At 38.5% G+C, this 72,089-nt stretch overlaps 3 protein-coding genes across 4 annotated transcripts in view; 2 read left to right on the top strand and 1 right to left on the bottom strand.

Moving 5' to 3' along the window:
• APOC2 (apolipoprotein C2) overlaps positions 1-6,009 on the top strand; it is a 6,208-nt gene extending 199 nt beyond the window's left edge. The window contains exons 1-4 of one of the 2 annotated variants that reach the window (XM_072426287.1): positions 1,926-2,062; positions 3,796-3,873; positions 4,091-4,247; positions 5,817-6,009. In XM_072426287.1, the coding sequence (XP_072282388.1) occupies positions 3,819-3,873; positions 4,091-4,247; positions 5,817-5,904 (300 nt within the window). In that variant the 5' untranslated portion in view covers positions 1,926-2,062; positions 3,796-3,818 and the 3' untranslated portion in view covers positions 5,905-6,009. Of the gene's footprint in view, positions 1-1,925; positions 2,063-3,795; positions 3,874-4,090; positions 4,248-5,816 lie in introns of those variants that run through there. The other variant, XM_072426286.1, reaches the window with a different exon arrangement.
• A 16,131-nt stretch (positions 6,010-22,140) lies between these two features.
• Positions 22,141-32,437, top strand: LOC140341052 (trypsin-like). Its single transcript, XM_072426572.1, has 5 exons — positions 22,141-22,216; positions 24,659-24,821; positions 26,123-26,382; positions 27,641-27,777; positions 32,234-32,437. Exons 1-5 carry the CDS (start codon positions 22,177-22,179, stop codon positions 32,381-32,383), a joined length of 750 nt encoding a protein of 249 aa, XP_072282673.1. The 5' UTR covers positions 22,141-22,176; the 3' UTR covers positions 32,384-32,437.
• A 14,147-nt stretch (positions 32,438-46,584) lies between these two features.
• On the bottom strand, positions 46,585-53,851 carry LOC140340497 (C-X-C chemokine receptor type 3-like). Its single transcript, XM_072425750.1, has 2 exons — positions 53,724-53,851; positions 46,585-49,211 (listed from the first exon to the last, which is right to left on the bottom strand). The coding sequence occupies exons 1-2, from the start codon at positions 53,745-53,747 to the stop codon at positions 48,207-48,209; spliced, it is 1,029 nt and encodes a 342-aa protein (XP_072281851.1). The 5' UTR covers positions 53,748-53,851; the 3' UTR covers positions 46,585-48,206.
• Between the last annotated feature and the right edge of the window lie 18,238 nt (positions 53,852-72,089).

The raw sequence follows: 72,089 nt of genomic DNA, 5'->3' as shown, positions 1-72,089 counted from the left end.
TGGATATTTTTTTCCCAGTGGGTCAATGATAGCCATTAACTTTTTCTGTCCAGGAGGCCTTATTGGTCCAGCATTACTTTGCAGACAAATTCCAGGATACAGTCATTTTCCTATAGTAAGTGCTTTTTCATGCAGTGATTGTGCAGAGGTTGAGAAGAAGTTTGCTTGGTTGGATCACTAAATGCAAAACCTTCTCAATATAAAGATGCTTTTTTGCAGGCATTAGGCATGTGTTGGTGCTGCAGTTTTGTGTAGAGCTTTATGTTCCTGCACTTATGAATGGTTTTAATAAACTTGGTGGAAGAACTGAATCCTGGGCACTATGGGGTGCATTAGGCAAAAGTGCTTTGGAAATTGGTCATGCAGGGATTCATTATAAAGATTGGTGTTTGTGAAGAGTTTCATAAGGCTGTAAGTTTATCCAGAAGTGGCTAGGTAACAGTATTTTTAAAGACCAAAGGAGCAAACTATCTCATGCAAAAACATATTTAAAACAAACAATCTCCTGAAAGCAGTGAGATTTTGTGAACCATCATAACATATAGAACTATGGGATGATGGGATGAATGCATTGAGTTGCATTGCTGCACTTTGCTTGGTATTCCTATACATCAATACATTCCTCGGATCCTCTGGGCGGGCTGCATGTCCTACATAAGCAGAATACACCATTTGGCGTGCACACAACACAGGCAAGAATCTGCCTCTTGTAATCCCATGATTGCCATACTTTGCCACGTGTATGGCATGCCACATGTATACTCCATGCACACCTGTCTTTCCAGCCTGGCGAAGGGAGCTTTTCTTATTATCAGGTCTATTGACTTTTGATAATTTCTTATCTCTATGAGTGCCCGAGTTCCTGGCCGTCTGTGGGGGGCATGGGTTGGTTGCTTGGTCCTGGTTGTGGAGATGGTGGAGGTGGCATCACCTTCTTAGGGGGCTTTAACTTTCTGCGACATGGGTTCACCCTGGCTCTACACAATTCACCTAAAATGATAAGACCCTTCTAGATTTGTATTGCTGTATGGAGCACAGTAAGGGGTCAGAAAATTTGGGGTGTGATCCCCAATTCCTGGGCTTCAGAGATCAGCACGAGAATGGGCGTGTTCTATAGATCTCCCCGCCCACCTTGTACTGTGACGTAATCCCACCCCTTATACAGCAGCAGCAGCAGCAGCATGAGATCTGTCCATGCTTTCATTACACCCCATGTATAAACCTTCATATCTGCTACATGGATTACTGTACAAATTTGAAATTTTCAGGGTACACAGAGACCCTGAGAGCTGTTAGTAAATTTAATTTATGGTTATGTTCCCCTGAACATAACAAGTTACCAGATACAGGGTATCAAACATAAAACCGAATTCGAATCAGGGATCTTTTCTCATTAAAGTGGAATTAAAGTGAAAATAAAAAAATGACATCTTTACTTTTTTTCTTTTTACTTTTTTTCAATGACAGAATAGTCACTCCTGCGTATGCCTCTTCTTGGATCCCAAGCCTCCTGGAATTCACGACGTGCGTATCACAGGAGGTTCTGCGCTCCCATTGACTCTTTACTGCTGCAGTGGGAATTACAGGAGAGGAGCTTTTCCTTTTTAAAAAAAAAAAAAAAAAAAACATTTAAAGCATACCTAAACTTAACATTTTTACTTTACATAAATGGGTAAACAGCCTTGATATGTAAAGGGAAAATGTTATTCCTTTTTATTTTTTTAAGAGCAATACCCTTTTTTTTTAAAATCAAGACTGAATGGGAGCGCAGGGCTTCCTGGGATACATACGTCACGTTTTCTATTGGAGGAAAGAAATGCTGATCTCACGCAAGCACAGTGGGATCGGCTCATTTTTTTTCCCTTTCACAGTGGCTACGTCACCCAATCTCACACCTGCGCAGTGCAAGATCAGGTGACGTGCCAAGAAGAAGACGGAAGAGAAGAAAGAAGAGGGCGGCGCCTGGCGCTTCCTTAGCGCTGGGACGAAGAAGAATCCCAGGACGACGTGGGACTGGATCGCGGGAAGGACCAGTGTTATTGAGGGACCTGTGAGATTTAAGGTAAGTGTAAATATTTTCAGTTTTCAGTGTATGCATAGTTTATCTCAGGCTGTATACACCTGTATTGGTTTCATAACAGATTTATTTTAAATCTGTGGCTAGTTTTAAAATTTGCACACTGCAGCATTAACTTAAAAAAGCTGACTAAAGAATAACATGCTCATATCTAAACCAATCAACAGCTCTGCAAATATCTAAATTATGCTTAATGTGAAACTTGTACTCCCAGTAAATAGAACAACTCGTTTAAACAGGAATACTGACCTGGCCGAGAACTTTGTACTAACCAGACTAACAAATAGTAACAGCCTAACAATAAGTAATACTTGTTCTAAAAGAATAATATTGCCTAATAAGGACAGCCCTGCATAATATTTAAATCCTGTTTATTATTATTATTAATATTATTATTAATAATAATAATAATATTAAAAAAGGAGGCTATTTAACCAGAATAATAAAGGTCATGCAAACAGCTAAAAAAGTAAACTAGATTACTCTGTCCAACCTAGTGGTCTGTTTATAAAACAGTTCATCTGTCATTCACTGAAACATTATCTGGGGTAAAATTTCACAAGTTCATGTGTGTTCACCCTACCCACTAGCATTCACCAAACACTAAAATATTCATTTTATGTGATATTGGTTATTAAAGGCAATCCAATTACCAAAACATTGCCTCTCTATAAAGGTAAATGTCATTGTGGTCTATTTTCTGTTTAGCAGCAAGATAGTGATTGTACACTTTGTTAAGAAATATCAAAAATAATTTAAGTTAGGTTGATCCAAACTTTCAGGTGCAGGTAAATTTCAGCTGATTTCCAGATTCCAAAGGCCAATCTGAATTGGAATTTCTGTATTTTTTTTTTGGATGGTTCAGCTTACCAAAAGGCATCTAAAAGAAAGGATCAGTCTTCTTTAAAAACTGGTTCTGCCTTCTGCTCTTCAGCATCCTTTTTATGACTGGCAGACTCACCAGGTCACCAGGGCTTTTAGGCAATTATTTTACCTACATGCTAACCATGTCTGGCAAGGTGATACCTAGGTAAATGAAGGTTTGGTGGCTACAACCCCCCTCTAAGATAGATAGACTTAAAGAAGTGTCTTGCTGGGGCCGCTGTTCTTGCCTCTCCTGTTTGGATGTTTGATCCCTAAATGAGACTTTGGTGATTTGGATGTGTTTCAACCCCATCTATAGAGTTCTTAGAGATCCAAAATTTTCATGTCTCTATTTTGACACAGCTATTCTACAAAACACAAGTAGACAAATGTTGAGACATTGGGGAAATATAGAGAATCAATGTACTAAAAGAAATAAACAATTTTTGTTTGGGCATTTAATAGTCTAGGGATTATACCTGCTGAATAGGTTGAAGTGGGTGATTATATGAATTATCTTTTTGATTATTTATATAACAAAACAATTTTGGATGTGGTAAAGTTTTCATTTACTTCCAGACAGTAGTATAGTCCCAATATATATGTGTGTGTGTGTGTGTGTGGGGGGGGGTTGGGGGGTATAACTGATTAATTTTTTTGGGGGGTTTATTGGACTTGTAGAACACCATTATATCTACATGATTGTACTGTAATATCAAATCTGGACAAACTTGCACAGTTTGGCAATGCCTGGGAGGGGAGATGTTTGGGACTTTGATACAATGCAGAAGATGTTAGGGGGTTTAGACTTCAGTTTCTTTCATTTTTACCAATCTTTTAAACTTTTATTGTAGGAACTACATCGGACATCAGCACTATGAGGCTAACACAGGTCTTAGCAGTCTCTTTCCTTGTTGTTCTCCTCTGCTCAGGTAAGTGCCATATTATTAACTGGTGCCAGACTGATAGTAGTCTGGATGAGTGAATCTGCTGGGTTAGGTATTGTTTGAAGTGTATAAACTTAGTGGTGAACTCCAATGAAGTCTGCTGGGGTCTAGGAAGGCTTACTTTTTGGCCATTTAAAGGGCCAATAGGCATGCAATTAGGGACACAGATTTTAAGGTACTGTTTTCATCTATCTATTCTTAGGAATTGAGAGCTACAGGATACAGAGAGCAGCTGAAGAAGATGATAACCTTATGTCTAAAGCACAAGGATATTTCAACTCAGTAATCAACAGCCTCAGCTTTGCAGCAGAGGGAGTGTATGAAAAAATTAAAGAGATTGGAGTTCCTACCAAAATTAAGTGAGTATATGAGAAAAAGTATAACTAGTGTATAACTTGTAAGTTAAATTTATGCAACAGTTTGGCACAACATATAAGTTGGGTCAATAAGTGATTTTGTGCTGAAACAATTTACACAAAGTTTTTGACATCATGTTGGCCTTGGAAACCTGTACTAAGTGAAATATGGAGGCTGCCTTTGCTGACCATGTTCTATAAAAGGCTAGTCGCCTGGTTCGTCATGACCTTTTCATGCAAAAAAGGAAAGTCATAGGATTAATCTGCATGTCAGGGAGCTGCCGTTTTGACAAAAGTATTCAGCAATACCAGCTACCACTCTTCCTTAACACAAGTTACCATTAAACTTATATGCAGAATCTACATCTGCTCTTAAAATTTGCTATACTTACTCTGTGTGAATCTGATGCTTTGTTGCCTTTCTAATGGCTGACTTCACCCACTGGGGCTGATATACTAAGAAATGTACACACTTACCAAGATGAATTGTCACCTTGCATGGGGTAATTTATTTAGCTTAGTGAATGTGAAAATTCACTTTGCACAGAATTCCCAATTGTCTGGAGGGCAAACTAAAAAAATGTTTTTTTTTCTGGCACATATTTATTTAAGTCAGCAGAGCTTCATCAAGTTTACTAAGCTAAATGAGATATCCCTTTCAAGGGGTTAATCCATTTTGCTATAGGAACAATCCTATAATCCCCTTAGAAAATAAACCACATTATCTCTCAGGTAGGTTCTTTATTGAAGGAGGGGCAGGCTATGTCTCTTCTACAATTAAACAAACTTACCTGTCTGTCCACAGTCTTCTCATGCATGCACAGAATATGATCCCAGCAAACCGGTGTATAATTCCAGCTGCCAGAAATGAATGAAATGAGTTAGGTCATTCTGGTCTGGCCAATAAACATAGCAAGAGAATCAAACCTGGAAGAGGACTGGGTGAAGATATTGGTGCCAGTGAAGGAGGGAGGGATGGTGAGTTTAGTTAAATACCGGTAGTTGTGAACAGGCAGGTAAGTTTATTTTATTGCAGAGGAGACATAGCATGTTTCTTCTACAATAAAGAACCTATGCGATTACAATTTTTTTTAGCTTTAATTCCACTTAAAATTCAAAGAAAAGGTCATCTTAAATGGGCAGGTACTTTAATGAAGTTGGAATAACAGACTGGTCCAGTCATAGTCTATTTCAAACAAAGAGATATTGCGTACACTTAAAGCAGATGTACAGATAAATCTCATTGAGATGCTTCCTGATAGCTAAGCTCCTGCACTTGACGCAAGTAAAAGCCTGTCAACACAGGCAATAGGATTTAATATTCATATGGTTTTGTTTAACACATTTTCACAATAAACAGTACACAAAAGAAACTCATAGAAACTAAACAAAACTTACTTCATAGAATTTATAAAAGTAGAAGTAGAGACCTATTGGTTGCTATAGTTCCAATATTATGTACTTGGCCTGTATCCCTAAATCACAAAAAAATTCTGTAAGATTTTTGAAAAAAAAAGAATTATTGTTTACACAATATTGTATGTATCTTATATGTTGGTGTTTTGTTCACAGGGAAATTTATGACCAGGGTGCAGAGAAGGTGACTATCTATACCGGTATCTTGTCCGACCAGCTATATCACTGGACAGGCAGCAATTGATGGAGAATGCTTTCTGTAAATAAGGAGTAATGAAGAAAAGAGGCTGATACAATCTGTATTAATCATAACAAAAAATAAAACACACAAAAAATATTTGTATCAAAATGTTCCTGCTTGATTTTTGTTAATTATGAAATGTTTATGAACCATCAGCATGGCACTCAGTCCAAAATTGTGTGAGCTGTCTATGCACAAGAAGACTTAACAACTGAGTGCATGGAACATGGAAAATGTGCATGTATTTCATATTTGTTATATACTTTAATGCAAACTCTGTTAGTCAGACACCATGGGCTTTATTTATAAAACAGGGAATCCAACATTCCTTCAAACATCATCTGGTGGGAATCAATTGTTGCCATTCCCAAGAGGAAGTGTTTGAGGGAATGGCCCTGATTTATTAAAGCTCTGCAAGGCTGGAGAGGATACACTTTCATCAGTGAAGCTGGGTGATCCAACAAACCTGGAATGGATTTGCCACAGTCATTTGCTATTAGCTAGCAAATATTTTGAATCCTGGACCAGATCCATTTCAGGTTTGCTGGATCACTCAGCTACATTGATGAAAGTGTATCTAGCCTTGGAGAGCTTTAATAAATCAAGGTCATTCCCTCAAACACTGCCTTGGTATTATTGTAGGGTGATATGGGGGTTGAGGAAGAATGAGACAGCTGTTGGGGTGCACTGGTAATATTGCAGTGTGATAAGGGGGACAACGCAGATGTGGGGGCATTGCACTCCACAGAATGGGGCCGACAACGTGCTACAAAGAATTGGGAGGGGGGCAACATGTTCCACAGAATGAAGGAGACAATGCACTTGACAGAATAGGGTGGGGAGGCACTCAACGCGCCCGTCAGAATGGGGGGGGACAACGCGTTTGACAGAATGGGGGATCCTGGAGACAACGCATTCCACAGATGGAATGACTGCAGAATATAATGACAACACAGCTCAGACTGGCATGGGGCTCTACAGATGAAGATGATGGTGATGATACTGTGCCAGGGTCTGATTTGGATCCTTAATCTGTGTTTTGTGGTGGTGGACCTGATCTGTATCTATGACATCAGCATCAACCAATCACAGAAGACATCACACTGAATGATTAGAGAGCCTGGGCAGGGGATGAGCACTGAGGGAGGGATGTGGGCAGAGAAGGTCAGGAGTGGATGGCATGGCAATTTGCCTTACACAAGATGGTTGCTTCCATAAATATATAATAAATGTTTAATTTTTCATTGATGCAAACTGATATAGCCAGCACCACTAAGGGGTTTGCTTTAAGTGGATTCCAGATTCTAATAAACCCCACATTACCCCACACAAAAACTAGGCCATGTGGGAAAGAGGTCCAGGTGGAGGGGTAAAGGTCTGGTATTTGCCAGAAACCCAAAGCTATCAGACAGGTAAAATGCATATTGCAGAAAGATCCCGTTCTGCAATAGTCATGTGCCTCATCATACAAATATGAAAGCCTAGTTCAGAGGAGAGGTAAATCAATCATATAGGCACATGTATGGATACGAGAAGCAGTGGGAGTTGTTAAATTGTATGTGTCTACAAGTAGAATAGACTGTTCCATTTCTTCTTTTGTTGCTCAAATGCATCATCCCCATTTTCATGTTGGATTAGAACATATTATATTGGATCATGGGTTCCTTAAAGCTGAACTCTAGTTTCAGTAGGAATTAAGCCTTACAGTGGTAGAATTTATAGTTACCCCTTATCTTCTTCATCTTCCAGAGACTGAGTTTCTCTTCTTTCAGAGCCTCCCTGGACTGTAGGTTGAGCCTCCTTGTCCTCTCCTTACAATCTTGGCCTATCTTGCAATGTGGGGGTACTACGTCAGGACTTGATTCCAGAACCCTCATTTGTATGTGACCATTCAGTTGCATATGGGAGGAACTGCTGGGGTAGTAAGGGACCAGGTAAGTAAAAATAGCTATTTCCATCCCTAGAGAAAGGGTGAATTTATCACCCAAAAATGCTTAAAAACAAAAATATGCAAGAAATTATGCTTACCAATGGCATCATGTGTGCAGCCCTGCTGCTATTTTAGCATGGAAACTATTATCCCAAACTATCTCTAAAACAAGCACCTCTGTTTTTTATATATATTCGTAAGGATATTCCTCATTTTTATTGCTAATTATGGGCACAGGATGGGGGGAGGAGGCTGTGCAAATAATGTCATTTTTTTACGTTTGCCAAAGATCTAGCAAATATTTTGTAACAAGTATTAGTCTGCAGAATAACTTGTCTTTGTTGTAAGTGGTACATCTTTTAGCACAGTCTGTGTCATCCTCTGCCACCTCAGATGTGTATGACACAGAGTTTACTTTAAAATTATAATTCCAGAGGTAAGATTTTCTGTTAAGTTTTTTTACAGTCCTTACAAAACAAGACACAAGCACACAGTTCTTAAACATGTACAGAAAAATACTTATCAACTAACAATAGCAACAGTATGAACTAGAAGGGTTAACTATGAAATATACTTGGGTAAAAGTCAGTTGGACTTGGTTGTACAAAGTTCCGGTTTTATGCAGACAACCACATGTCTAAAATAAGTCCAAATGTTGCCATACATGTTACAATCTGTCTGTGCAATCTACTTTAGATTGACCAACATCTATGTAGTGCACTAGCCTGCCAAATAGGATGCAGATTATTTGTATGGTTTTAGTGAATCTTGTTACATCTAAAGCCAAATAAACAGTGAAATTGTCATTTGTCAGTTTGGCTGAGCTTGCACAGGTATGCAGCTTTGTTTGTAGCTAAGATTTATGAGAGGACACTGGATATTTTATTTTGTCTATTTATTAGTCGACACCAACATCACCTTGGTTAGGGAACCTGGTCTCATTGCCCACTTCATGTCAATTCTAACTTGTATGTACCCAAAGCAAGTGCTGAATGTTCTTTGGTTTTTATGGATTATATATTCCTATTTAACAGATTTTATTTTTATCTACATTTCACAGGTATACCTGGACTTATAGCATTGTGATTCAGATTTTGGCCCAAGGGATTCTGTGATTTGTGTCTGTGTTTTTTTTTTTTTAACACTTCAAATATCTTCAAGAATGTACGCACTAACTGTACGGAAAACTATGGTTCTATAGACTTGATACATATTTTTTTTTAACTGTGTCTTTTAATAAAGCAGATCAGCATCAAATGAGTCATTTTGTTCGATTTTTATGTGCATTTTAATGTATTTTACACATAATAAAGGTCACCATTGTGTGTTTTCTATGAAACCTTTGCAAAAAAGGTTTCATTCTTTTTGTGCTTTAAGAATTCCAGTATTTTCATGTACACCTATAGTACAAGAAAGACAGGCTACCATTTCTGACCTACTTTTGGGTTTTTTTCATACCTGGGTGACTCTGTTTTTAGAACAAAAGCAGAGCCACCCAGGTATGTAGAAATCCCACACGGAGGTCAGAAATGGAAGCCTGTGGTTCTTGCACTATATGTGTACATGAAAATACTGGAACTCCAGGAGTAAGTATGCACCTGGAAATTCTAAGTACTGTCAGATATCCTGAGGTGTGTGCTGGTTGTATGTAACTGGGCATTGTTTCACACTCTGACTCAGCAATATAAGCTCTTTGTGGCAGGGTCCTCTCCTCCTCCTGTGTCACTGTCAGTATCTGTCTGTCATTTGCAACCCCTATTTAATGTACATCACTGCATAATATGTTGGTTCTATATAAATACTGTTTAGTAAAAATTTAAAATAGACACTAAACATTTGTTTTTGTGGAAGTTGGCAATGGCACCCTCTATAATGTTCTAATATAAACTTCCTTTTTGGCCTAATAACACTGCTGCATTGTGGTAACTCGCAGTAACATGCAGTTCTTTGTGAAAGACACCCTAATGCATTGCTCAGCCTAACATAGCACATAATTATTTTTAGGTAGATTGCCCATTAATAATACCAGGCTTCAAAATGGCAATGGGTATGTATGGAAATTGAGGGCATGTTAACACAAAATTAGTCAATGTATGGTTTATTGTATGCCAAGTTGTTTTCATGACTTTATCCTATCTTTAGTAAGTACCTATTTTTATAATTGTCATTGATAATGTAATATTTAACAACAATGTATTTTTTTTATACAAATGTAGCCCACAGGTGCAATAACTATTATTATATAATTGTATAAGGGGTTAAAGTATCCCCAGGGTATAAAATAATACCAATGAGCAATATATCAGATATATTGAAGACCTTGGCTGGAGGATTGTCTCTGCTTTGCATTCTACAATGCCTTTGCTGTACTTTGCAAGAGATAGATTACAAAAAGCCAAGCATGTGTTCTCTTAAGGAAGACATGGATAGCTGTATTTTTCCCCTGCTGTCTGTGGCTCCATTTCACTAGAGAAGACGTTAGATAGAATCTGCAACTGACAGGCACACTGCAAGGTAAAACCAGTCATTTTGACATTCACAGTAGGTGATAAAGCACATAGAAATTTGTTTTAAATAAAATTGATTCATTAACAGTAAATACCTGTGAGTCACATTTATAACTTTATAAGTGAGCCAGTATATATATATATATAAATATAAATATATATATACAGTTATTTTGGCATGGTATATGTAGAAGAGTAAAAGCAGACAGGCTTTGCGGGCAAATATTTATTCTTGAAATATTTTAAAATGGTCCTGACTGTAACAAAGACCGACTGTTCTAAACACAATTAAATTAACATACAGCAACAATAAAACACCTATAAATTTAAATTGATTCTTTAGTACAAAACTATTTAAAATATGCTCAAAGGTATCTCCCAGAAGCCTTAGACCAGACCCTGTGTCTGGTTTTTATTGCTGTCTATACCTCTGCAGGGGGATATTAACTCTTTGTACTGTAACCATTGTCCCCAAGCCATTCAGGAAATCCAACATTTTGAGTCATTACCAGAGCAAAAGATAAGTAGAAATCTTTCACAGGCATACTTGTTCCAGTAACAACTAAGTAAAATGTTCCACATAAAGATAGACAACACAAACCTGTAAATGCTGATAAAAGTGACATTCCATACCTTTATCATAGCACGTCAATTATTTCTAAAGGATACGGTCATATTAGGCATTACATTACCATGCATGAAGGCACACAGCATCTTTACTGTTTTAGGCTGCCTTGCCCACTGATGTAGGTGAGTTGAATGCCATTGTAAACAAATTGCACCAATGGTTGGCGTGTACCCATGCATTGCGTTAATGTGAAGTTAAACATGTTATAATGCACATGTGAATAGATCATATGTAATGTTTCACACAATACAAACAATAGGTTTGTGGTTTAAAAAAAACATGCACATTGATGCTCTTTTTTCAAGCATAACTAAAGAGATGAAAGCTAGCATTACTGGCCTGGTTAAAAAAAAATAATTTGCCTGGTTGGTGTTCTGATACCATGCATTATAATAATCTTTGGAATTAGTGACCTAGAATGAGTATGCAACTCAAGTGTTCAGACAATTACCGCTCAACAGAATCATTGTTTCGGATGTGTGGGCTATGCCTACTGTTTTACCTTTGTCTATAATTCATCCAATAAAAGGGATCACTCCAAAGTTACTCTATGAACAGTATGAAAAGAATTGTTTTTTAAGACATTTTATTAGACAAAAGTTTTGATTGTGATTAATGTACACTCTGATAGAGAATTAGAATCACTGTTATAACCTTTTTAGGTGTGCCTTCAATAGCTGAGCAACGTGTTCTAGCTGTGTCTGAAAATGTGTACAAAAATGTAAAGAAAGGCATGTTTAATATTTATAATTTAAATAACTTCCAAATATCAATTATTAACTGAAATTTGTTTGACCAAAAAATCCCTATTTAATGTACAGCGCTGCGTAATATGTTGGCGCTATATACATCTTGTTTAATATTAATATTAATAATAATAATTCCATTTGAATAACCAACTATTGCCATGAGGACACAGTGCCATCTACTGGTAGCCAACAACTATTCACAAAGATCATTTATTAGCAAATGGCCCATCATAATCAACTCAAACATACAAAATCATTTAACCTGTAAAAAGGTGGGGAAAAGGTATGCAGACTAAACCTAAGTGATTTATTTTTCCCTTTTTATAAAAGTGTTTGAAAGATAACACACCATGGATGTATTTTTTTTACAACAATCTTTTTGTATTTCTTTTGGTTACTGTTTTGAATGGTAGCAATGGCTAAGTGAGGCAATATAGTTTTGCTTAGTACGTTCCTTACTTTAAGGTCAAGTATATATATTGTAAATGAGAGGACATCTTTCAAATGTCCATAAAAACAGATAAAAATTGGTTTGGATTCTTACTAATTTTAACACTATGAACTTACAACAAGAGATCACATATAATTGGAAGAAAATATTATCCATCAAACTAACAGGATTTTTAAAATTTGTGCATTTATTGCCTTGGAAATATTTTCGATTGTCTGGCAAGATATATATAATGGCGGAGGTAATTGAACAGAAGTGTGCCTACTGACCATAAGGTAAGATGTAAATATATACATATATATTAGGTATGTTAGAGGCAAGAACTTATCTATACTATTAAGCTATAGTAGTAGTGCATGTATGAGTGTTTTATATATACATATATATATATATATATACATACATAAATACAATTGTGACAGATAACATGTATGAAGACTAAAATTGTTTCATGCCACTGTTTTCAGATGAGGTTTCGACCCTTGTGTTGTGCTAATGTACAATAATATGCATGTTACAACTACATATTAAAATACATGAACTGTTATAATTGTTTAGTATTATTTGAGTGCCACCCCAGCAGTATAGCATTTTAGTACACCACCATGCACAGATGTGAGCTATCAGTGCGTTGTGGTTATCAGAAATAAGCGGTGTCTGTGTGTTAATTGGTCCATTGTAATGGATTTGCAGACCACACAAAATGAATAAATGAAAATATGTCAATCCATCATAAAAATCTATTTGGAACACTTTAAAGCCTAACTTTAGGTAATATTAAATATCATCCTTATAGAGAATCTAGTCCCCCACTATAGGACTAAATAGTATTTTAGCCTGGGAGGGATCAGAAAAAAACACCTTTTTTTCAATCACATCCTTAACAGTAGTTACCATAACTTGTTTTATGAACAAGAACTTGAACAGTAAAAATTATCTTTAGAGTCTTCAACAAATGAGCCGCCTGTTTCCAAACATTGTGAAAAGCAGACCTTACCATTACAGGTATTATGAGTTCTGCTTCTACCTATTTTTTTATATTTTAAATCTGGTAGGCATTGCTACCGAATTACCACCAAAATATTGTTTTTAGGTATGTGATTTAAGCTCAAATAAAACATTCAACGCCAATCAATGGGACTCTCCACATAGCCATCAAATCTGTATCAGATTTTGAAGAAAAAGCAATTTCCAGTTACATTACTCTGACAAAAACAAAGCATTTCGGCAATGAAGGTAAACAGCTTTATTAATGAATGTTCCGGGGCCTAACAAAGCCCTCTTCAGATCATAAGTCTATATCTGAAATAAAAAGTTTAGGGTGACATGTGAGGGTGTGCAATTCACCTACAAGCTGTCCTGATAATACTGATCCCACAGACATGGTGATAGACATTGCAATCCACCAATAGACAAGTTCTGTTACCAATAACTCAATTTACTTTGATTCCAACTACCTGCCCTCATTTTAGACATGATGGTGGGGAGGGTGGTTGTTGGCCTGACACAGGCCATGAGGAAAGAATTATTATTAAAGGGAGACAAATACAGTGGTACCTTGGTATAAGTCCACTTTGGAATAAGTCCATTTTGGTATAAGTCTAGTTTGGACAGGAAAAATAAACATTTTGTTTGGTATACAACCTTTGCTTGGTATACAACCTTTGTGCTGGAACTTGTATGAGTCATAACACCGTGTGCTACCCTTATTTACCTCTCTCGAGACAAAGCCACGACTGCCCACGAGCGTCAGTACGCCAGTCGCTACCATGAATGATGTGCATGTAGAATGTTTTGTCGTTTCTTCTAATTGTAGTGCTTACATGTACTTAGTTCCATATCAGAGATATTTTGTAAAAGTTTATAGACTTGGAAAATATTGGATAATTTAATATATATTTTTCATTTAATATACCCTATTCTAGCTTTAGTATATATATATTGATTAGAATACCAAGGCCCAACAAATGCAAGAGTTCATTGGGAATTTGTTCTGGTCAGTGCAATGTGTTTGTTCCATATGTACTTGTTGGGAAAGAAAATGTTGAAACAAAACAATTTGTTCTTTCTTTGTATATTTATTTCATTTTACTTGTAAGGGGTTATACTCATAAAACTTAAACATCCTCAGGTAAAACTACAGGCTAGCTGCCTGCATGTCGTTTGTGATTCCCAATAGAAATGTAGTAATTAAAGAAATTGAATTAAGCTTCTAATCCACATCCTTTTTGAGGCTCGAAAATAAGGATATTATTTCCCTCAAAGAGGAACTTTTGTAAATGACAGATTGTGAAATCATTGCTAAAGTCATTCTAAAGAATGGTCATTGTCTGGATGTAAAGCTGATCTTTTGGTGTCAGTAGTGCCAATCTCATTTAAGCTGTGTATCCTCATTCTAGGTCAGCGACAAAGAAGGATCAGAACACTAACCAGGCAATCTGTTACAGAACCAGGCCAGCAATATTGGACAACATCATCTCAGTGACAGGTCCACCTCACTATGGAATATTATTGTCATAATTTTATTACAATATCCTTTGTTTATATATATACAATTTCTAATTATCATCAGTTTTAGAGCAATTACATTGTATAGTGTATTTTCTAAATATATTTTGAATGCTTTTAAGGGTGATGACCATAATTTTGTGAAAGGAGAACTATTCAAGACACAAAGAAAATAGGATGTCAGAATAGATATACTATACTGCAAGAATAGATATACTTTACTTAATTTTGTACCTGAAATATGAGGTGAAAAGTACCTTCATATTACTTCATACTTGATATAATTTTCTAGTTGTATATACATTTTAATAATTAATAATTTAAGGAAGAATATTTTGACCAGTCAGTTCTGCTGACAGTAAATGAACAGTTAAACACAATGTCTAGATTTAGGTCTACCAAGGAAGTTCATTTTTAAATACTAATATTTCATTTTTCTCCCATTTCCAGTCCAGGGAACAGTACAGATAGCCAATTCCTTTGTGTAGGGGACACAGACAAAAAAAAATACTGAAGGGGTTTGAACCCCCACCTACATCATCCACCATAACCAAAAAATATTCTGGCTTTAGACACATTTTATTCATACTTAAATTAGTGTTGATAATAGGCATTACTCAATAAAAGTTAGTTTATAGAAATTGTGCACAGTTTTTTTTTTAAACTGAATTTTTATTGACATTTTTACATACAAAGACAACCAGGCTTATATAGCAAAACATCTCGTAAACACAGCATACAGGGTGATAGGTATATCCGATAATGGTACATAAAACTCTGGCGTAAGTAACAGTAAAAAACACTGGCCGTACTGTACCGGCCTATCAAACCCCATAAATTATAAAAATACAGAAACAACAGAGAAATAAACAACAGAAAACAAGAAATGAGTCAAAAAGAAAAAACCAAGCTAAGCCGGGGAATGGGGGGGGGGGGGGGGGGGGGGATACAAACAAAGGTGGATAGGAAGCACAGTGGCGTCTGGAACCAGCGACATATTAAACCTGTAGACTGGTATATTAGGCATCCCAAGGTTCCCATATCTGTTCAAATTTCACAACCTTGTTTCGGAGGAGGGCAGTGAGGTACTCCATCAGGCGTATGTCTTGAATACGAGCATACAAATCCCCCATAGAGAGGGGCAGTCTGGATTTCCATTTGGTGGAGATTGAAATTGTGCACAGTTAATTTTAATCTATTATACACAAACAATAAATATTCTTCAAGTGAATAAATGTTATATATACAAGTTATGGTTTCCAATTTCCAGTGTTTTAATGCATACATTATCATTGCAGATCAAGAATAACACAGAAAAAAGGAAAAAAAATATCATCATGCAAGCTGAGAGATGCTCTTCAGCACAACAGAAATGAAGAAAAATAAAACATCTATACAAAGTCATATTTCCAAAGATTTCTGACCGTTTAAACCATGGTACCTGTGGAGAGGTAATGACATTCTAAATGGCCCCATTCCCACTATGTGTAGTGGAGATGCTGTTCACGCATTTGGCCTGATTTATTAAAGCTCTTCAAGACTGGAAAAGATAGACTGTCATGGGAGTACATTGGGGATCCAGCAAACCTAGAATGGATCGGGTCCAGGAGTGAAACCATTTGTGAAATAAAAGCAAATATTTTTTAGGCAATACATTGCAGGTTTGCTGGATTACCCAGGTTCTCCCATGACAGTCTATCTTCTCCAGTCTTGGAGAGCTTTAATAAATCAGGCCCAATATATATCCACTCTCCAGAGACATAACCCGCCCACCGCCCTAAGCCTGCGATTCATACCAGAGACATGGTCCGCTGCTCTGGCCGCTGAGCCCCACCAAGTGGGGTCCTTCTCCTGACCCTGCTGGGGGGGTGCACTGGCCAGAGCTGCGGACCATCAAAATTTTCTCGTGAACCACCAGTGGTCTGCAGACAACAGAGGGACAGTCCTTCTACTGGATTGGAACAAGTAGCAACCCTTTCCAAATGCCGCTAAGTGTTCTTTAAGCAGTTGAAAGGTATCTTGGAAGCATTTATTCTCATAATCAAGTACACACAAATTACCGTATTTTCCGGCGTATAAGACGACTTTTTAACCCCGAAAAATCTGTGCCAAAGTTGGGGGTCGTTTTATAGGCCGGGTACTTACCTGCAGCTTGCTTCCCCTTGCTTCATATGTCCGGCGCATTTGGTGGGCGGCGCATATGGTGGGGGGTGCCAAGTCAACGTGCTAAGTGACCCAGGCAAAAAATATCAAAAAACTGTATATCCGTATATTTATATCTAAAATATCTGTTTAATGAGATTTGTATTTTTGTTTTCAGCGAAATCCAATTTCTAAAGTGGTGTAGACAAGTTTTTCTGTTAAGCAGTTTTGTGAAAAGCAATACATTTTGTTTGTAGGGATAGCATGGTGTATAGCAAGCTTGTCTTAGTAGCACTTCTGGATTCAACTCCACCAAATGCACTGTTTGTATATGTGCCATGTGCTTGCATTGGTTTTGTGGTGGTAGGTTAATTGGGTTCCAGTGCTCCTGGACTTTGTGGTGGGCACCTATGGTGTGTCAATGTCAGCATATTACCCATTCCTATTGAGGGAACAGAGAAACCAAAGCAGGACAGCCAGTAAACTAGCATTTTCAAAGGAGATGTTAACAATGGCAGCCTGGAAACAAATTGTACTCAACACACAGTCAGTCTAAATTTGATAATAAGGTTTTAAATCTGTGGCTAGTTTTAAAATATGCACACTGCAGCATTAACCTAAAAAAGCTAACTAAAGAATAACATGCTCATATCAACATAATCAACAGCTCTGCAAATATCTAAATTATGCTTAATGTGACACTTGTGCTCCCAGTAAATAAAACAACTCAGATAAAAAGTTTAAACTGGAATACTGACCTGGGCAGGAACTTTGTACTAACCAGACTAACAAATAGAAATACCTGTTCAAAAAAAGATTAATATTGCCCAATAAGGAGACTATTTAACTAGAATAACAAAGGTCATGCAAACTGCTGAAAAAGTATACTAGATTACTCTATCCAACCTAGTGGTCTGTTTCTAAAACATTTCATCTGTCATTCAGTGAAACATTATCTGGGGTAAAATCTTCCAGGTCCATATGTGTCCAATAATTCTGCAACAGGGAATGTTTAGGTAAATGTCAGATTCATAATTCGAACCCCTAGATTCACATAAAATGAAGGACTGAAAAATACACAAGGAAACCAGCATTCATGGTGTGAAAACTTCTAAATGCACTATGGTAGGAGCAGTTCTAGAAACTGGTTCTAAAGAATTACTGTATAAGGTGCATCATTCTACCCACTAGAATCCACCAAACACTAAAATATTAGTTTTATAGAATATTGGCAATCCAATTACCAAAACATTGCCTCTCTATAAAAATAAATGTCATTGTTGTCTGTTTTCTGCTTAACAGCACGATAGTGATTGTACACTTTGTAGAAAAATAATTTAGGCTGATCCCAAATTTTAGATGCAAGTAAGTTTCAGCTGATTTCCATATTTTAAAGGCCAAATCTGAATAGGAATTTGCATTTGGAAGAAAGGAATCACAGTCTTCTTTAAAGACTATTTCTGTCTTTTACTGCCTTCTGCTCTTGAGCATGCTTATCTTGACCACCAGACTCAACAGATCCCACACTTCTTTTTGGCAATTTTTTAGCTACAGGCTAACTTGTCTGGTAAGGGGATACTTAGGTAAATGAAGGTTTAGTGGATAAAACCCCCTCCTTCAGATAGACTTAAAGAAGTGTCTTGCTGGGGCCGCCGTCCTTGCCTCTCCTGTTACGATATGTTTGATCACCAAATAAGACTTTAATGATTTGGATGTGTTTCAACCTCATCTATAGAGTTCTTAGAGTTCCAAAATTTTCATGTCTCCATTTCGACACAGCTATTCCTGATAAAGCAGTTATACCATTCTGCAAAACACGTCAAGTAAACAAACAATTTTTATGGGCATAGAAAAGGTCTAGGCATTATATCTGCTGCATAGGTTAATGGTACAGGGTACAGAGAGCAGCTGAAGAAGATGATAACCTTATGTCTAATGCACAAGGATATTTCAACTCAGTAATTAACAGCCTCAGGTCTGCAGCAGAGGGAGTGTATGAAAAAATTAAAGAGATTGGAGTTCCTGCCAAACTTAAGTGAGTATATGAGAAAAAGTATAAATAGTGTATACCTTCTAAGTTTAATTTATGCAACAGTTTGGCACAACGTATGAGTTTGGTCAATAAGTGATTTTGTGCTAAAACAAATTAAACAAAGTTTTTGACATCATGTTGGCCTTGGAAACATGTACTGAGTGAAATATGGAGGCTGCCATTGCTGACCATTTTCTATAAAAGGCTAATCGCCTGGTTTGTCCTGACCTTTTAATGCAAAAAAGTACAAAAGTCATAAGATTATTCTTATGCCAGTCAGCAAGATGGCATATGAACAAAAGTAGCCAGCAATACCACACTACACTTCCTTAACACAGGTTACCATTAAACTTATATGCAGAATCTACATTTGCTCTCTTTTTTTGCTATATTTTCTTTGTGTGAGTCTGATTCTTAGTTGCCTCTGACTTCACACACCAGGGCTGATTTTAAAGAAATACTAAAGAAATTTACACTGTTCACTTAGCAAAATGAATTGTCACCTTACATGGGATAGCTTAGTGAATGTGAGAATTCCCAAATGTGTGGAGTTCAAACTAAAAAAATGTTTTTTTTTCTCTGGCCAAAGTCAGCAGCGCTTCATCAAGTTTAATAAGCTAAATGATACATCCCTTACAAGGGGTTAATCCATTTACTATAAGAACATGCCTATAATCCCCTTAGAAAAAAACCCCATTGTCTCCCAGGTAGGTTCTTTATTGAAGGAGGGGCAGGCTATGTCTTTTCTGCAACAAAACAGACTAACCTGTCTGTCCACAGTCTTCTCTATAAAACATGCACAGCTCAGAATATGATCCCAGCAAACCGGTGTATGATCCCAGCTGCCAGAAATGAATGAAATGAGTTAGGTCATTCTGGCCTGGCCAATAAACTTAGCAGAAGAACCAAACCTGGAAGAGGACTGGGTGAAGATATTGGTTCCAGTGATGAGGGAGGGATGGTGAGATTAGGTAAATAATTTTGAACAGACAGGTAAGTTTATTTTATTGCAGAGGAGACATAACAATCTACCCAATTACTATTTTTTTTAACTTTAATTCCACCTAAATGTTGAAGAAAATAGGTCCTCTTGAGTGGGCAGGCTATACTTTACCCCCTGAGTGGTAACCCCGAACCACACTCTGGGTAGCTAAAACAGTCAAATGCAATAGTAAATACAGCCTTACCTGGTCCGCGGGCATCCTCCTTTAGGATCACCGTCCCCTCGCTTCCTCTGCATGGCTTCCTCCGCATCCTATGAATCATCGGGAGTTCCCAGTGATGCCAGTACATGCAGCCGTTGCGTTGGAGGAGTGGCGGGAATTTCAAATCTATTTGTATTGCATTTAATACAAAATAACTGTATTGAATGCAATACATTGAATTTATATGTGTAAAAGCAGTATATTGTCTTATATGAAAAATTATTTTAAAGTATAATATAATAGTATGCGTATAATATTTATTTATTTCAATAAATAAAAAATATTTTATAATTTTTTTTTTAATTTATTATTTTGACATGATTTTGTGTTTCAAACTTTATTATATTCATACTAATATATTATACTGTAAAATAATTTTTTATGAAAAACAATGTACTGCTTTTAGACATATAAATCCAGACAGAATAGAACCGTCAGGAAGATAATGTAGTTAGAATAACAGACTGGTCCAGTCATGGTCCATTTCAAACAAAGAAATAATGCCTACAACTGAAGCAGATGTACAGATAAATCTCATTGAGATGCTTCCTGGTAGCTACGCTCCTGAATTTAAAGCAAGCAAAAGCCTGTCAACACAGATAATAGGATTTAATATTCATATGGTATTCTTTAAAAGGTTTTCACAATAAACAATACACAAAAGTAACTCATACAAACTAATCAAAACTTACTTCAAAGAATTTATAAAAGTATAAAATAGAGACCTATTGGTTGCTATAGTTCCAACAATATGTACTTGGCCTGTATCTCTTTTTCACAAAGAAATTCTGTAAGATTTCTGAAAAAAAGGATTAATGCTTACACAATATTGTATGTATCTTATATGTTGGTGTTTTGTTCACAGGGGGACCGGTATCTTGTCCGACCAGCTTTATCACTGAACAGGCAGCCATTGATGGAGAATGGTTTCTGTAAATAAGGAGTAATGAAGAAAAAAGGCTGATGCATTTCTTTTTGCTATAATTTTTTTTCAGATCTCACCAATTTTTTTTACATATATATATTGACATTTTTTGACAATAAACTATCTGTAATAATCATAACAAAAAAAAAAATTAAACAAACAAAAAATATTTGTATCAAAATGTTCCTGCTTGATTTTTGTTAATTATGAAATGTTGATGACCCATCAGCATGGCACTCAGTCCAAAACATTTCTGTGAGCTGTCCGTTTACAAGACTTGGTAACTGAGTGCATGATAGAGTGTTTAATGGAACGTCTAATTCCCTAATTTTTAACTAGAACCCTGAAAATCTAAAACAGGTCAAACTTTCCTGATATATAAATAAATTGTTCCAGACCAGTAATGGGCAAGAAACTATGATATTTAGAAAGAGTTCAGCAATTGAAACCCCTTTATTTAAAGGTATCCTGTGCTGTTTGGTTATGTCTAGCATTATTTTTGTGAGACTTTTCTACATATAGATAGAGATTGTCAGAGTTGAATTGGCATTCTTAGTTTGTTTATATCTTTCAAGCCAATAATTTAAAAGCTAAGCATGACAGCCAAGAAACCAATATTTTTGGAAGGAAAGGTCAGCTATGGCAGTCAACATACATTCTCACTGCAAGTTTCTTTAGGAAACATGTGTATACATGACCCAAAACTATTACGGATACTGCTTAAATATGTGCAGAACAGTATGCAAAGCTTATATTATTATTGACAAAATGTATCCATCTGCACACTTATGGATCCAGCTCTGATTTTATGAGGAAATTGGCTTTTCCAGGAAAACAGCAGCACTATGCAGTTCCTATAAGGTGCACAAGTGTCTGGGTATCTGCAAAAAGTTCCATGTTTCACTTAGTTGAACTAGGTAATCTCCAAATTTATATATAAAGATCTACCCCAAATAAAGAAAGAATATCTGGCACCCATGTAACTATTCCAGATCTTAACAAATGTTTCTAGTAGTCACTGTTTCCTACTCATTAGCTGTAATATCTGTGCAGATAATATGGGAATGGTCAGGTGTCTGGAGATGAGCCATGGGAAAGCACAGTCTGTTCATAATGCAGACCTTTATAAATGTTGTACTGAGCTGGCCATGGTTCTAAAACATTCCAACAACTCAAATAAGAGTACCATCAGCTCACCATGCTCCATCTCTGGATATGGATGTTCCTTGGGCTAGCAGGTAAAAACCTAATGATCACTACATCTTATTGCAATGCAGAATACTGTAATGTATGTAAAGGTCTTGTTCCAACATTAGACATTGCTATGTTCTAAATTTGAAGTATAGGCTTTAACTCATTCTGTATAAATAAACAGATGACTTATATCACAGGAAATATAATTATAAAACAGAGGGGTTTGCATTTTACACAACTTATCCCATTTAGATGTTTTTTTCTGTTTTGCTAAGAAACCCAAAAAAGGATGTTTTTTCTCTTTTTTTACACATATATTCAAACCACAAAGCAAGCATATAGAATATGTCTTATTTGTACAATATGCATATACAACTGCTGTTTAAAACAACATCTACTGCGTGGTTAGACTTTCACAAGTTTTGTCCAGTAGATGCTTGACCAACCTGTATCATTCTCAGATTTTTCTGGCTTCATCACTCCCATTATAATCCACAAAGGGCATTCTGTAAACTTTATATAGAATGTCACCATATGTTAGCAAACTGCATACAAAATGTGCAAAATACCAGCTTTATTTCCAAAATCCATCCAGACTCTGTTTATATTTGTAAATCTACAATACATTCCCTAGACTTTAGTCCAGATAATATTCAGGATCTCTTTTTGTGCAACTATTATGATGTAATACAACACTTTTAATTAATTGAGTCATTCATTAAAGCACTCCAAGACTGGAGAAGATACACTTTCATCAGTGAACCTGGGTGTGGGTGATCCAGCAAACCAGAAATGGATCTGGTCCAGGTATGAAAACATTTGCTACAAAATTGCAAGTGATTTTTGGGGAAATCCATTCCGGGTTTGCTGGATCACTTAGGTATGCTGATGATAGTGTATCTTCTCCAGCCTTGGAGAGCTTTAGAGAATCAGACCCAATGTCTGTGTGTCAATAAATCACCTTATGAGGTTAATATAAATGCTTGGGTATGCAATGACCATTCAGAACTCAAGAGGCAAACTCATAACACTATAACTATGGTTGGTAGAACAGAAATGTAGGCATAGCTATATGCTATATAGGCTGCTATAGGCTACATCCGTACAGTGTATTAATCTACTGTATGCACATATACAGTATATATATATATGTGTGTGTGTATATATATGTGTGTGTATATATATATATATATATATATATATATATATATTTATATATAAATATTTATTCTCCTTGTTGGGTGCTGTTTTTTTAGTTAAAATACATTTTGCTTTTGTCGTTGTCGTTGTCATTTTTGTTTGTTTGTTGTTTTTTTCCCCCCTGTTGGAGCAAATTGTACCAGGGTTTTTTGCTTTCCTCTGGATCTAGCTATGTCTATAGGGTTTTTATCTCGGAAATGTTTATTTCCCTAGTGGGTAAACTTATTTGACTGTCTTTTTTCATCCTATCTAACTATGTAACTATGTAACCTGCATTGCTTGGAACACCTATTTATGCCTCTAAAATTTGAAACTTGGAAAAGTTGTAGCTGTGGAAAAGTAGATTTTGCTATTTGAAATGAATTATGCTTCTGGCCTAAATGGCATGGTTCAGTAAAGTCTGAGCCTTTACATGGCAAACATATGCTGCAATCTTTGTACCCATAAAATAGTCTTCAGTTAGTGTTACAAGTTTTAGTTTCACACAAACTTCAGTACAAATGATCAGTAGCAGGAACTCCTGTATTAAAAACACTGGAAGATAGTAAATGTAAATTAAGGTATGTAAAGTAAATGTTATTGGAGCTTAGTGGCAGTGAAATGCCTACCCCCCAATTTATTGGCAATCAGTGGCAGTAAACCTCTATCATTGATGGTTAGAGGTAATAAACCGTTATCCTCACCATTGGTTCTCTATTGACACTTACCTAAAGGATGCCTGTGTTCCATTCCACTGCTCTACTCTGCCTTCTTCTGATAAGGAAAAACTAAAATTATGTAGGTACTCTTGGGGAGGAGATTTTACTGCGAAACAATGACAGCATAGATCTGGTACCATACTTTAAGTGCAGGAAAAGTTTGATTTTTTCCTGTCAACCTTAAAAAAAGGTGGGGAAGCACAGGGAAGGTGATTTTATGTTGTTAGGAGTAAGGCTACGTACACACATTAGATTTTTGTTGTTGGAAAGGATCTTTCACAATCCTTTCCAACGACAAAAGACTGAAAGATACATGACCGAGTGTTGTACATTCAGTGCTGTTCTGCTCTATGAAGAGGGGAGAGGGAGCGGCATCCATGAACCATGAACGATGTCAGACAAGCACTGTACACATGCCAGATTCTTGTCTGATACTAGCCCTGAAAAAATTATTGAATGAGAATCATCTGACGTGTGTACATAGCCTATGGAGGAGTAAAGTTTTCATTTTCACAAAGGTGGACAGCAAATATTTAGACTCTGATTCGTCATGTATTTGTAAATAAAATATTTTTTAATCTGTTGCAGCTGCTGCTCCTTGGTATGACGATGATAAGATTATTAATGGCTATGAGTGTACCCGCCACTCCCAACCTTGGCAGGTTTATTTCACCTATAACGGAGACCGATGGTGTGGTGGCTCCCTGATCACAGCACAATGGATCATATCTGCAGCTCATTGTTATAAGCAGTAAGCTCAATAAATCTTTGTAAGCTTCCAATCAATGGCTACCCCTATACCAAGAGTTTTATAGTTGTCTGAACAACCAGTGAGATGGATGATCCCTTCCTTATCTTGTAAACACACCCATGGTTCACTTCATGCTTCTCCTGAAAGTGTAGCTTTGGCCAAAGACGTAGATATGATGCAGTCTGACAAAAGCATTAGCACAGTAGTGGTCTTAAGCTGCGTACACACCTGCAATTTTTCTCGTTGGAAAGGATCTTTCACGATCCTTTCCAACGAGAAAAGACTGCACGATGCATGACTGTACACATGGCAGATTTTCGCCCGATAATTGGCCGATACCGATTATCGGGCGAGAAAAATTTGCCGTGTGTACGCAGCTTTAGTTTTCACCCCTGTAACATATTTTCATTATTTGTTCATTCTGTGTGTAGTATTATTTTTCCATTTCAACAGGCTAAGTTTTCCAGAAGCAGTGCCAGTTTAGTAGGTTGGGCTTAACCCCCTATCACTGACAGGGGTGATTACAAATGTTAGCTTTTTAATATGGTTTAATTGTTTAAAAAATTAAAGAATAAATACAATAACCTATTCAAATGTCAGACTGAGCCCACTCACCCAACTGCCATCTTATGGTTCCAGTAACCTGGCTTTAAAATCATATACATTTCTTAATTTTAACATAAGATGTGTGGTGTAAAAACGGACAGTTTATATACAGTAAGCCAACCCATAGCGGCCCATTGCACCATGTTTTTTGAAATTGGGCTCTCGCTGGACTAAGCACCATAGAAAACTACTCAACACTTTGCCTTTAAAGTGACATTTGGTTGCACTCCTGTTACATTTATTGAATTTTTCTATATAAACCATTTAGCACATTATCAGTAGTAACCCTTTAAAGAGTGTCTTAGCTTAAAGTATGGTTATGTATTACATATTCCTAATATTTGCATATTCCAAATAAAAAGAAAGAAGGTTTAAAACAAGTCAACCCTGAACCTTTCTATCTGCATGCACTACGGAATAATTAACTTCATTAGATTGTCAAAGATCACAGGAAAGACCTTAAAGCCATGTTTGTGTAGCATGCAGTTCTATGCTTTTATATTAGGAAACTATCAGGCTGGCAAGATTCAGGATTTCCACATAATTCCTATAGTTACAGAGATGAATTATGCTTTTGTCGTCTATTGAACATATGCAAACACTTTAGTTTGTTTTGTCTGAAGATCTTTAGTGTGCATGGTCTGGATATCTGGATGTCTAAAGTGCTTCCTTGTTTTTATTTCTAATTTATACAGGCCCAGGTACCTAATTGCTCACCTTGGAGAACATGATACTACTAAAGAGGAAGGGACAGAACAGCATATCCAGGTGGAAAAGGCTTATCAGTACTTCTACTATAGCCAGTATTACATGGATCATGATTTTATGATGGTCAAATTAGCTGAGCCTGCCCAGTTGAATCAGTACGTCCAGCCCATCCCAATAGCCAAATCTTGTCCAACTGCAGAAAGCCGATGCCTGGTCTCAGGCTGGGGAAACCTAAGGACTTCTGGAGGTGGGTTCATTTTTTACTTTGATAAATTATTGTTTTAAAGTTGAATTGGATAAAAAAATCAAGTTCAGCTATTTCAAGCAACCTAATCTGTATTGATATCACCATACTGGATTGTAGCATTGTCTCCCTAGGCTGCTTTCATTTCTTGATTTGGATTAAATGCCTAAAAATCAAAATTGTGATCAGGTAGATCCCTTCTACAATTTAAAAAATATAAAATATGGCCGTGTGTACTATGTGCATGGGTGCAGGATAATTTAGGAAATAAGTAACTTAGATCCCCATTAAGAGTAAAGGAGTTGTTTTGATATTTACATTCATCATCACACTCATTGCATATAAATATATATTTAATATTAAATATAAAACTCAGTTTTCGTGAAGTGATTTGTTCCTCAAACATCTTGCAGTGATCATTAATTATAACTCTTAGTACAGCTCCATTTAAACAACTGACATGAGTTGTCTCAGTTATAGAAACCTTGCATGTAGGAGAAAAAAACAAAAACAGTTGAACAGTTGAAAAAAACACATTACCCCTTTTTTGTTTTACAAACGCAAAAATAAATTAAAAGTTTAACTTGTACCCCCTGCAAAAACGTATATATTACTTTGTAATCCTGAGAATTGTCAAAATCATTGCAGAATAAACAGGCATGCAGTGGAAAAGTGAAAATGTAAGGGGTATTTATGTCTGAGAGCTGAACTGGTTAAACATAACTTAGCCCAGGTTAGAAATACAAAAGGGAGGGCTAAATAGATATTTGAGATAACACTTATATAGTATAAGTGTATAGCGAGCACAATAAAGTGCCAAATTTCTGGAAAGAACAACATTTTTGTTATTTGTTTTTTCTGCATGACATTGATAACAAAATGATTTGCAATGTTAAATACATTTATTTACCAGACCAAAACAGAGATAATATGAAAAGTTAGTGCATTGCTTGGTCCTGGAATACTCAGGTCAGGGCTTTTTTTCTTTTATATTTATTGGTCTGGTTAACTTTGATATATTTTCCCCTTCCTTATTTTTGTTTTTTTTTATCTTCTTTTTTTTTTGCTGTGTTTACTTTAGCAAGATTTTTCGGAGGCTGTGGGGTCAGCAGGATAGAAAATGAGGGCAAATCTATTAAAAGGCACTCAGACATGAATACAAAGAACAAAATACATGTAAAAGTGTTTAAAATCAATATTACCTTAAATTACAGTGCATTGAAATGGATAACACTTTAACATATTTTTCTGTTCATTTTAGTGCAGTATCCTGACGTTTTACAGTGTCTAGATCTTCCTGTTTTGTCGGACACCAGCTGTAAATCTTCTTATCCAAACAAAATTACTTCAAATATGTTCTGTGCTGGGTACCTAGAGGGTGGCAAAGACTCATGCCAGGCAAGTATTTAGGATAATTTGGGATATGAAAATTCATAAAGATCTCAAATATTGCATTTTTTTCTGAATCATTAGCCATAGGTTTGTTGGCTGGATGGTTGTACACATTCCGAAGTCAGAAATTTTCTAGCACAGAACTGTCTTACTCCAGTCTTTGAGGGCTAGAATCTGCACATATTTGTAGTTTTAAAGATGGCAATAATAATATATTAAGTAATGTACTAGCATAAATAAATTTAGTCTACGCGGACTGTTTCCCCAGCATTTAACCTGAGGCTTTTAAAGCCCATGTTTGAAGTCCCCATGCATTCCAATGGGCTAATCCACACCAGGACGTTTCCTTCAGGCACGTTTTTGAGCATTATCTTAAACATTGCTTGCAATGTTTAAAAAATCAAAACGCTGGATAAATGCGAGAAAACCTGGGAAAATGCATGAAAAAGCTTGAAAATGCTTCCATTGAACTCAAGCGTTTTTAAGCTTTTATGAAAGCTTCATTTGAAAACAATGGGGGCTTTTATAAATGTTTTTAGCAGGACTTTGGACACTGGAAGCCCCCTTTAATAAGGAGACTCCCAGATCTCCACCACCCCACCCTGGGGAATGAGTACAGGGGTACATAAAACCCCTTACTCATTCCTTGAAAGGGTTAACATATGTTTAAAAAAATTGGACGAGGCTTTAATGTCAAATTATTTTATTAAATGTGTGTGTTTGTGAAAACAGCTCAAGCATCATCAGGATTTCCCTTTCCTCAGCCAATCAGAGAGCAGAGCAATCAGCGGAGCTTTACTATGCTGACAGCCCTGCTCCCCTGCTTTCCTATTTCTCAGCCAATCACAGAGCACTAGAGATGAATGGGCACAAGTCTCCCAATTCATGTCTAGTGCTGAATGGCTGAAAAATGTAAAACCTCAGCCAATCACAGAGCACTAGGGGTGAATGGAGAGGTTTGTCCTCATTTAACCCCTAGTGCCCTGCGATCCCTCATTGTCAGGAGGATTTCCTGGGCTGTGCTCATTGCAACCCTGAACATCATCCTGTCATTGAGATAACCTGTAAAAAAAAAAGTTTAATTACACAAACACACACATTTATTAAAATAATTTACCATTAAAGCCTTGTCCAATTTCTTTATACATTTTAACTCATTCAGGGAATGAGTAAGGGGTTTTATGTACCCCTGTACTCAATCCTTGAAAGGGTTAAAAGTAAAACTTTTATAAACGCTTATGTAAAATCGCGGCAAATCGCGGCGTTTATAAAAGTTTTTTAGCGTTTTAAAGTTAAGCTTTAAAATGCTTGTAAAAGTGCATAAAAATGCATATAAATGTGGTAGGAACGTTTATATGCATTTTTAAAATCGTTCATGTAGACCCAGCCTTAAGTAAAATAAGGTTAAGTAAAATAAAGTAAAATTAAATAATTTAGAAAAGTGTATTTACAAAACATAAAATGTGCTCTGTAATAATATGAAAAAATATGAAAATCCTGACCAGTCTGTTGCTCCTGAGAAATTGAGCTAGACAACCCTGTTCTAGTGGATCCAAAGGAGTGGATCCTAATAAAATCTGGCATCAGATAAGTAGAAAACACAGCACACAACAGTCACAGTCACTAATGGTTAGGGCATTCCACCAAAATAAAATCAGAGAAAAACAAAAAGGTGTGGTTATAATGTAATAATATTCTCTCTGCAAGCTGTACTAGCGCGGACGAAGCCCGTTTGTTGCCTGTAAACTGAGCAACATCTGCCGTCATTCAAGGAAATTATGTAATCTGCTTGTCTACCCACACAAAATGCACAGACCAGAAAGCAGATACCAGCTCCTTTTCTGGGGCATTCCCTGGTTGACAGTAGACGATGCATAATTCTGCCACACTCAGTGGTCATGTTGACGCTAGTAGCACTAGCAGAGAGAACTATATTATAGGTCTATACACCCCTCTCTGTATTAATATACCAGTCTATGTGGTCATCAGGCTATCTGATTTATGGTTTGTACACAGAAATATTGTTTGCAATGTGCTGAAAATGGCAAACATTCATTAGACTCACATTGATATGGATGCATCAAGTCTCACTCTTTGATTGCTTCAGTTCATTAAGGTTTGTGGACATTTATTGATGCACAATATACGCAGTTCTTAAGGTCCCGCATTTTTAATTTGGGTTGAAGTCTGGACTTTGACTGGGTCTTTACATCACATTAATTAGTTTCTTTTTCAGACGTCTTTTGCAGATTTGCTGGTGTGATTGGGGTGAAAAGTATTATGAAAGGGTTTATTTATATTGTGATAAAGTACAATTTAGCACGCTAACTGAGTCCTGTAGAGACAATGAGAGATGTAGCTCCATGGCTTTTTCTAATTTCTCTGTTGTGTTGCACGATCTGACCTTAGGATGAATTTTCCCGGGATGTCCACTCCTGGGAAGATTGTCTTGAATTTTTCCACATGTGAATATTCTTTCTCAATGTAGAATTATTGATCTCAAATTGTTTGGAAATGGCTTTTAAACCTACCTAGATGGGCAGAAACAATGGCTTCATTGCAGCTGTCATTAGGCATTGTGTTAGCACACACCTGAATGCTGCAGATCGGCAAACTGACCAAACTTCTACTTGTAACTTTTATTTGTAGACGTGATACTGGTTGATGATCAGTTTATCAAGTGCATTTAATTAGCAGTACTTGGCTGCTACTTGCCCTCTGAATTCCTATAGAAGTCATAAGGGTGTACCTAATTTTTCACACATAGCTTCTGCCTTTGACTAAGTGTCTGGTAAATAATTACACTGTGTCATGTGTTTTTGTTTGTCTGAAGTTGTATTTACCTTTCTTTAGGATCTGCTAAGGACCAGATACGTTTTCATTATGTCCCAGCACCCAAATCCTTAGAACTGAATGAGGGTGTACTTTTTCGAATAACTCTATACCAGGAAATACATACCATTGTAAATGTTAAAGGCTGTAAAAACTGGCTTTGAGGAATTGAAAGCTGTGTAATATATCAAAAGGAAGGAAATAAGAATTGATAAATGGTTTCTTTCCCCCTTCTGTATGAAGTAAAGAAGTGATATTAAATGAAACAGCTCTAATTATAAATACGGTGAGAAAAGTTGTGGAGAATAGATAGTTATGTCTGTAACTTGTACTTAAAGCCAAACTCTAGAAGTCATACAAATTATTGTTGCAGTTCTCCCATCTCCACAATGCAATGGGACATAGGGTATAGAAATACAGGTAGTCCCTGGGTTACATCTAGGACTGTAGGTTTGTTCTTAAGTTGAATTTGTATGTCAGAAGTCAGAACAGGTAAATTATTTTAATGAATGCAATTAGGACAGATGTTTGTCTCAACATAATATTATGCAGCATGGTGTCAGTTACTGTATTAAATCCTCACTGTGGATTAATCACAAACAAAGCAAAAAAGAAATCATTATGGAGCCTAGACATTCATTAACTTCTGGAGAAAGTTGTGCTTTGATATGCAAAAAGAAACAACTGTAGAGCTTGTCTTGGTCATTAAAGAGTTAAGCTGCGTACACACTTTCAATTTCTATCGTTGGAAAAGAACGACAAACGAACGACGAACGACCTATTGGCCAAAAATCGTTCGTAAAAAAAGTAACCAATGACGCCGTCGAACGAGGATGACCATCTATCGTGTGTACGGTCGTTCAGTGATCCTCCATGGTCCGGGCATGCGCGGTGAACGAACGTTCGCTCGCTTCCTGTGGTGCACGTCACTTCCTGTATCCTTCAAACGATCGCATCTATCGTGTGTACAATATCTTTGAACGATCGTGTCGTTATCTGTATGTACAGGATCAGTGCCATACGATCATTCGCAGATATCGTGCAGGATCATTCGTCATTCGTTTATCAACGATAAAAATTGGAAGTGTGTACGCAGCTTTACAAGAGGCTGCAGAAAGAGCTCACTCCACAACCTCAGCTGTGTTTAGCAAAAGATTTCTTCTGCAAGTCATGCAAACCTCCCTTCCCCCCCCCCCCACCAAGTGCTGTATAAAGACATTCTCTATATCACAATTGCGAATTATAAAAGATCGCTTTTCCCATTGAGTTGACCTATATTAAATGGTTTGTGGTATCATCATAGTTTACGCCTTGAAGAGGCAAAATGAAACTTTGATTTTACTGAGTACTTTTATTCTATCTGCATTTTAATATATTTATGGTTATATTTCTAAGCCCAATTACATGTAAATGAAACACACACATACAAAATATATATTATAATGAAATTAGTTGCATTAATTAGGTGTATTAACAATTTTTCAACTGTTGAGGATAAAAGGAAAATATATTCAGTATTTTCAGAATCAATGGTAATGATTCCATAAAAGTAAACCCAAAATAGTAATCATTTTTAAGTGATCGTATCCTTTAAAATTATGCCCTGCATTGATGTTTATTGTTTCCACAGGGAGATTCCGGTGGACCACTGGTTTGCAATGGCGAGCTTTATGGAGTGGTCTCTTGGGGTCAGGGATGTGCACAAAGTGGAAAACCTGGCGTCTACACCAAAGTCTGCATCTATTATGATTGGATTAAGCACGTTGTTGAGGATTACTGAAATACTCATTACACTACAAATATATTTTACTAAAGTATTGTATATTTCCCAGCATTACTGAGTGTCCTTACTGCTTTAAACTGCCTGTGGTTCTTAGGTCTTTCGTGTGCATAACCAGAAACCATAGGTCTTGAAGCCACAATGGGTTTTTTTACACCCAGAAGTTTGTTATATTTGTACCACAGATTTGAAACTGTTGTTTAGTAGTGATACAACATAAACACCTGCAGTGGAGTGTTTTGAGGAGGGGGGATTTCCGGGGGCTTGGACCTCCATCGCGTAAAAGGTTCCTTTACTGGCTTTACTTTTTTCTTTTGCCATGTCTGCTTGGTGCTCTTGTTAAATTCAGTAAAAAAAGCACTGTACACACAATGCTGTTAATTATGGGAAAAAAGGAGACGAACAGACAGGAGGCACTCTGCTGTGTCCTCTTCCATAGAAATTAACAGCAGTTGTCCCTGTCGTTTAGTGATGTGCCATGAAGGATCATTGATGAATGTTGGGGACCACTGTGCACATGCTAAATTTTTATTTGAGATGATCACAATCACTCTCAATCTCAGGCAACAATTATCTAGCATGTGTAAATAGCTTTCAGCTATGTATAGAATACTTATCACTGGGGGCATCTTTCATGATAGTTTCCGATGCCAGTAGAATAAACAAGCCCCATACACACAGTGCTGTTCGATGGGAAGTGGGAGTCACCTTTTCTATAGGAAATGACAACATTTATTACCAGTCAGTTGTTTAGTGATCCGCTGTGGGGGATCACTAAAAGATGTCAGGGGAACACGAGAGGATCATGATTGTCCATCTTGGGCAACAATAACCTAGCATGTGTACATAGCTTTAGCCTCTAGTAATACTTCATAGGATTACAACAGGATACAAATAATGAATGGGAGGGGTAGTGCTCAGGTGTGCTAAAGTGTTAAAGAAATGATCATTTACTAATAAAAATATGTTTTAAGTTGCATTTTTAGGTACAAAAACTTCATATAAATATATTTATTTAAATGAGATAAATCCACTTTATGTGCACCAAATGCCTTTGCATTCCTGGGTATTACTTTTTAAAATGTGTGCTGAAAGTAGAGCTGTCCCACTACACACTGCCTGCAGAACATGGGATCAGACAGCCTGCACTAGAGAGCAGCAATGATTGATCTCATGACTAGGGCACAGCAGAGGAAGCCATGAACTGCACCTTACCCAATCTAACCCAACTTTCCCCATTAAATAGACAACACCATTTGTTGGATTAAATCGGCCATAGCAGCTCAATTTATTAACCATTTGTATTTAATAACATACCTTTATATATATATATAAAACATCAACATATGTACAACCTCAAACAACCAACAATTTTCAATGACAGCCTTCTATTCCACCGGCCATTGCTTTCTTTCTAGGTCCATGAATCAATTCCTCCCATCCCAATCCTTTTAACAAATACCTCCGCTCACTAACTAGGCCCCCAGCCTCTATCACACCGCCTCGGGGACAATTAGCGGATAAACCCTTTTTTTGAACACCTAGCCCCCACAACAACCAAGTGTCATGCAGGACCACCACTAACGAAACAGAGCCCGTCCCCTGATAGACCCTACCCCCTTATTCCCTTTCTTCCCGAACCTTAACCCCTTCATGGACCAAATAAAAGCCGCCACCCCGCAGCAAACAGAAAACCTTATGTTTGCGCGCGCCTTCACACACCAAGAGCCTGGTGTACCCCTTTCTGCAGACTCAAAAGCCACAAATCCGTGCCCACAGCATTAAGATGGACACCATCACCCCTTAAAAACAGACTGGGCCTTGACTCCAACTCTCAGTGCCGCACCACCATCCCCCCAATCCGTACAATAAACCTTCCAACTTCTTTATTAACCTTAACTCTTGCCCTGTTCAACTTTGCCACTGACCGGGCTTGCCGCCAAGACTGCCTCGCCACGAAATCCGACCAAAGCAGTATCATGAGGGAAAGGCCTCCCTCAACCGCAGGCAATCAAACTTAATATCACAAATCAACTCTTTCATGGACCGAATTCCCAGGTCATTTCCCCCAGCATGAATCAGTAGCACATCTGGTGGCCTATCTAAAGAAACAAACCTATTAACCACCCTCCTCCATTGCATGCCCGGAATACCTGTCCAACAGATTCTTGCTACCTCTCGGCTCAAACCCAGCTGCCGTCCATTCTGCCGCACGTCCGCCCTCCTGGCACCCCAGTAGACAAAAGAATGTCCCAGAATCCAGATCAGGCATGGCGACTCTCCTGTAACATAAAGAAATAGAACCGTCCAGCCTAACAATACAATGAAAAACAACCCACCCCTTCCCGTAACATATCACCCCACAAATCCCACTACAGCAACCCTGGCCGGATATACAGCCTAAAAGGTTGGGATTCCCACCGTCCAATACGTTGGATCACATCCGGGCCAAACCCCCACCGAGCTGCCTCCGTGGCCGCCCCGATTCGGAAAGAATGCGATGAATACTCACCCGCACTCCGTCCTGTAGCCACCACACATTTTTGAAAACAGCACTGGAAACGCGTCAAAAAAGACCCATCCGCATGCACAAAAAAGTGGACCCTCGCCCCTTGGACGGACCCGCAAATACTCCCCCACCAAATGAACCGAGCATAACTCGGCCCCTTCTAGGGCCCCCAATTCCAATTGCACGCTCCTACCTACTTGATCCGTCTTCGACCGACGGATCCAAACCAGCACTATTCCTGCCCCCATTTGGACATCAGAATACGATACCCACTCGTGCCCTGCTGGGACACACAACCTCTCCCACACGCAATGCTGCAAAGAAAGTAACCACAAAAATTGTCCTGAACAGAAGCACCTCGAAGGCACTATTGCAGACCTCCCTCAAAATCCCGTACAACTCACCCAACATTTCAAAGGACACCGGCCTCCTTAATTCATTGTGGCTGCGCCCTTTTCTGTAACCCCGCATGGCCTGCCTAACTAGGAAACCTTTTGTACCATCCTCCCAGCCCATGAGTTTAAACAAGAAGGCCAGTGCAGCCAACTTTCTCCCCATAGAGTTACACGAGACCCGTCTTTGAAAATTACTAATCAAGAATACCAAAACCGCTGTCACACCCCCTTTTGGATCCAACCCAGCCCCTTCATTTTGCAAAAAACAAAACCACTCACACCACGTGGCCACATAAGCCCTCCAAGTCCCTTCACAAACCGACTGTTGAATCAGACCTGCAATGACCCCCAAGGCCACCATCCACATTCTGTCCGGACAAGGGGTCCCCACCTCTTCGGCTTCCGGTGCCGCCTCACAAAATCGAGACCACTGAAATCGAGAAAGTGAGTCAGCAATTACATTTTCACACCCCGGAACATGTACCGCCCGCATATAAATATTCCTCTTGGTGTTCCTCTAACAACACCAAGTACTGTAGCAAGCAAATCACTGGCGGGGATGATGCCGTATTATTATTGATAACCTCCACCACCCCCATGTTATCACAATGAAAACGTACCTTACGGCTTTCCAGCAAACTCCCCCACAAGTCCAACGCCACCACAATGGGGAACAGGTCCAGCAATACTAAATTCTTGCACCATCCACGCTCCCACCATTCCTTGGGCCATTCTTCTGCGCTCCACCTGCCCGCAAAATAGGCCCCGTAACCATGTGCCCCCACCGCATCCGTCGCAAGATCCAAAAACCCATTATCCACCATCGGCTCCATCCAGAGCAACCGTCCATTATAGAAGGCCAAAAAACGTTGCCATACTCTCAGATCCCCCTTCAGTACCCGTGTCAGCCGCACAAAATGCTCCGGCCTTTTAACACCCGCCGTGGCCGCTGACAACCTGCCGCAGAAAATCCTGCCCATTGGCATTATTTGGCAAGTAAAATTTAACTTACCCAATAATGACTGTATATCCCGCAATTGCATCTTCTTCACACCACAAGCTCTCGACACCACCCCTTTCAACTCCTCTAAGTTGTCCACCGGAAGTCTACATTCCATTCTCTCCGAGTCAATTACAATACCCAATAAACAAATCAAAGAAACTGGGCCCACCGTTTTTTCCTTAGCCAGGGGAACCCCAAACAAGTTCGGGCAAACCAGTGACCCCTTGGAGCCAACACACAGAAAATCATCTAAATAATGAGCAATGGACTTGATACCCGACACATCCCGCACTACCCATTCAATGAAGGTGCTGAAAATCTCAAACAGTGAACAAGACAACGAGCAGCCCATCGGTAAGCATTTATCTACAAAAAACGCCCCCTGCCACTCACAACCCAGCAACTGAAAACTATCCGGGTGAAGCGCCAACAAAAGAAATGCCGACTCGATATCCGCTTTCGCCATCAAACAACCCTTTCCCGCCTTCCTAACAAGGGAAAACGCCACATCAAAAGAAGTATAAGTCACCCTACACATTTCGGGATCAATCCCATCATTAACTGACTCCCCTTTTGGGTAAGACAAATGATGGATCATGCGAAACTGGTGAGGCTTACGCTTCGGTATCACCCCCAATGGAGAAACAACCAAATTCTCTAAAGGGGGCTCTGGAAAAGGCCCCGCCATTCTACCCAATGCTACCTCCTTTGCCAACTTTGCTGTAACCATGCTGGGATTCGCCAAGCCTGACCTCAAATTCCTAGACCTCTTGGAATAGTTCCCAACCCACAAGGAATCCTAAAACCCCCCGCAAACCCTTCCTCCAACAATCTCGCGGCTTCCCTGTCCGGATACCTACCTAAAGAATGCAGCATGTTTTCCAACTTCACCGGTGTCATCCCTCTTTCCCGCAGACTCGGCGGGACGATTCTTCTCTTTAGACATACAGCTGGCCCCTGAATGGGACCCCCCGCAAAAGGAGCACTCATGGTTGAAACGGCAGCTGGCCCCAAAGCGGAATGTACCCTCGTTGAACAACCAACAGAGCCCTCGACGCTTACCTGCCAAGGGTCCCACGGCTCCTGACCCCCCGGCAACTCCTGGAAACGACTGTGTCCTAAATCGGGCCGCATCCACAAGCTGATGTCTCGATCCCAGCGCATGTCCGGCCACATGGCTTTTCGCTGACGGAATTGTTCATCATATCTAAGCTAGGTGACCCCGCCATATACCCGATGAGCCTCACTAATAGCGTCCAAATACCAGAACAGCGCTGAGCAATGCCCAGGTGCTCACCCACTATTCTTGCCAAAATTGCAAAAGCTTGCAACCAGTTTTGGAAAGTACGTGGAATTTGACACCACAAACCTTTTTCTTCTCCTGGCCTCCTGCCTTCCCCAGGTTTTAAATCACGCCCGCCAAAGCGCCGAACCGGCAGTAATGGAAATATTTCCACGTACTCCTCTTTCCAAATCTTATCCCTCACCTCCTGAGCAAGGTGTGCTCCTAAAGGGCCCTCAAAACAAACGTATACCTCCCCTTTCGCCCCATCCGTAACTCCCACCCACTGAGGACTCCCCTTCCCCCCAGTACGTGGGGACTTCTGACTCCGGCACAAGCGCCGGAGGTTTTTGACCGTGCCCCGAACCAACTGTGCTCTCACCCCCCCACCAAACTGACAAATCAGTTCCCGCAAACCTTGTAATAAATCCCCCGCCACCAATGCCAAGGACGGAGCCCGATGCTCCCGAACGGATGCCTCCTCCACGCCTCTCAGGACCTGATTCCGGCCTCCTTCTTGGATCCAGAGCCCTGACCGCTGCGACCGTCCGGACCGGCTCAGCACTCCCGGACCTCCCGCCCTCCTCCTCGATGGGCAGCGGCGCCGCTGGTAAGTCCATCCGCGCAGCCTGCCGCAAGGCCTCGAATCCCACGCCGCACAGACCAACCCCGGGTGGCTGGGGTCACAATTGGGTCTGCGGAAAGGTCCCGCCGCCGTGGAGGATTCCTCCCATGCCCCCCGCCAGCTCTGCTTGCTGATCTTCGGGCAGGGGGTGACGGAGGTTCCCTTGCGGGGCTTCTGGAGTGGCGCTGGACCCTTGGGGGGGAACTTGGACTTGAACTTGGGGGAACCGCCAAGCGCGTCCTAGGGAGGGCTGCCCAGCACCAGCAGTCTCCCCGGCCCCCGCCACCACTGAGGATACTTGAGCTTCCAGCCACGCCATTAACTCCTGCCACAGCGCGCAAGCGATTCATCAATTCTTCTAAGTCTGCCATATTTTTAGTTGTTTGCAGTTGCTTGTCCCAAAATAATTGTCTGTCCCCTCCCCTTGTGCTTCTTTTAAATCTTGCCCGACACTCCACCCTGCACCAATAGCCCCCCAATCATAAGTTGTTCTTACCCGCCCTCTTTTTTTTTTATTATTATTATTTTTTTAAATTTCCCGCACTTTCCTTTTCCCGCTTTCCCGCTCTCTCACTCTAGCTTTTTTTTTTTTTTTTTTAAACCCCTTGCTTTCCTGCCCTCCCTTCTTACCCTGTCATGCGGCCCTTTGCTTAATTAGCTCCAGGCCAACTATTACACTGCTATGCAGGAGTTGTTTATTGCTGAGTTACTACACAGATTTAAAAGAATTGCATACATTTAAAGCAGCATATATGTCTTGGGTATTTAGGCAATATTTGTTTTTTTGCCTAAATTTCAGCTGATATGAAAGATGCAGACACACAATCATACACAAACAGAAACATACCAGAACTAGGTCTGCAGAAACACAATCAGTACTGTAATGACCCAGAAACATGTCTGCAACAAACTCTGCAAACAGAGCTGGGAAACCGTGGGTTAGTAAGGTGTAACGGGTATGTGCTAGCACAGATCCTGCACACATCTGTAGAAGGGCTAGCTCTTGAAAAAATGTGTCAAGCAGATTTTCTTCCACTTTCAGGTTAGCCCTGTCACAAATGAATTTTTAATACAACTATAAACTTTAATTAAACCTTTTAAAAAATAGAAAATAAATATTTCGGCCTTAACTGTCCTAGGCTTAGAAAGCTTAGAAATCAGTGCCTCAGTCAGACCACAAATCATAACCCCGACCCCAGTGGCTACAGAAGTACATTTTTAGAAGCAAGTCAGCTAGTGCCCCCCTCTTAACCCTTCCTTACAAATACATGCAATATGTGTGAATGCATTAGATTTAAAGCCCACACACTTTCAGTAAATTATTTCTGTAAATTAGATCAAACCTAATGTACTATACATACACTATGGAATAATTGTTATTTTTTTGTTTCTTAAACATCTATTCTGTCTAAAGCCGCAGCCATTACAAATCCTTGAACTTCATAAAGTGTGCTTCAAAATGAAAAGATAAATGCATTTTCAAATTTTTTTCCTTGTAGTCTTTATAAGGTCTTCTTGTAAATTCTGCTAATATTAACCCATTACATATGGCCTATTAAGACGATTTAGTATCCAAGGATTTGTTAACTTGTATTAATGAAGTGGCAAGATTTGTACTAAAATGTGGCAGCAAAAGAATGAAAGTCTAAATCCTATTGGTTATGCTGGGGAAATACCAGGATGTGTTGTGAAAGACACTTTGATATTAGTTGCTGTCTTTGTTGTGTACAGACACGTCAACATTCGTTTTTCCCACACTACAGTGAGTATCCTTGCAGCAATAGGACTTCTTGTATAGGTGCAATGAGTCATTCTTCAACCATAAGGACTCAAAGCAATTTCCTTCTTCACTTTCAGGTTTACACTATTGAACTTTTAACCTTTTGTAATTCGCTGCTAGTTCTCATGCCCTTAAGAGATAATATTTGATTTAACCAGGTTTAGCATCTGATCAGCAAAGTCAGCAGACAACAGGAAAAAAAGATGTTAAAAAATTGCCAGCTCATAGTTGATAAGGAAAGCAGCAATGATGGCTGGGCCTTTTGTTTTTGCATCACCACCACCCCTTGTCATGTACAAATATATGCAGCATTGCAGGTGTTTAGCAAATTAGAAAATGATAAAAAATCTTCCAACAAGCCTAAAATAACAAAAACGCCAGATAAAAATAGCTTCTAAAAAATAAAACAACACAAAAACCCTTGCTGCAATATTCACCTTCCATACAGAGATTTCCCCCACAGTAGGCCTGATGTATTAAAGCTAGACTATCATGGAAGAACTTGGGTGATCCAGCAAACCTTAAATGGATTTCCTAAAGATCATTTGCTATTAGTTTGCAAATGTTTTCAATCCTGGACCAAGTCCTGTTCAGGTTTGCTGGATCACCCAGGATCTCCCATGATGTTCTTAGTCTAATGACCAAAATCATTTAAACTGACTTCCGATGCAGCCAGGGGATCCTGGACCTGCCCCACCTTTTTACTGGACAGTGAAAGGAATTAACGTGTGATAAGTTCACAGTTTCCAGCCACTAGTACAGACAAAATGTAAAGCCCAAGCCTTGGTCTCACAGACATACAAAACACTTAAACAGAAAGACTAACATAAAACCTACCATAGAAAGAATGTCAGTAAAATCATTAAAAAATACACAGCAGCAGGCAACTGTAGAGAAAACACTATATTTGGTACTGTGTAATACACAACATAGTCTATATTATAAGAGATGTTTTAGACAAATTTGTGACTTGGGCGAATATGAATATGGCATGACAGTAATTCCCCTGAATGACTGACTTCTTCCCCTCTAAACTCTACCATGCTGCACAGGAACTGCAAAATCTCAAATTCGAATAGCTACTCTGCTTGGAGTGCTTGACTGTTTAATGAAAACATAAACCTTTTTATATGTCTATACTTACCTCATCTCATGACTATACTTATGTGAATATTAAAAGATCTCTTTTCACACTGAGACTGATTTACGTTATTTTTTTTTGTGGTGATGTCAATTAACTGTTCGTACCCTGAAAAGTCAAAACGAAACCCCTAATTTAATTTCACAGTGTCATTTCCATCCACATTGATGATTATATGTTCAACCTTTAACGCCTAATGATTCTGTGTATTTGTACTTTTATATAGCTGCCAGAAAGGAACATAAGGTATATCTGTACTCATGATGCAGCACATGGGTATGGAAATTAAGAGTCGCTATATAAAAAACTCAATCACACTGTCACTGTCACAACAGAAGAGACCAAACCTCTGTATTAGCTTTTAACTTAAAGTATTATTAGGCTCTCCATGCTGCGGCCTACTTCTGCACTTCTGGCTATTTCTCGGGAAATATTCCTCGAACTTCCAATGGGTCCGCGAAATGTCAACGAACTGATTTCGCAAAATCAAATAGTATTTTTTTGAGTAATGGACAGCGCACAGAAGGCAGCATAAACATTAGGACATTGAGAAAGGGTGGCGTGTAAACTAAACCCATTAGCAGCAGTCTCTGCCGTCAAAACAGCAGGAGGACGCATTGCTAGCTGGCATCATGACCTGGATGACATGTGTTAGGAATGTCAACCATAATTTTGTGGAGAAGTAGCGCGGTGACATTAGGCAAAAGGATGGAGGACCAGAGACAAAGCGTGGGTCAGCGAGACCAGTAGCAGTGTGTGGCCTCTGGTCAGCTATCGCCAGGGAGACCGCAATGGTAAGTGTCATGTAAAGCTGGGTGTAGTGCATTGTCAATGCCACCCAGAAGTGTGTATTATAATTTTAATGAATGGAGTACTGACAGGCTGCAGCAACAGCAGGAGAAGGCGGTGGGCCCTGAGTTGTAGTGTGGACCGCTTTAGTAACTGGCATCTAGAGCTGGGTGTAGTCCATCCTCAGAAATGTAACTGTACCAAACAGGCTTCTTTGGTAAATAGCAAGAGGTATCAAACATTGAAATATATGTATTTTTTTAGAGTAGGACAGAATTTTTTTCTTTAGCAAACTTGCTTTTTTGGTAAATAGCAAGGGGTATCAGACTGAAATATCTGTATTTTTTTTGGGTAGGACACAAATGTTTCTTTAGCAAACTGTTTTTTGTTTTTGGTAAATAGCAAGAGGTATCAAAGACTGAAATATCTGTATTTTTTACAAGTAAGTAAGAAAGACATTTTTCTGCAACAAACTGACTTTTTTTGGCAAATAGCAATAGGTATCGGACTGAAATATCTGTAATTTTTAAAGACTAGGACAGACATTTGTTCTTCAGCCAAATGGCGTTTTTTGGTAAATAGCAAGAGGTATAAGACTGAGATATCTGTATTTCTTTTTAAAGTAGGACATCATTTTTTTCCTAAGCAAAATGCCTTTTTTTGGTAAATAGCAAGAGGTATCAAAGACTGAAATATCTGTATTTTTTTAGAGTAGGACAGAAATTTTTCTGCAGCAAACGGTCTTCTTTGCTAAATAGGACCAGGTAGCATCAAAAACTGCAATATCTGTAGATATACAGAAGGCTCCAAACCTGTCCCTGTCACAATCCACGTCTTCCCCTGCCGCAAGATCGAACTTACAAATCTCGCTCGCTCATCCCTACTTTTGGCGTTTGATATTTGTCACTTTTCTGAAATTTCTCAATAATTTTTTTTCTATCCACCACTGTTGTTTTTAGATTGGCTACATTGCTTTACAAATGCCCAGGATGTGTCTGATGTGCTGATGATTTATGAACTGACATGACAGGCAGCTCCAAAGCCCAGAAAGGTAAGCTGCTCCCCAGCTGCTCCTCTACAGATAGTTCACCAGTGACTGAAATCAGCAGTAAAAAAGTGTTATTCTGAGCATGCGTTTTGTTTTCATAGTTCTAAGAATGATGTAGCATGTCATTTAACCATAGGCCAATATTTTACCTCTGTGAGAAGTCTACAGTTTCCGTTTCTAAACTAAAAATTTGGGGGAAGTGGCACTTGTAGATAAGGTGGAAGTTGGAGGTGGATGTTATAAGTGATTACTGATAAAATACCATTATGATGTAAGATTGTATGAATATTTTTATATGAAAAAAAAGAGAAGGGCAGCATACTACTATACAACAATATCCAATGTGTGAGTATTTTCTCAAAATTAAACCTCGGTTTACCATTTTTTTAGGCTACATGGTAAAAAATCATTGTGAAACTCTAATTATAATATCATCTATTTACCATATATAACATTATTGAGCATTATTTACATGAGCACTATGAAGCATATGTCTTGCAAAATATTGTACTTTTCCCTGCATCACTAAGTGTCTGAAGTGCTTTAAACTGCCTGTGGGTTTTAGGATTCTTTTATGGTAACCAAATATATTAAATCACGAAGCCACAAAGGTTTACTTATATAGGAAGATTGTTAAAGTTTACCACTAATACTGTTTAGTAGTGATGCAACAGAAAACTAACAACCTGTATAGACACCTGTTGTTCAAAGAGTTTTAAGGAAGAAGTTGAATGGATGTTCTGATCTCTAGATAAAAATCTTTTGTTATTGCTATCCAGATGTCTTGTTTCAGGTCCTGGTAGTTTGTTCTTGGTTTAGTCCCTATGCAGAGTGTGTATAAAGTTTTGTGTGAATTTCCGGAGACAACCAGTCCTCCACTGGGTAGCTTATATCACACCAAAGTCTTTCATGCTGTTCATAGGGAGGACTAAAATATCATGTCAAAATATCATAAAGTCAATCAGCTATAAAAGGCACCAAGCTGGAATTCTTCTAAAAATGTATATATCTGGTTGGGTCTTACTTCAGCACATTTGAGTAATAGACCTAATACATACATGCTGTATGAATATGAGTGCCAGAAATGTTCCTTGTCTTTATTTTTGGCCAAAGTGAGAAAGCATTAAAGCCATCAGCCAAAGCATCAACTTGACACCCGGGAAACAAGTGTTTTCAAAAATAAGGTCAGCAATGGAATCCTCCATTTTTCTATGACTTCTCTCCTTTATGGGTGCAGTTAAAATATATATGTGAGTTAGGTATGTGAACTATCTTACCTGCTAGGTGTGAAATTCTGTTCACTTATTTATATTTCACTTATCCCCCCAAAAAAACACAAATAGGTTCTGACCTTGTTTTTCCCCACTGCAGTTAAGATATTTTTTTTTACTTGCATATATTCACCCAAATGAGGGACAGTTAAGGAAGAAAGAGGAAAAGGGACTGGACTTGTATGTGATAGAGAGACAGTCCCTCCAAACTAGGGACAGTTGAGTGGTATGTGCTTATATTACAGGCTAATGTAAAGAGACAAAGAGATGTAACAGATTTTTTTAAAAATCTAAAATCTTTTTCTGACCCTAACATGCACTATGCCACCACTGGTAACTCACAATGTTGTTTGGACTCTGGCTTCTTAGGAGCTCTGCTTCCATCTAATGCCTAGAATCCACTGGCTTTCTTTTCAGCCTCTGATCACCACCTGTCTCCAACACAGGGGCTGATCCCTTCCCTCAGCCTCTTGCTGATCAGTTCCTCCTTTGGAACACTCTCACAGGGCAGCCCACTCTGGCTCTCTCTCAGCCTGGCATTCCTCTCTGGCTCTCTCCAGCCTGGCATCCCTCTCTGACTCTCGCCAGCCTGGCATCCACTCTGGCTCTCGCCAGCCTGGCATCCACTCTGGCTCTCTCTCAGCCTGGCATCCACTGTGGCTCTCTCTCAGCCTGGCATCCACTCTGGCTCTCTCTCAGCCTGGCATTGGCATCCACTCTGGCTCTCTCTCAGCCTGGCATCCACTGTGGCTCTCTCTCAGCCTGGCATCCACTCTGGCTCTCTCTCAGCCTGGCATCCACTCTGGCTCTCTCTCAGCCTGAAAGCCACTCTGGCTCTCTCTCAGCCTGGAATCCACTCTGGCTCTCTCTCAGCCTGGAATCTACTCTGGCTCTGTCCAGCATCTGACTGCTCACTCTCAGCCTGGATCCCTCTGGCTGAGTGCAGATGCATATTAATCCAATCAGGATTGGGTGGAGCCAAGGGGCCCACCCCTTTCACTATCTTGGCCGGCTCCAGGGCCGTAAAGTTTCATGTTTCCTTCTGAATACCTACACAGACCTATCTTCTCATTTTTCCCTGGAGCCTTTATTACATTTTCTTTACACTTTTCTAACATTATAAGTGACACTCTGTCACAATATATATATGTGTGTGTGTGTGTGATGTATTGATGGTTATCAAGCTGTAATAATGTGTACTGCTTCAGCTTTAAAGCAGACGCTTCCTTTTCCTCAACCAAAGCTAATCTACACTAGCCCCAGCTTCATTATCTTCCCTCTTGAATGATTATTGATTTTCAGGAAACCCTTCCTGTGAGTTCAAGCAGCCATGGACCAAGTGTCTAGTCCTCAGCCTGGATAGCAAATGGAAAAAAAAATTAAATGAAACCTTTGCTTAGTAGGTTTCCACTGCTAAACCTTACTGTTTTAAAATGCAAATGCTTCCTTCTCTAAAGCTGTGTACACACATTAGATAGTAGTCAAATGGTCATACTTGATCAGGAATGACCACTGTGCATTTCTATGGAGAAGAGCACAGTGGGGTGCTGCTCACTTATTATTCCCCCATTGAACAGAATAGCGCTGTACAGCATTAATCATTCATCTGTCACTGGAATGGATCATTAAAGATAACCTCCTCTGACAACCATCGGTGATCTGTATAAGGCTTAACATAGAACAAGTTGTTCTGTAAACTCTGCCTTCACTAGCTTGTGAGCTTTTACAGATCAGTGGTTTAAAAGCTTGCACCATTGATAGTATAAAGTGGAACTAAACCCGTGCTATTCACTGATTCCCATTCCATTGAACGCCTCCATCTTCCTTCTTTCTCCTGATGATCTACAGCTACTTGTTTGCTCAGGCTGGGATGGTGTAAGTTCATTTCTTTCCAACACATGCAAGTAAAGTTGGAATTGCCGGAATTCTATGGCCCAATTCCGGAATTCTATGGCCACCACTGTGCATGCTCAGATTTTTGACAGTTCAAAAGATTAGGTAAGATTAAGTAAACTGGATTTCTGTAGAAGGAACATCCCCTGTACCTTTCTGCCTGATCCTGTATTTTTCAAAGTGGGACTTTTAAAGCCTGTTGGAAAAAAATATCCAGGGTGCCATTGGTGATCTAATAAAAATGTTTGTTGCATGGTTGTGATGTACACTATAGGTCTAAATCAGCTTTGCTGATTGAGTTTGCTTTACCAACTAGCCAAAAGTGATTATGCCTCAATGACTTTCACCCTACCTTAGACTCCTTTGGAAGGTCAGTAAGTCTATTCCTTTCCCTAAAAAGGTAGTCAGAGGCTTGTGTCAGCCGGAAAAAAACATAAAGACCCTTGTGGAAAAATGGTGTTTGGTTAACTATTGGATGTTTATTAGTTGTTTTATACACAATGCTCCACAACATTTAATGCTATTTTTACGTAGATAATACAACAGGCATGTCAAAGTAGTACATTTTTTTTTATTAAGGTTCAGCAGCCTGAGGTGATGTTGCATGATAAAAAAATGAAGAAGAAATGTCTTTAAATTACAATTTAAAAGGTATATATTTTACTTTTTTCATCCTTTGTAAACCAGTGCTCACAATCCTCTTAGCCTTTTCTTGTCCATATGCACTTTTTTCAGTGTCAGCTGCCCGTCGTTGTTCAGGGCTTTCCTTATAGTGGCGACAGTGCATCATATCTACACAATTTGTCTTGGTGTGGTCATATCAGAGCTATGTTTGACATGAACATAAGTGGTGATAGTCCTCAACTCAACACTAAACACCTGATCAAAAGACTCTTAAGTCAGAATTAACATGTATTCTATTAATTAAACCTGGATATATACAAAGACTAAAAACAACTTTAGGAAAAATTTCAGTAGGTTAATGCTTGTTATCATGAACTATTCTTAATATTAGTTATTTGAAACTTGCACTTAATTAGTAGTCTTGGTCCCAAGAAAGCAGTAATTATATATACTGCTTAAGCTCTGTATACTTTTATTATCAGGATGGTACTTCCTGCTTAAGCTCTGTATACTTTTATTATCAGGATGGTACTTCTATAATATTTGTTGTTGGCAAATATACAGATCTAGATATCTCAGACACACATGTATGTATACTAAAAAGGTTGGTCATACTGCAGTGGTGGTCTTCACAACCAGCTTGCTTTTAAAATACACTGTTGCCAACATAATGAAAGGATACATTTTTGGGGCCATATTTCCATTTCCACAGGCTTTTAAGACTTTCTTACAATTGTTAATTTATTAAACAGAGTACACCTATCACCACAATGTTTACTTTTAATAAAGGGGTAGATAACCCTTTTATATTAAGCACAATTGTGTTTTTCTTTGAGGGCTCTGGGGAGGTGTCATTATTTTTTAATTTTATAAAAGCAATGACCAATATCAAAGACTTATCTTTCTCCTTGCATCTTTTAATCTTTTTAAATTTCTGGTGCAAGTTGCTCATCTGAATGGTGGAACATTGGTCATGTTGTTTCTGACCAAATAATTGATTTTCTGGATTATAAGGTTTATCAGTGATTCTGTCCAAAAACTGATCTTTTTGGCACAGAGCATAAGACCAGTGCTCCACAATTAAACCACACAGACCACAATGTGGTGGCGAGATAGTTTGTTTAATACTATAATAAATGTATTTTCTTGGAGTGTGTATGAAAACTTTAGGGAATGAGAATTACCCTGTATGTGGTTTATAAATAGGAATAAGCCAAAAGGGAAACTCAAATTGCAAAATAAAATAACCCAGATCAGCCAATACTATGCTTTCGCATTTTCTCTCTGCCCTATTATATTGCCATTTGTAAAATCAATTCTAAGCAGTATTTAAAAGCTAACTTAATAAACATGTTTTGGTAATATTTACAGTGTTGTATGATGATATAAACTAAGTCATCAGACATGATTAATGGAAGAAGATGACTGAGAGGTGACTGAGAAGAGACTGTGGAGGAAAATGGTCACATAATCTTAGAATAGGAGCAGTTAGATTCTGTGAAGATAGTCCCTTCTCTGGAAGTAACTGTGGCAGAGTAAAATGCCTGGTTGCTCAATCTTTTGACAATTTTGAAGATTTCTCTTCTAAACTTAATTCCAACAAATGCGTACACGATTGGGTTGATGCACACATGTGAAAGACCCAATGCCTCAGTGACAATTATACCAACGTCCAAGTTCTTCTCAAAATTGCAATCACGACTGATCATTTCTAAACGTTGCAGGCTGTCAATCAGTTGTACAACTTTGTAGGGTGCCCAGCAGAAGACAAACACAAGTAGAAGGACAATGATAACCAACTGCGACCGTCTGGAGTGGTTGTGCCTAGACCTTTGAAGCGTGCAAAATATCCGAGAATAGGAGAACACCATGAACACCAAAGGAATGATGAATCCAATTGTAATTTCTACAAGTTGAAGAGCAACTCTCCAAAAGGTAGACTGACCCAAGGGAAAGTTATATGTGCAAATTGAGCCTGTAGATTCTCTGAAATAAAATTCTTGCCAGGACAGAGTGCAGGAGAGTACCCATATGAAAAGACAAATAAAAAATGTGTGAAGAGGTCGCTGCTTTTTATGAAGTTCTATGGCATGGACAATTGAAAAATAGCGATTTATGCTTATGCACACCAAGAAGAAAATGGTGCTGTATACATTTATGGTGAAAAGAGCTCCTAGAATCTTGCAAGGAATGTCACCAATGATCCAATGTGAACTGTACTGGAAGGCCCAAAAAGGCAGAGTGAATCCAAGAAGAAGATCCGACAAAGCAAGCTGGAACAAATAGTGGTCTGCTAGAAGCCAAGGGTCACGTTTTGCAGCTAGAACATACAACACCAGCCCATTGCCTATTATATCCAGCAAAAAAACCACCATGTATACGATTGGGATGAAATAGCCTGTAAAGTCAGTGACTGACTCATTCGTCACACAAGCAGTGGCATCCTCCATTGGTGACTCTGTGAGTCCCTGTAAACAGTAATTGGGAAAATAATTATTGTGACTGCTCAGAGCTTTCAAAAACCTAAACTGGTAAAGGTATTCATAGATCATTTGCACTAAAAAGGTTAATAGACCACATCTTTAGCATGTCTCTCTGTATCTGTATTAGAGGGGCAATCTTGCAGGGAAAAAGTTTAAAAAAAACCTCTATACATGTAAAGTTAAAACAGATGAAAAATCTCCACCTGGTAAAAAAAATACTCACCTAAATTCGTTGTCTAGGTCCTAAGGCCATTTTAGTGTGCAGAGGAGCAGTTATCCATCACTGCATATGCACCTGTGCTGATCGGGGGAGGAAGTAAGAAGGGGAATTCGTTTAATGGGGACAAATGTTCTAGTGACAGCTGTCTAAGATGGGGAGTCCCCTTACTGTAGAGAGATCTAAAACATGCAGTAATAGCAAATCTTCCCAGTGGACACAATATAAGTGGCTTTAACTCTTTCCAAATCTAAATTAGAAGAAAACAAATTGGATCTATATACACTGTACGTTTATTCATCCTTTAAGCTGTTTATGAATTATAGAGGTGTAAAAAAACAGTTATAAAAAATATATGACAAATAGGTATTGAACTATGCATTTAGCTGTTTGCTGGAGTGGAAAAAAAACATGTATGTAGTATGTGTGTCTATATAGTAAATCTTTCTTTGTAAAAAAAAAAAAGTAATGTTTATTACTCTGTGTTAACCACAAATGGGTTTATAAACACATGGATTTTCAATATGAGTCAGCCACTGATACATCTAGAATAAAAAAAAGGTACGCAGCTGTGGTTCTGGGCAGATCTTAAAAAATACCTAGTAAACAGATTTTAGATGGTTTGGTGTTCTAAGACTTGTGTTTTTATATCTACTATCTCATTATTGTTTTTAAGAATCAAAAATAGTAAAAAAATGTATTTGATTGAATAGCCGAAGTCAGCAGACCATCACCTCATTTACGAAGCTATGTGAATTATACTTTGCTAAGTGAACAGCCTAATGTATGTACGTGAACCCCAATATGGTTATTCTTTATAGGTAAAGTAAATGTAAACCCATGCAATGAACATCTCCTAATTGCATCCTTCTGGTCAAATAAATACCGTATTTTTCGGACCATAAGACGCACTTTTTTTCCTCCTAAAGTGGGGGGAAAATCAGGGTGCGTCTTATGGTCCGAATGCAGAGGTACAGGGGCATATTTTTTTACTTACCTGTGTCCCCGCTGGTCCCCGGCTGCGCCGATCTCTGCCTCTGTCTGTGTTCCAGCGTGCGGCACTTGTGCCCGCCCACGAATCTTGTTTTCCCTTGTGCGGAAAACCTGGTGCGTCTTATAGTCCGGAGCGTCTTATGGTCCGAAAAATACGGTAGGTTTTATTAGATTTCAATAAGTGCATGAATAAAAAACAGTTGATACCAACAGAACATAAGAGTTATTGAAACTTTCCACTCATTCTCCAGTGCTATCTCAAGTAGCATTATTAATACTCTTCAGTTCACTGTGAGTTACAGAACATTTCTTTCTATGCTATAAAAATGAAAAGAAAGTGTTTTGTAGTCATAATTCACTTTCTGTTTTGGGGTTACCATGCTGCTCCACCATAGATACAGTAGAGCAAGGAAGTGTTGTCATTCTGTTACAAGAAATACATTATCGTCAGGATCACCTGAAGCCTAAAAAAAAAAGGAACAAATACAGCCACTACATCTTAAGACTGCTGAACTACAATGTAAAATATTGCATTAAATTAACAGGTCCAGGAAGCCATATATCCTAATCATACCTAAAAAAGATGCCTGTTTCCTGATTTGATGACAAAACCTTGCGCAATGGGTAGTAGAATCAAAGTGTAGTCAGGTGCTCATATTCCATTTCTTGTTTCATCTAATTTTAGTGACTTGTAAGCCTTAAAACGGCTAATTGTCGAAATACAAAATGAATTTCTAACAAATATATATTATTATTATTATTAATAATAATAATAATAATAATAATATTAATGTATTTATATAGAGCCAACATATTGTGCAGCGTTTTCCATAGGAACACTAGGTTTTTGACAACTATATAGTTACACAGGTAGATTTAAAAAAGACATAAGTCCATCAAGTTCAACCATTAGGGAAGTAAGCATATCCCATATAAAACACTTTAGACATAGTTGATCAAGATGCAGGCAAAAAAACCTTTAAAACTCTGGTTCAAACTGCTACAACAGGGAAAAAAATCCTTCCTGATCCCATGAGGCAATCCCAGGATCAACAGTCTCTGTTATCTTTACTTAACATTAACATTTACTCAGTTATATTCTGGGCTTCTAGAAAAGCATCCAGCTTTTTCTTAAAGCAATCTATAGAATGTACTAAAAGTACTTCCTGAGGGAGCCCATCCCACCTTTTCACAGACCTTGTGCTAAATCCCTTTCATATGTGCATCTTTGTTCTTTGCAACAACCTTAAAGTGAACAATTGATACACAAGTTCTCTATACGGACCATTTATATATTTATATAGGGTGATGATATCCCCCCTTAAACGTCTTTTCTCAAGGGAGAATAAATTCAGTTCAGCTAATCTCTCCTTATTGCTTATTGCTGAACTTCTCCATTCCTTTTATTATTTTAGTGCTCCTCTCTGCACTCTCTCCGATTCCACAATATCAATTCACTTCAAAATGATTTCTCCTAATTTCTTGTGGCTCATCATCTTCAGGACTGTAAGCAAATAAAAACTTCTGAGCTGGATGCAGTCAGTGATATTAAATTCATTATTTTACAATTAGAATTATTTTTTATTTTATTTAGAAAACCCATTTTTAAACAGCATAGTGATGTCACTTGGAAGAAAGTGATACTCTTGATTTTCTAACTTAAGCTTTAAAACATTGCTTCAAATGATCCCTGTTAACTTGCTATTTTCCCATATATAAACCAGGCAAGAACAGTCTGACTGTGCATAGATGCTCGTGTACCTACAAAAAAATATATGCATGGCCAAGGGTGACATCTATTTAAGTAACTGTTTGATTAGAGAGTTGTTTGTTAGACCCCTATGATGACGAAACAATCATATATAGTATTTCATATTTACCTAAATAAAAATATGTTTTTCTTTCCTTCAATCCTGACAAAGTTTGTAAAACAAGGTACGGTACTCTAAACCCTTATTCACTCTGCTGTGTTCAATGTAGCATTCTGCATTTGGGGCTTATTGTCAGTCTGACAGATAAAATCACAGTAAGGAAATAGGTGCCAAAAAATGTGGTTCCAAATTGAATAATTATTTCACTTTTGTTTTACCTATTTAACCCCTAATTAACTAAATTATCTCCAACAATACAATTTTTCTTCCTCCTTGCAGTAACTGCTTTCTTACAATTCTTTCATTAAGTTTTTATATTTTTATGTGGTGTTTTTATTTGATGCCAGTTTCTTTGTTGCCTAAAGTGTGCAGTGTTGTGTTAAAATAATTTTTTTTTACTATATATATATATATATATATATATATATATATATATATGACCCTTCATTTATTTGCAAATAATATCAGCAATAAATACATTTACAATGAATACTTCATGAAGAACATAAATATATAGAGGTAGACCCAACAAGTTGAAGAATAAATTGATTACTTTATATGTACAGAAATAGTTAAAACTGTAGAATGTGTTTGTTTTTTACATTTAAACATTTTTTTGCTTTTAATATATAATAGTATAATTACCAAAAGATTACTGATTTTATTATGTATTACTGAAGTGAATATGTAAACAACTTTTAATATCCATCTTTCTCTGATTCCCATTCCCTAATGGTACCTAATATGTTTACATATTGTTTGGTGCCGTTAATGAATAATAGACACATTGGGCTCAATTAATTAAGCAGGGGATCTGACATTCTCTCAAACATTCCCTGACGGAAATCAGTTGCTGCCATTGAAACACAGCCACATGGACCTAGAAGATTGCCTTGAGGGAATTCCTGATTCCCTGTTTTATAAATAGAGCCCATGGAGAAATTTTTAAATAATTTTCTTACCTTGAATTATTTTTAATCTGACAGAATTATATTTGGTGATCGAGTAACTTTTCCTCTGCTTTATTTTTTATGAGTTGTATAGGTAGTTAAAGGTGCATTTTGTGTAGATGCAACTATAAATATTCTTTCCTTTCTAGACCTTTGGAAATATTCTGTAAGCATTTCTACATGGCAGAACAAAACTGGCCACAGTATAAAAAACCTTGTGCAGACTGTGCTATATTAAAAAGCATTCACTTTAGTAAAAAAGAGAAATAAAACAAAAACAAGACACAAAATATATCTATCTATATATATATTATATATATATATATATATAATTATATATAAAATATTTATGATGAAGTCATTGTAGTTTATTTCATGTTTTTCTGAAACTTCCCTGTTAATTTGAGCTATGTGGGTAATTTTTTATTTGAATCTCTTGAATAAGATACATGTTAGAGATACTTACATAGTCATATTCGGAGGAGGTCATCCTGCAATTTTACAAAGGAGATAGAATCCTCCAAACTGGCATAAAAAGAGAAGATACCTTGCTTCCCTCTGTGAAAACTCTGAAGCTTGTAAAGCTAAAGTCTGAGAGTTATGAGGAGAGGGGGCTGTCTGTAAAAATAAGAGAGGGGAAGTGGTTTTAAAAAACAAAAAAGGGTTTTTTGTAAAAACTCTTCAGCGTTTCTACTTAGGATGACCACAGAAAACAATGATGCTTTCAAAAATAATATGAATAATAATAAAAAATAGTGGAACAGAAAACAAAAAATCTAGGTAAAGCCGAACTGTAAGTTTAAATCGGTTGGATGGTGGGCTAATAAAAGAGTGACACTTTGCTCTTTACATGGATGTTTTAGATCTATTTTTTCTATACTAATGAAATGCCCCTAGGGATGTTAAATTATGTTCTGATTCAATAAATAGAAATAGTTTTCAAACACAAGTAGACAGAGGAGCCCTTCTTACTGGAAAAGTACCTACAGAGTATGAGAGATGGATTCTTCTGTATACAGTGGATTTAAAACTTGTACACACCCTTGTTAAAGTGCCAGCTTTGTGTGATGTAAAAAATGAAATGATAATAAAATATTTCAAAATGTCTCCAAGCTTTAATCATAACCTGTACAAGTTAATTGAAAAATATATTAGGAGAAAAGAGATAAAAAATATAAAGGGTACAATAAGCTGGTTGCATAAGTGTGCTCACCCTAAATCTAATACTTTAAGTTCCTTTTGATTTAATTACAGCATTCATTATTATTGGACCTGGCAGTATTTGCAACTCTTCCTTGCCAAAGCACTCCAAATCTGTCAGATTGCAAGGGCATTTCTTGTACACAGCCCTCCTCAGGTCACTCCACAGATTGTTTTATTGGATTTAGGTCATTAATCATTAAATCTGCAATTTATCATCATGTCATGTTGAAAGGTAAAACTTTTCATCCTCAGCTTTCCTGCAGATGCCTGAAGATTTTGGGCCAAAAATGACTGGCATTTGGAGCTGTTCATAACTCCCTCCACCATGCCTAAAGCCCCAGTTCCATCTAAAAAACAGGCAACCCAAAGCATGATACTGCCACCACTGATGAAACCAAAGTTGAGCTTTTTGGCCACAAATCTAAAAGGTATGTTTGGCATAAAAACAACACTTTACATCACCAAAAGGACACCATCCCCGCGGTGAAGCATATTGGTGGCAGTATCATGCTTTAGGGTTGCTTTTCTTTTGCTGGAACTGGGGCTTTAATAATGTTTTTAAGTAGTATCACTTTAACAGAGAAATAGCTTTCTTTTCATTAACTACGTAATGTGAAAGTAACACGTTAAAGTTGATTTTTTATGGGAATTGCATAGCTCCCTTTTAAAACTTAGTAAACAATATGTTGCAAATATGGTCTTTATGTAACTGGTCTTTTATCTTATCATTCATTGTAAATCAATGAAAACAGCAACATGCTGGTTTTGGTAAAAAAAAAAAAAAAAAAAAAAAAAAGAAAAAAAATCCTTCCAGGTCTGCTGTAATACACAGCGTTCAACATTTAACACAAGCTGTTCTCTGCTAAGATGACATGTAATACTCACCTTTTCTGTTGCATGTGCCACCATATTCTGCAGAAGTCAAGAAAAAAGGCCAGAGGGTAAGAAACAACATCCCTAAATGTATGTGCAAAATCTAAAGTGTAATTTTCCTGGTTCCTCATTATGCTTTGTGCTTCTTCATTCTTACATTCCTTAAGGACACAGCAGTTACATAGTTACATTTTTCTGAAATTCAGTATTTACATACCAGTAGATCTTCCCCCATCCCATGTGACAGAGCATTTCATTGCAGGAAAAAGGATAGAGTGTATATACACTGCATGCCTGAAAGTTTGGGTTTTCTTGGGACAGGAGAGGAAGATGTTGGTCAGGTCTATCAGAAGAAAGTAGAACTACTGGTAGTGCATAAGAAACCCAGAAAAATAGGATAAGACTATACTCACTTAATGCAGATGCAACGCCCATGGATTGTAGATTTGCAGCGTGGTTACCGCATACAGGCACCAAATATCAACAGCTGAGTGCTCCTTATAGCATTTGTACTCAGCTGGTTTTGATACACCATAATAGGTGTGTTTTGTGGCCTTGGGGCTGTCAAATGCAACTAAACCATGGTTTCCACTTTTGAAACACCACAAACAAGCCCTAACCCAAAAATAATGGCCAGTTAACAAATGCCAAGACTTTCACTGGCCGCACATTTCTTCACTTCTTGTTTCTGTGTCTCTTGTTGTAATGATAAATACTGCAGTGTCCATTTACCGTGTTTCCCCGATGATAAGGCAGGGCCATCAAATAAGAGAGCCCCCCCTTTTTAGGTAAAAATGAAAAATAAGCCCCCCCCCGCAAATAAGCCACCCCAATAACTGTGTACTGTAGTCTTCTTCATGGGTAAATAAGGCATCCCCCTGAAAATAAGCCCTAGAGCATATTTTGGCCTTCAAAAAAAAAATAAGACAGTGTCTTATCATCGGGGAAACAGGGTAGCAGTAAACCAGCCTAAAAGATTATAACATTTTACCAAGTAATTTCTCCAAGCTGAATATCTATGTTTGAAAATGGCACCTCAGTAATGCAGTTATGTGCATGCTCCCACAGAGCATAAACCTAAATGGGCTCTGAGGACAGAAAAAAAGTCCAAGGTCTCAAGGGGTTACCATATAAAGTTTTTTTTACACAATGGGGTGGGTTGTACAAAAGATATGGCCCTTGCATCAAAAGGCAATTACCCCCCCTGGCGGTATTCGGGAGTGCGACTCGGGATGAATTTTATGTACCAAAAGTGCCATACCAAAATCCTACATGCTCCCCACAATCCAGCGGTGTCCTCCAGCGAACCCCAGCTGGCTTCTGCATCACATCCTTGGCTCGATCGATGTGATGCGTGAGGTGTCGGTACTCTGGGAAGGCGTGGCCTGGCGGTAAAATTAAAAGCAGATTACATTGTAATCTGCTTTTAAAACATTGATCACAGTGATAAAGTTATAAAAAACCCAAATAAATAATAAATCCAAAAGTTTATCTATTGTTTTTTAAAAATGTAATGTTTTAAAAAATTATTAAATTGAATATTTTTTATAATTATTATTTCTAATTATTTTTTATATTATTATTTATGATTTGTGTTTCAAAATTTTTTAATACCCAGGAGTTATTCCTAAGAATGACAGGACTAAAATATTAAACAACACATTTCCACGCAAAACAATGTACCGCCTTTGACATGAAAATACTGACATAATTAGACCACCAGGGAGGTTAAATTAGTGACAGTGCCAAGAATTGTAGCAGGGGAATACCATGGTATTATTCATATTTATGTAAATAAGTATGGTTACAATGTTTCCTGTTAATTTTTTGTACACTCTGTGTGCCAAAATCACTAGAAATTCAATTTCTGGCATGTGTCATCACCTCACTGCTTTTTCTATATTTCCAAACTGAGATGTAAGAAAAATGTTCAGCATCATCTGCAATAGCAGTTTCAGTTTATGTATAATACTCTAAGGTTTGCCTGCTTCCAAGAGATGGAAATTATGCAAACGTTTTATATACTACACTTACTTTGCCCAAGTGGCTCTAATGAAGGAAAACATTCAGATTTTGTCTGAGAAAGGACATGATAAAAGTGTTAGATCCCCTACAGGTAATGTGGAATCACCCGGGACACAAAGACCTGATCCTCGCCAGAACACCCCACAAGTGATGTGATCTTAATCTTAGTGGTCACCAAACTCTTTGCTAAGTTGGTGCCAGGTCGCAGCCTCCAGGGTCTACTTTCCCTCTACTAGGGCTAATTCCCTCATATAGGGAAGGCAGGCAAGGGAAGGCTTTGGTGTGGAGACAGAAGTGGCAGACTTAGGCTACGTAAACACATGCAATTTTACCGTTGGAAATGATCAACTAACGATTAATCGTCCGATAATCATTAATAAAAAATGTGAACAACGGCAGGCCAACGACGAATGAGGAATGTTGGCGGATCTGATTGGGTGACGATCATTTACTATCTATTGTGTGTATGGTTGTTCAGTGATCGTGGATGGTTCTGCTGTATACTTTCTCTGGTACACGTCTTTTCCTGCATCATACAAACGATCAAATCTAATGTGTGTACATTATTGGTGGATTATCTTTAAACAATCATATCGTTTCAGTATGTACAGAATCGTGCACTATACGATCGTTCAAAATAATTGTGAATAATCATTGATCTGTCATTAATTGTTCATTTTCCAACGATAATTTTTGCACGTGTACTTAGCCTTAGTCGAGGAGTGAGCAGAGATCATGAAAGGCAGCAAGCAAGAGGAATTGTTGGTAATCCAGGAAAAGGCAGGGCAAGCAGCAGTCAAAAATCAGGGTTCTAAAGCAGGGCAGTTAGGCATTAGGTAGGGTGCCATGTAGCTGGTGCAGTCATAGCCGTTTAGGAAAGGTGACAAAATAAAACAGTTACACAAAAGTATGCAAACAAAAATTGTCTGTTTGGGATTTCACTCAGCTAAGGAACTGTCCGACAGGATGTAAGGATCACTCTGGATTCATATTGTGATTAATAGATGACTGTTTAGAGTATCTCCAAAACAGCTAGTATTGCTGGGTGTTTTCAGCAGTGGTACCTACCAAATATGGTCCAAGAAAGCTAGCTTGTTTGGTGACCACGCTAATTTCATTATACTACTGAAAGCAACTGCAATGGGCATGAGGGCATCATAACTGGACTATGGAGCAATAAATAAAGTGTAATGAATAACATTTTTTTTTTTAAATATTTGGATGGACTTGTGCTTTATTGGCCTTGCAATTTATATAGTCTTAGTGACAGATACCAGAGGTCCTGTGGAGTCCAGGCTTCAGTGGGTGAAAGGGATTTTAACAAAATACAAAGATGATTTTAATGTTTTAGTATAGTAGCCCATCATCAGAATAAACCTTTGTGCCCACACATAAGCCTATGGAGTGCAATTAACTGGAAAACTTCCCTATTCAATGGATAAATATGTTTTTGAGGAAGTAAAGCCAAGTTAACAAACGCCTTTGTCTAATTGCACACTGATGTCTGCTTGTTTCCATCTCCCCCCCCCCCCCCCCCAACAATTATTTGTTATGAAATCTACATACTATTGTGTTTATGTCCACTGTATGTATCTGGATTTCTTTTTTTATTTAAACCAATAAATATTATTGAAACCAAAACAAAACATATATTTTAATAAGTTATCTTATTAAAAAAGGAAACTGCAAATGATTATCCTGAAAACTTGTAATTGTTATATATATATATATATATATATGTGTAAAAACTGATACTGTCTTTACATTTGGCATCTTTAATGAACTTTAAACTTTCAGTCTCGGCCTGCCTCTGATCAAATTTTAGATTTTACCATTTTTCTGTCTGTAGGCCTGTAAATTGTTTGCAGTGCATTTGTACTCTTTCTGGGATTAGTTGAAGCACCTTTGATAGCAATTACAAGCCTCAAGTCTTTTTGGTTAGGATGCGACAAGCTTTGCACACCTGGATTGGGGATTTTCTGCCATTCTTCTTTGCATACTCTACTAGATTGTAAACTCTTCGAGGCAGTGTCCTCTCCTCTTGTATCATTGTCTGTATTAGTCTGTCATTTGCAACCCCCATTTAATGTACAGCGCTGCGTAATATGTTGGCGCTATATAAATCCTGTTTATTATTAATAATAATAATACTGTAAGGAACCTACCCGTCCTGCGAGCCCGCGGTGGGGCGGGACATAGTTAGTTTGAATTCCCTGCGGATTCAGTTAGTCTCCTATCACACGGCGCCAGGTGGCGCAAGGCCATTGGTCACTCTGGCCATTTAAGGAGAGCCTGTCCTGTACACCATTGCCCGCTATAAGCCTCTGTGAACTCAGTGTGCTTGGGTGCGTCATTGTGTTGGTTAAGTTTACCTGCTTTTGTCATCTCCATAGTGACCTGGTCTGAAGTTGACTCTGCTTGAACTCTGCCTGCCCTGACCTCGGATTGTTACTGACCATTCTGCCTGCTGCCAGCCCTGACCTCGGATTGTTCTTGACCTGTCTTTGCCTTACCCTCTTGTACGTTGCTTGTTTGGATTTAACCCTTGCTGTGCTTTATGACACTGAATAAAGCCTGATTGAAGGATATCTGGAGTTGGTTGTGGTTTGTGTGCCCAGGTGCATTACAAATACCCTCTCAAGCTTAGTCAGGATGGGGAGGGACTAACAGCCATTGTCATGGTGAACAGCCATTATCAGGTCTCTTCAGAGATGTTCGATAGGGTTCAAGTTGGGGATTTGGCTGGGCCATGCTATAATTGTAAGCCGTGTACCGGGGGCTTTCTAGGATACAGCGAAGTCACAAACAAGGAAAAGCAGCCCACTGACACCAATTTATATAAAACAGGAAGTACTTTACTGCATACTATCACAATAAACAAAATTCCAAACAATAACCCAAAGAAAACACATTAAATACATTCACCCCAGAGGTCAGCACAGCGTCCTTTTTCAAGATTGGTTATTATGACCTGCCACATACATAGACCCTAACTCACTAACTATTGCAGGTATAATCTCAGTCTCTGGTATTTCAGGCGCCAATCCTATAATGCGGTGCGTGCACGATTTTACTGACCCGGGTCTTGTTCTGGATCCTTCAATGTCTTTAAACTGAAAAAAAAACAGCAACAAGTCTCTTCAGCAAACATGAGGTCCTGCAGGACAGACAGCTCTCGGTTCCTCAGCTTCTCTCAGCCTTTCTGGACAACAATCCTCTTTCCTCTGGACAGGATCTACCTTGGATGGTTGTCAGCTTCACTCAGCCACAGCTTCTGAGTCTCTAGGAACACGCTGACCCTTGGATGCGAATGGATTCTCTTTTACACACCCAGTCCTTGCAAGATGTCTGCTCTCCTCCTTCCTGTTTCCTCTCCTCAGAACAACCACACCTCCTAACAATATACAAATACTGGCCACTTGTTTAGCTGTGCTCAGAAACAGCGGCATCTTGTGGCTAAAATGCAGAACGACAGTAGTCCTATATTTTATTACAAACATTGAACACATGTGCTGTTTTCTCAATCTCACATGACATTCACAGAGTTGTCCCTAAGCCACTCCTGTGTTGTCTTTTCTGTGTGCTTTGGATCATTATCATGTTGGATGGTGAAACTTCAGCCCAGTCTGATGTCCTGGCAAAGTGCAAAGTGAGGGGAGGCTTTCAAAAAAGCCCAGATTGGAGGAGAGCTGCAGTCAGATTTGTCCTTCTGGAACTCAGTCCCATGCCTACACAGGATCTTTGAAGTTCAGTCAGAATGACCATTGGGTTCTTTTTCCTGATTGCTCATGGAGACAAGCCATTTGGAAAAGTCCTGGTTGTGCCACAACCACTGTGCTCTCGGGAACCTTTAATGCAGTAGAAATGTTTTGGTAGTCTTCCACAATCCTGTCTCCGAGCTCTGCAAGCAGTTATTTTGATCTCTTGGCTTGTTTTTTTGGTTGTCAGCTATGAGGCCTTCTATAGGGAAGTGTGTGCATTTCCAAATCATGTATAGTCAACTTAATTTACTAATGGGCTTCAATCACAGTGTAGCAGCGATTACTGAAATGTAAATGTGATATTTCAGTTTTTTCCTTTTTAAAAAATGTACAAAACTGTCTAAATTCTGTTTTCACAGAATTTTTGAGGTACTGAGGGTACATTTAGGAGGAAAAAATTAAAGGGGAATCTGAATAAGCATTCATGTTCAGGCAATCTATATATATATATATATATATATATATATATATATATATATATATATATTAATGCTGCCTAAAACATATAAGCATATAAAAATCAAAATTTACCATAAATAACCTTAAAGATTTTACTCACATTCACCTTTTGGTTAGAGTGGAAAGTATCATCATGTCAAGCAGGCGGTTCTCAATCAAGTGTTACAAACCATTGGATAAAGCAATGTAAATAGGAAGAGGAACTTGTCAAAATATGAAATTATGTTAATATTGCCAAATGGTTATCACATAAAGCTAGCAACCACCATCACCAAATTTATTTATACATCCACCTTGAAAGCAATTATTCTCTTGTCGTGGATAGTGTCACTACTCTTCCAATTTGCTTTTAAATCATTAACCCCCCAACCGCTAAGCCCGTAATTTCTCGTACTAAATATTTTTGCTCTTTTGGATAACCCCGTATTTTTTCGCCTACACTAAAATCCCCACTTACCTGGTCCCGCTGTGCTAATCCAGCGTCGGTTCCGTGTTCCAGCGTCGATTTTTTATATTCATGATATCTACTAGAACCCTATTCGGACATATTTCTGTAACTTACAGGTCTACAATTTAAAAAAAAAAATTTCATGAAAACCTGTGACGCTTTTGGAACAGAAATCTAGAAATCAGTGTAACGCTCAGGTGGTTAAACTACATTTCCATTGACACACATATATCAAGATTTATCAGTGCTAGGAGCATCCTATCACCACCTAGTTATACATTGAATGTGAACTAATTACTCCCTTCAATCCATAACCTCAAATAAAAATTCATGCTTTTAAATTGATAATAACACACAAGGCTTCTTTGATACTCACAGGATCATATAAATTGATGATAAATAATTATTAGTCCAGATATTCTAGAAGGTATAAAATCCTTTTTACAACTCCCCTCCTCCCCAGAGTAATATCAGTTATTCTATCCCAATTAAATATCTCACTTTACAGGGTGCTAAGAATCCTGTTCCTCTTGTGGCTTGATTTTTCAATGGCAATCTTAGGCTCCTCTCCACAAAACTTCCTCTATTTTTGGGGCCATGTGAGGAATGGCATCCCTCATGTAGTGGGAGACTCCTCCCACTTCCGGTGATCCGCTTCCCGTGTCAAATGTCCCTTACGTGGGCGTGGCAACTTCATGTAGGCTTAGTGTAAAACATAGAGGGGTCATGGACATAGGGGGATCAATCCCAGGAGATTGGCCGCAGCTCTTACATATTAGAACAGAGCAATGTCAGCTGGTTTAGAAACAGAATTAGAGCCCTGACCTGACTTGCTAATGGGGGGGTGGGGGGAACAGCGACTTAGTTAAACACAATTGACAGCAGCTCGCACAGTATCTAGTGAGAGATTAGCTGCCTAGAAATAGCCAGCTATAGCAATTTGATATCTAAACCATCTCTGTGGTCTATTGGGTTAGCAGGCACTCAACACTTTCGCACACCACACAAATAATGGTTCCTATCCCCGCTCAGGTGACAAGAGCTAGCCGACAACCAAATCAGTGGAGCTAATATAATAACATAAATTCTCCACTAAATTGAATACAGACAAATCAGTGCTTTTAGGTTACTGGGCTTCATATTAACATAAATATACAAAATAAATTCTAAATATTAAATAAATCAAATGTTATGAATACAAATAGTAAATTAAAATAAACATTAAATAGTTACATCAAATACAGATCACATAAGCATTGTTCCAAAAGAGTGAAAAAAAAATTTACACTGCTATATCCAGTAGTTTATAACACTTGATTGAGAACCACCTGCTTGACATAGATACCTTCCACCAGGGAGCCATGGTGGTTGCTAGCTTTATGTGATAACCATTTGGCAATATTAACATAATTTCATATTTTGACAAGTTCCTCTTCCTATTTACATTGCTTTATCCAATGGTTTGTAACACTTGATTGAGAACCGCCTGCTTGACATGATGATACTTTCCACTCTAACCAAAAGGTAAATGTGATTAAAATCTCAAAGGTTATTTATAATTGATGTACATTATTATATTATGTTAAATTTTGATTTATTATGCTGTTTTAGGCAAGTTGTTCCTGATAAAGCGGACTTCGTTCCGTGACGAACTTCCAATGTCTATGTATTTTTACTAACTATGGTGGAGTTATCAAGACCGATGTAATGCTTTTATGAAAAGTTTTTTTTTTAATTCCTAAATAAATTTACATTTTAATATATACATTTTGATACATGCGAGATTTGGTTGATTATATGCCTTAAAAGTCCCCACAAAAAATACCATCTTTTTTAGGAACTGATCTGCCTGAACTTTCAACACAACACCAATATTATATGAGAAAAAAAATGAACCCTTTTGTGACAGTACACTGTTTATATAGTCTAATGGAGAATTTTTTTTGGTCATTACAAGGAAAAAGCTGAAACTTTTCTGGTTTTGTTTAGTGATAATAGGTAAACGTCTGGTTATGTCCAGAATTGTTGCCAGCTGATAATGTCCAAAGTTGTCTGCTTTTCCCACATTCTTATCATTTGCACATGCCACCACCTCTGGGAAGGTTCTTTAGTTATGTTCTGTAGTGACAACTAAGTGTAAAGTGCTGTCCCCCTAGGGCAGAAAGCATGTAACCAAGAATGGAAAGTCTGAAAAGAAATAAAAAGTTTAAATATTGCAACCACCTCATCCAAGGATTTACAAGCTGCCCTTTATAAGGAAATTCATTTAACCGTCACTGAACTTTTTCCTGGAGGAAAATCTTCCAGGTCCATGTGTTTCAATGGCAATAATTGCCAGGGAATGTTTCAATGTAACAATCATTTTCTAAAAGGGGAACATAAATAAAAATAGTAATTGTTTTCCTAAAACTAGTAAAATGAATAAAATTCACGGTACATTAAAACCATGAAATGAAAGTAAACACATTTATTACAGTTATCAGCACTTCCCTATATCTCCACCCTACTTTAAAGCTGGACATAGCTGGCTTGTGTCAGATGCTAAGGGCAGCGGTGACCGCACTTCCTTCAACATCCCACCTGAATTATTTAGGATTTTTTGATGGAAAGCTGAATAGAAGAGTTTGTTGTGCAGGTATTAAGCTGCGTACACACTTCCAATTTTTATCGTTGGTAAACGAACGACGAACGATCCTGCACGATATCTGCGAACGATCGTATGGCACCGATCCTGCACATACAGATAACGACACGATCGTTCAAAGATATTGTACACACGATAGATGCGATCGTTTGAACGAATACAGGAAGTGATGTGCACCACAGGAAGTGAGCGAACGTTCGTTCACCGCGCATGCTCGGACCATGGACGATCACTGAACGACCGTACACACGATAGATGGTCAACGATCGTCGTCCAATCCGATCCGCCGGTCCGGTCGTTCATTTCCAACGACTATCCTCGTTCGTCGGCGTCGTTGGTTACTTTTTTTACGAACGATTTTTGGCCAATCAGTCGTTCGTTCGTCGTTCATTTCCAACGATAAAAATTGGAAGTGTCTACGCAGCTTAAGTTGGTTGTTCGGGCCCTTCACATGGATTTCATTATCTTGCTCTGAATGATCAAAGTGACAGTATCATTTTAAGGGCCAAGTGCATGTTTGCCCTCTCAAACTCACTATCATATTTTTTTTTTACTACAGCAAGAATCCCAGAAGTTGAGATTATTTGCTTTTATAATATATATAAATTTTAAGTTTAAAAAAAAACTCCACAAAAGCATGAAAATATCTCCAAATATAAGTGTAAGAAAACGCTCGGGCCGGCGATTCTGTGCTGTGCACCACTGCAGTATCCCACACAGCCTATTTTGTCCAGCAATGTCACTTGCAGCAGCAAAAAGAATAAAGAAATAGCAGTAGCCCCTGCTTCCCTTTAGTCGTGCAGCCTGATATATGTAATCGGCATCCCCATCACACTTTGAGACTACGCACAGCTGAAGGGGTTTGTCTGCCATTGGCTGCTGGGACTTTATAGCCTCTCTGCTCTCAGTCCCTGATGCCTGTTGTAGTGTTAGGCTAGGCTGACTTACTGCTGGTGTGTATTTGGCTGAAATACTGTTGCTGAGGTTGCTGGTCCCTGATTCTGTGATTTAATGCTGCCTGGACTTGACCTTTTACCTGTGAACCCTGCTTGTGTACCTCATCTGGTGGATGGATTTCCTGTGTACGACCTCTTTCTCTGTATTGTGAACTTGTCTGTGTTGGAATCTTGGTACTGCTTTACCTGTGTGCTCCTGGTCCTCTGCCAGCCCTCCCCCAGACACCGTCCCTTGCACACGTAAGTCACGGGGGGCAACCTTGTGCTGGGAAATGCAACCAGTCTCCCAAGGCTGAGCGAGGGCTTGCTATAGGTGAAGAGTGCAGTGTTAGATTGGAAGAATGGTGTCTGGCGAGTACTGTGCTGGATTATAGTATTTTAGTATTTAGTTATTATTATTATATTATTTTATATATATATATATTTATATATTATATTATTATTATAATAATTTAGTATTTTATTCAGATTTAAAAAAATATATTTTATTTTAGTATATTTGTTTATTAGTTTATAGAAGTATTAGCATGTAAAAAAAATACATTGATTTTAATTAGACTGTATTAAAAGCAAATAATACTTTCTGCCCCTGGGGCAATTGGGAACCTTTTGTATTTCTTCTTGTTATTTACAGACTAGAATGCCTGTAAATGTGTTTTTTATTCAATTCTAAACATGGATTAAAACAATGACATTCATACAAAAAACTGTTGTCTTCTGGACTGGAACCCAATGTGATCAAAGATTTTTGAGTGCTTAATTCAATAAGGATAAACATCAATCAGGTCTGCAGAACAAACATCCACTTGTACATCAGCCCTGAGTAGGGGCTTTGATCTTTTAATTCCCTAATTCAATTAGGCAGTGAATCAATCAAAGCTAATTAAAGCATAGAACAATGTGCTAGACCTAATCACTGTAGAAGTGATTCATTTATGCTGAGTTTCAAAAAAAGGCAGGCAGTTGGCCATTTTGTACTAATACCATTCTCAGTTTAGGCAAGCCTATATTAGGCATATAAGTAGAATAGTAATCCAACCTAAATTTGGCAAAACACTGAAAGCTTGCAGTTGGGGATTTCTTCTTCTTTTTTTACAAGGTTGCCAGTGAACACAAGGCAAAAAAAAACAAAACAACAAAACAAACAATAGCCAACCGGCCACACTACCTCTTTGTATATTACTGCTATTAGAAGAGGGAACTAACAAAAAAGAATAACATTTTTACTTTACATAAAAGAGTTGTCTACTCTTTATGTAAAGTAAAAATTTTGGAGATAGGTCTGCTGGTAGCGATTTTGTCAGGGTTAATGTTGCTGGAACTATGAAATAGTGGTTTTATTTATTTATGGTTTTGTTATTTATGTAATTTTTTACAGAGTAATGTTTTGTAAGTTTCTGGTTTGTTATTAAAGAGCTTGCTGTGATGAATAAACCCTAGTGATGCAATGTCTCGCCTTTACAGGATTACAGCTATCAGCCGGCCTATCACACATGGTAATTCCTCTTTTAACCTTTGGATGTTTAATATTTTATAACTGCATTTCAGTCAAGTAAATGAACGAATTGCTTGAAATGTATTTAATGTTAACTTTTATTTATATAGCACCAAAATATAATGCAGGGCTTCGAGTGAGTAACAAGTTGTTACAGTTTCTAATCCTGAACTATTTCTAATCCTGGGTCAGGATGACCTAAAATGTGTAGAACAGGACTCCCCAACCCCCGCCCGCAGGCCTCTAGTGGGTCGCAGCTGACTGACAGGTGGGCCCCAAAAGCACAGACCAGTGGTGGTCTGTGGCTCTGGCCAGTGCACCCCCCAGTGGGGTCAGGACATGTCTCCTATACAGATCACGGGCTCAGTCAGTGGGCGGGTTGTGTCTCTGGACACAACCTGTCCACTCTCCCTTCACACGCTCAAACCTGCCATAGTCCATAGATTCACTGGTCCGCAAGCTGCAAAAGGTTCGGGATCACTGGTGTAGAATGAAGAAGAAGAAACCCTGAATTAAAGGTCCTGGTCCCCGCTGATTTATTTTCGAACATCAATCTAGGAGACTCTACTTACAAATTGAAAAGAACTGTCTGGTATAACTTCTTCTCAATAATTAAATGGTCAATTGTATGCTTGGTGCATTACTATGGACCATGTCATTGATTTTTAACTATGTTTTAAAAAAAAGTACCTCTTTAACAATGTTGTATGCACCTTGATGCCTTTAAAGGCCCTTTGGTGAACTATTTATCCTTATCCTGATTAACTCATGAAAATTCTCCAACACCCATCGTTATCACCTAAGTCATCAATACAGATCACTAATAAACCACCAATTTCTTAGTTCATACATAAAAATTTCTTACACCTCCTCCTTCAATATCACTTTATCACTTGGGTATCACTTTATCACCTAAGTCATCAATACAGATCACTAATAAACCACCAATTTCTTAGTTCATACATAAAAATTTCTTACACCTCCTCCTTCAATATCACTTTATCACTTGGGTATCACTTTATCACGTTGGGTTCATACGCTGGGTAGCGTATGAAATACCCTAACACCCTCGGTATAGTCCAGGTTACCAGTTCACCAAAACTTTTTACACCCTTTCTTAACAACCGAATCAGCCATGAAAAATTCTAATGCCCCTACTAATAACCCTGTCAACCATGTCAGTTCTTAACATCCCCAATCACACAGATCACTCCTTAAAACTCCTAACACCCCACCAACTTAATCACCTAGCCTATGGAAATTCCTAACACTCCCTTGTCACCAGGATCAGCCATAAAAATTCAAAACCTCCCCTCCATTAACCAAGTCTCTTATCCAGAATACTAACACCCCCCCCCTTATTGAAGGGGGGGGGGTGTTAGTATTCTGGGGAATTGAATTGGGTAATAAAGGGTGATGTTGGAATTTTTTTGGATGACCTGCGTATAAGGAGAAGTATAAATTAGTGAGCCAGGTGATTGCGGGGGAAAGGGGGGGGGGGGGGGTTAGGTGTTGGGTAATATAAAGTGGTATGCAGTTAAAAATGGGGAGTATTAATGATCTTGGTGGATGACCCAGGTGATGGAGGGATATTAGGAATATTCAAGTGTGGCCTGTTTGATAGGGGGTGATTGCAGCTAGTAATCCTGTTATGTGACCTGGATGATAAAGGGGGTATTTTTATTTGTTTCCAGGGTGATAAGGGTGGGAGGGTATTAAATATATCTTGGTGTGTGACTTGGGTGATAAGGGGGGGTTAGTGATCTTGGGGGATGGCCCGAGTTTTAAGGGGGATAATAATGATTTTGTGGGTGACCCAAACGATAAGTGGGGGTAGGAATTTTCAAATGGGTACCAGGTAATAAGGGGGTATAAGTGATCTTGTGTGACCCAGAAAATAAAGGGAGGAGTGTTAGGAATTTTCAATGTGACCTTAGTGATAATGGGAAAGGAGAGTATTAGTGATTTTGGTTTTGGGGAGGGGAAAGCTAGTGATCTTGGTGGGTGTCTCGATTGATAAAGATAGGGGTGGGTTTGGTATTGTGCTATAAACAGGTTCTGGTGGTGTATATAGATCAGGGGTCCCCAACCCCCGAACCTCTGCTGTGACTCTGGCCGGTGCACTGACTGGTGCACTACCCAGTGGGGTCAGGAGAAGGACTTTGCTTGGGAGAGCACACTGGCCAGAGCCGCGGACAATGTCTCTGGTACGCATCGGGCGCTCAGGGCGGTGGGTGGGTAGTGTCTCTGGACACAACCCGCCCACTTTCCCATCGCAGGTCTGAGTGGACAGGTTTTGGCATCATGTCACTCTGGAGGAAGTTTTTTTGTCCCCTTTGAATGACACAGGGGTCCCCGCACCTGCATGGTCCGGAGTCAATGCATTTAGTGGTCTGCGAGCTCCAAAAGGTTGGGGACCACTGATATAGATTACATAAAAGTGAATCTGCTCGCCCGGCTGGACACTTGTTATAGCACTATGTTTCTGTTTGCCTTTGATGGCACCATCATCAAACAATGGTAAATTAATCTTGTATTTAAAGCGTACCTAAACTCAGAAATTTCACTTTACATAAAAGGGTAGACAACCCTTTTATGTAAAGTAAAATTTCTGTTGTTTTTGTTTTAAAAGCAACACCCTTTAAAAAAAAAAAGTGCAGCACGGGCCCCTAATTCTCAATCACCTAATGGGAGCACAAAGTCTCCCGGGATACCTACATCCCGGGAGGCTCCTGGGTGCTCCCTCTGTGCATGCCTGAGCATCTCGGGCATGCACAGAAGAGGCCTTTTCGCGCAAAGAGAAAAATTTGCTAAACTCACCCATGCGCAGTGAGATCGGCAAGTTTTTTTTCCATCCTACGTCACCCGATCTCAGGTCTGGGTCGGGTGAAGTAGGATAAAGAACCAGGGAGAAGATGGTGGCGCCGGCTCCAGGACGATGCAGGACCCGATGCAAAACACCCCCAGATGGACTAGACTGTCCTGCGGGATTGAAGTGTGTTTTTTTTTTTAAAGGTACCTTTTAGTTTAGTTACTTTTTAAACAATCTTGTCCTTGGGGGATGTTATGTATCCAAAACACAGTTTGAATTAATAAGATTTGTGGGGCTTTTTCCACCCTACAACACATTATTAGCAGAAACACAAAGACTATTCAGGGAACTGCAATAACATTTTATGAGGTTTATGACGCCATCTGGTGGCAGTCATCGAAATTACACCTGCATCTGTGACAAAACATGAACAGGGAGTGACTGCAGGAACAGAGTCTGAAAGTAGTGCTGACCCTAGTAAATCAGAAAAGCTGGGAGTTATGGTGGTTGTAGTAATAGTCTGGTAAATACTTGAGGAACTGTTTGCTTTTAATATGTATTTCTTTTGAAAGACGTTTTACCTGTATGTAAAATAATTTTGGGGGATGAAGATGATAGAACAGTTTGAAATATTCAAGTGTGACCCTGGAAGATTATAAGTGATAATGATGGGTGACCCTGTTGATAACAGGTTATTTTAAATGAGCTTGGTGGGTGACCTGAGTGATAAAGGGGGGGGGGGGGCTACAGGTCTTGATGGGTGACCCTGGTGATAAGAGGGGGGTATTAGTTATTTTGGTGGGTTATCTGATTGTGAAAATTGAAGTATTAGAGATCTTGGTGACCCAGAATATAAAAGAAGGGAATTTGGGTGACCCAAGTTATAGGAGGAGTATTAATAATTTTGAGTCCTGAATGTTAAGATGGGAATATTATATATTTTGGTGTATGACCCAGGAGATAGAAGGAAGTATTATTGGTCTTATCGGGTGACCTAGGTAAAAAGGAGGGGAAGGGGGTTATTGGTGACCTTAGTGGGTGACCTGGGGTGATTAGTGATCCCGATGTGTGAACCAGAAGATGAGGGGGTGTACAGAATTTTCCTAGATGGTATTAGCAATTTTTTGAAGGTTTTTAAGGGTGGTGTTAACAATGTTCATGGGTGATAAGAAAGGAGGGTGTTAGAAATTTTTTTGACCAGTATTGTTGTGCACATTTTTTTGTGATGTACAGTAGAACCCCGTTTATCACGGGGATTATTTTCCAAAATCACCCGCAACAAACATAAATCCACGATATATACGGACACCACCCCCAAATGCTTTTGGTTTAATAATATATGTGTTACATTACCTAAACATTACAATTACATTACAAATACAGTACTGCACTGTAATTAAGTCAGTACTTACCCATTAGGATTCGTGACTTGAGTGAAGACGACGATGATGATGAGCATTTACAGTTCTTCAGAAGGCACCTCTTCATAAGGTGCTTCAGACTGTTGCGTGTCTGGAAGTCCTCATTGCAGGTTGAAAACAATTTGGCAATTGCTGGCGTTGCTTCTTCATAGTGGTGAGGATGGTTTTGTATGATTGTATTGCAACATCAGTCGCATTCTTGAACTGCAACGAGCGAACCATAGGGGGATCCCATGCTTCAGCCTTTCCCTGCAGTTCTTTGTAGCTTTTGCCATCGTTGCAAGTCTTTCTAGTCTTTCTAGCCTTCGTTGTCGTCCTCCTGCAATGGATCACTTTGTTCGTCTTCTTCCTCGCTTCCAGAATTTCTAAACTCAGCCAAATCCTTGTTTGTCAGTGGGGTTAGAGTGGGCATTGACCTGAGCTCATTCACGTCGTATTGTGTCATAACATTGAATCCTTCCCCTCATAAAATCTTTGCCAGCTTGACCACCTTATCAATTGCTAATTGTTGAACTTCTTCCGGAGAGAAGAACTTTTTATGGACGCATTCTGGCCACCGCTTCCTCCAGCATGCGTTGAAAGTTTCAGGTTTCAGGTCCTGTAGAACCTTTTGTAAAACTTGAAGATATGCTTCGCTTGTGAATTTTTTGCCAAAACTCCTTAACAGAAATTTTTTTTGTGGGAATCCATGGCCTCAACAAAGTGCTGCATAGTGTCCCCCATTTACAGTTCAGG

This window comes from Pyxicephalus adspersus, chromosome 11, assembly GCF_032062135.1.
Source record: "Pyxicephalus adspersus chromosome 11, UCB_Pads_2.0, whole genome shotgun sequence".
Lineage (NCBI taxonomy): Eukaryota > Metazoa > Chordata > Amphibia > Anura > Pyxicephalidae > Pyxicephalus > Pyxicephalus adspersus.
This window is presented reverse-complemented; position numbering and strand designations above follow the sequence as displayed.

Excerpts from the sequence above, each read along its gene's own strand:
- LOC140340497 (XM_072425750.1), bottom strand. The coding sequence starts at position 53,747 with ATGACCTCCTCCGAATATGACTAT. Across the intron at positions 49,212-53,723 it reads CCTCCTCCGAATATGACTAT|GGACTCACAGAGTCACCAAT; the intron begins GTAAGTATCTCT and ends TACTGTTTACAG.
- LOC140341052 (XM_072426572.1), top strand. The coding sequence starts at position 22,177 with ATGCTCCATCTCTGGATATGGATGTTCCTTGGGCTAGCAG. Across the intron at positions 22,217-24,658 it reads GATGTTCCTTGGGCTAGCAG|CTGCTGCTCCTTGGTATGAC; the intron begins GTAAAAACCTAA and ends AATCTGTTGCAG. Across the intron at positions 27,778-32,233 it reads GTGGCAAAGACTCATGCCAG|GGAGATTCCGGTGGACCACT; the intron begins GCAAGTATTTAG and ends TTGTTTCCACAG.